The sequence below is a fragment of the Anopheles coustani genome, chromosome X (assembly GCF_943734705.1).
Source record: "Anopheles coustani chromosome X, idAnoCousDA_361_x.2, whole genome shotgun sequence".
Classification (NCBI taxonomy): Eukaryota; Metazoa; Arthropoda; class Insecta; order Diptera; family Culicidae; genus Anopheles; species Anopheles coustani.
In genome coordinates, this window is record NC_071290.1 from 9,329,255 (window position 1) to 9,401,343 (window position 72,089).

The 72,089-nt window shown below is 40.4% G+C and overlaps 1 protein-coding gene across 1 annotated transcript; it reads left to right on the forward strand.

Moving 5' to 3' along the window:
• Positions 1-638: 638 nt before the first annotated feature.
• LOC131269152 (carbonic anhydrase-related protein 10) lies at positions 639-39,871 on the forward strand. Its single transcript, XM_058271480.1, has 8 exons — positions 639-690; positions 18,472-18,519; positions 26,947-27,083; positions 34,311-34,502; positions 37,830-37,992; positions 38,099-38,253; positions 39,390-39,530; positions 39,743-39,871. Exons 1-8 carry the CDS (start codon positions 639-641, stop codon positions 39,869-39,871), a joined length of 1,017 nt encoding a protein of 338 aa, XP_058127463.1.
• The last annotated feature ends 32,218 nt before the right edge of the window (positions 39,872-72,089 follow it).

A 72,089-nucleotide genomic window follows, 5' to 3' on the forward strand; every position in this document is an offset into this window, starting at 1 on the left:
ACTCAACAACATCGATATAAAGAGTGATGACGAGCTGTGGCGATCCAGCCTCTTGGTACTAACATAAAAATTCCAGTAAAAATGCAACCAATGTATCCGCTTCAACGTAGCAAATGTTGTGTCAAAAACTAACGATCTTTTTCTACTTTCAAAGTGAGATATAGATGTGAATATTGTAATACACACCCGCTTCACCTTCGCTACCTGCGGATAGGAATTAAAGCGTGAAACCCAGGGAATTGATTTCGCTTTCGCAAAAAGAAAAACAAGAAAAAAAAACAACCAGTGAAAACCGTGATGTGTTGATGGTGTGTGGAAACTAAACTGAAATAACAAACCCTCCCAGCCGCCCCCCTCCCCCCAGGCCATGTGCATCGAACCGAGCCGATCAGATAGTATACGCTTGGGTGCGCTCGGCAGTGGAAGTGCAGTGGCGGGGCGGTAGAGAAACCCGAAATCCGAGTGCTTCTAATGTGCCCTTCGATGCGTCTGCGATCCTGCTGCGGTGCAGGATTAACGCGAAGTAGTGTGTAGTGTAAGTGTGTGTGAGTGTGTGTGCTGTGTGAGTTTGGTGTGCGTGCTCGTGTGTGTGTGTGTGCGTCGAGGAAAAGTGCAGTGCAGACGAAAGATTTTTAATCATGCATCCTTCAATCTTCCTAAATGTGTTCGTGCTGCTAGTGCTAGGGAAAGGTAAGTTGTTTTTCAACCTTTGAGTACACGCAATCGATAGGATTCGGAAAACAACCCGACGGGTTTGTTTTGGTTCGGTTGCCGCCAATTTGACAAACAGTTAGTCAATAAAGTATCGGTAGAGTCACTAGGTTCAACTTGTTTTCGCAGAGAAACCTCGTCGTAGGGCAAACATTTGAAAGGCATGTACAAAACAAACTTTGATTCTCTTCAATGAGAACTATTCTATAACATACAAATGAAACAACAAAGTATCGGGAAACCCGATGTTTTTAATTGACAAATGCTTAATATTTTTCATAACGTTTGAAAAACGTGCCAAATAAGAAATCTTAAAAGCTTTACTCGATTAATTTAAACCATTTATTTGAAACAACAACTACAAAACTAATGATTTATGTAAAGGATCAAAGAAGTACATTCTCATAAGCAGTGTACTCACCAACATAACTTTGGCTCTCTTTGATTTAAACTGATTTGTGTAAGTGTTTTCTCATAATGATAAGCTTATGTAAACGTAAGGAGGAAATCAGTGGTCAAAAATGCAAAAATTACAATTGCAATTAAATGAAATAGGTTTGTAGGAAATATAACATGTTGGCGGGATTTTTAACAACTTGAAAACAACATTTCTTACTTCTACTACAAAGTCTCTATTTTCATTTCTTTTACTTTATCTCTAAACCAACGAAAGATGGCAATCAGAACTAGTCTAACCAATTCTAAATTACTACACTATCGATGCTAGAACGAGCCGTTAAAAACACTAGCAAGCTAGATTTGCAACATTGTCGCTTCAGCTTTCATTGACTAGTCCCCAACCTCTATTTAGCACGCTTCAAGCCGTGCCGGAAATGAATGTTTTGGTTTATTTTGTGCGGTACCGCTTGTGGCTCACCCTCGCTCAAAAACCAAAAACCGAAGGCTTATTTTCCAATATCCGGCTTGCCAGAATCCGCTCAAGTCGCACACCCATGCACAACTCGTTCGAAGTGAGCTCTGGGGGAACGCATTTCTAATACTTTCGGTGGCGTACAACTCCTTACTGCTTCAGTGTGGTGTAGGGAAGTAAAAGAACTGCTGAGACGCAAAACATGGACCTTCGTGCCATTCCCCGATGTGGTCAATGCCAATGAAATGTCGTCTAAATTAGCTTTTTTGTAGGCAAACTAGAAGGTAATAATAGCAGCTCACTCGAAATAGACCATCGGAAGATGTCGTTCTTGTTATCATCAACACTCCGAGCACCAGATTAATTTCCTGTTAATCGGCTTCCACCAAGACATAGCTTTAGCGCTTGCTAATTTAAACATAATAATATTAAACTGACCACAAAAAAATGCTACATCATAGACGTTTGACAAGCAAAAAGAATTTTCGTGTAAGATTGCAACATTACATTGTTTACTTTGAGAATGGAAAGAAACGCAAAAAAGACAACATCTATTTAACAGAATATAAGACAGAACATTACCAGAATATTAGATAAGCGATAATTAAATTTGGTAACGCATTCGTTTAGTAAAAAACCAAGTTGTTTTGCTACAAACAACTGTTTCAAACTACTGACAGCTGTCTATCAAAAATGATAGCAATGACATTCTACGTGTTAAAAGATCATTCCGGCACATGTGACGTCGAGTGAAAGATAACTAAAATTTTGCCAATAGTTAATCCTAAGAAAGATGTTTCAGGTTTTAAAAACTATCAATCAAGTAGCCTTCTCGGCTTATATTAAATCGTTCAACAAAACACTTAAACAAACAACAGATCATGCCCTCATTTAAATACTGCTTCCAACCAGGTCTTTCCACTGCTCGCCGAACTTAAAAACTTTGTACAAATGATAGAAATAACAAAATATAAACAGGAATGGTCTTTAACATGTTTAAAGCTGATCGTCAAAAACTAAAGTCGGTTTGTTTTTGTCATAAATTTTTACAATATACAGCAAAATTACCCATTATTGTAAGACTAACTCCACTGTATAACCCGTCGAAATTCAGAGATCAACCAAAGAACGTTGATGAATTCTATGACACATTTTAGTAAGAAGAGTGATAGAAACACAGCGTTAGATGATAACAATTGAGCTTCTTTCTAACTTAACCCTTGAAGGTTAAACATACAACTAGAAAAAACCAAATAATCTTTCAACTTAATGTAAAGATGTACGAAAAGTTCGAAAACTTATGAACACACTCTCCGATATTCCGAAGGACAGTAAGGTATTTGAATTAGTAATCGATAGAAAATCATGTGGTATTGTGGTTAAAACGAGTACACTTGTTCAATGCATCGGTTGTGTCAAGGGTTTTACTCTTTTTGCTCACACTCTGTCGTTGGTTATTCCACTTTTTACCAGCTAAATGACGTTCTCCCCGCTCAGTCAACAGCTCGTTAACCCTGCTGTGAAATGTGTCCGAAAAGAACAACCACAGGAATCGAGGCAAGTCTGGTCAGACTTACGAAAAGAACTAAGCGTTTCAATACACCATGTGTGGTGATGTGTTCGTACATGCACATTTCACTTCCATCGATAGCGGAACTGTTCGTCTATGGCATGTCACATCGCATCGCAGGGTTTTGGGGTACGTCTAATTCTCGCCAAACGTGGGGTTTGGGGGATGGGAGGGATGCAAAAAGGAAAGTCGCACTAAATTCATTAAATATGGAGATTTATCGCCCGGAACCTGACAGTTTTTTTTTCGGGGCGGTAAAAAAAAACCCGTGCGTGGTTCGAATTGTTTTTCCATAGTGCGATGCGCTATGGGCTACCGATGGATCCGACGTACTTCACCATCCACCACCGCACCAGTAACAACATTGCACTGCCCCTTCCTTCCTCCACCCGAGGTATGTCGTGAACATAGCGCGAAAACTCCGCTCGTACTACGCCAGAAACTGTGCCGGAAGTGGTAGTCGGTTTCGGGCCGTGATCTCGCTGCAAACGCCCACACCGCCTCGCCACTGCCCACTTCCGCCACCGACCGCCCCCCCCATTCAACATCCGGACCTCCGGCGTACGCATGCACACGCTATATTTTATTTATTTTACCCACCACATCCTCGAAAGCGAGCGGGCTTCACCGTCACCGTTTCCGGCCCGGGGAGGAAAAACGCCGATCGCCATCGCACCCGAATGCTCAATGGCGGGCAAAGTTGATTAGAATTCATCCGCAAACGAGCTGATTGACACATTCTCGCACAACCACAGGCACAAGGCTGGCGTGCAGGACGCAGGATGGACGGTGTGTCACGAACGTTTGCCGAGTGCATCCGGTGTCCGTCCTCCACCCGGGCCGGGCTATCAATCTGGCGTGGACCGTAATCGATCCGATTAAATCGAAAGCAACAACGCGTACGACGATGGCACGCTCTGCTCCGTGCGAGTCGTCAACGGTACGATTTTTGATCTGCTCCGATGGCTCGATCTCCCAGCATCGGGATCGTCGTTGCCGTATCATCTTATGAGCAATTCCCCCCTTTTGCTACGCACATGCTCTACATGCTTAATGATAATCTGATTCAGCAATCCAAACAACAACAGAGAAATTGATTCCACTCTCAGCTCAGCCTAGCGAACGTTGTCAGCAAACGGAGGAACGGAAAGTTGGGCTAAATGTTCGTCGGTTGATTGTCAGAGAAATATCTCGCTTCCAAATTAAGGCTAACTTATTGGGATCATTGTCTAAATATGTATGGTCTAATCCACAATAAGAAGTGTAAAGCTATATTCATCAGGTAGCGTTTTAACTCTTTTGGAAAACAAAAAACAAAACTAAAGCGAGCGAACAAAGAAACATCGTTTGACAGAAATACACGGTGTCTAATATATTCTCATACAAATTCAAACATCAATTATTCCATATCACAAAGTAGAATTTTCATTGGAGTTTCTTTTTTATCTTAGCTTCATCATGAGAGATCAATTATAGTATTGGTTTTGGAAAAAAACCCCTACCAACATTTTTTCATCATCTTCAAACGAATTTCAAAACCATTCCATGCGACACGCTTGACTTTTACTAGTTTTCCATCGCAATTTAAAGAGTTGTGCCATCGAGTTGGGCCGAAGTGAGACATGTTTTAGTTGTTTACATTTGAAAGCACATATGGGCATTTGGTTGAGATCTTGCGATCAGGAAATTTTGCTGTTATAAGTTATTAATCAGCTAAGCTCATCATTCTTTCCCTATATGTTTCCTTTGTTTGACACGTTTTACGATAAAAATAAGGATTTTTTGTCAAATTTTTAATACATCACCACAAATCATGGTGAGAGCTATGATTTTTAATCATAAAACTTTTCTATTAATATTCAGAATACTCTTGAACCTATGACAACACGCCACACAAGGTGTGTCGAAAGTAAGCGAGTTGCTTTTTATGCTTTTTTAAGTTAAAGTTTTTAATACTCCATCAAACCTGCCATTTGTTTTGGGAGGTTGACATCTCAAGTCTTGTAAAAATATATTGCACGAGGCCTTTTTGGAGGCATTGATATCAAGGCTCAGTTTACTTTTCTTTGTCGAGTTCGTTCCTCGACAATAACTAATAATTACGATAAGTTTCCAGGTTCTTAAAATTGTATAAATTAGTTTGTGGTTGTTTTTCTTCGAGGTTTGCTGTTTTCCTCTCAACAAATTTATCATCTTTTATTATTAATAAACAGTATTTTATTTTATGTTTAATTAGATACAGTGAAATGTTAGAAAAATATGTAATATTTTCCTCTCAACAAATTTATCATCTTTTATTATTAATAAACAGTATTTTATTTTATGTTTAATTAGATACAGTGAAATGTTAGAAAAATATGTAATATATAATATAAAATATGTTTTCCCCATGGCTTGATGAAAAAAATGTACTGATATTTATATGACACCGTGTAAATTTGACTTTCTTATCTCTTTCTATACAGTAGTTTTTTTTCACTTCTTTTGCCGTTTCAACCATTATTATATTTTCTAGTTCTAAAAGGAAACACCGTTCATACTTCTCCCGCGGAACCGATAAACCCTAAATGACACACCAATAACCGCAAAACACCTAAAGCCAGTGGTTTATCGCAAATGTCTTCTAAATTAAATTTTATAAACCCCTAAAACAATGGAACACCGGTCGCTAGAGCAGAAAAGGGCGGTGAAAAGGCTGCCCTGACGTTGACGACTCGATTGTGATGGATTAACTCCATTACTTAGTGGGTAATCGTTTCCATGAATGATCGATGGCTTCTAAAGTCCAGGATTTCCTCCCGGGTATTTGCTGTGGCGACCGGAGTGTCGTCGCTCGGGAAAATCTTGAGGCAGCCGGGGTTTGTTTTATTTTTATACGCTCGGTGCTCTATATTTCATGCTCGGCGCTGTATCTAGCTGGATAGTTTACTTCAAACTCTGGTGTGAGTCGTCTTTTCAACCATTTTCCATTGAGTTATCTCGGTGGTTTCAGAAATCAATTACTTTTGTCGTACTATTTTACTGAGTTTTATAAGTTAATTTTTGGGATAATGTTCTCCTCTTTATTTCTTCTCTGGAATTTATCATAACGATCTCACTTTTTTTTTAAATAAAGCTGTTTATATGATATAAAAACAATTTAATTTGAATGTAATCTTTTTTAAAGTGACTATAACAGTTTATCAAGAGGTTGAATCAAATTAAATTGGTAAGGATCCACCACTCATGAATCAAGCCCAAACCAATTTTCACTTGTAAAAATCGATACTGAAACTTACATTACAATATAATGGCAGTGTAAAGATAAAGCAGAAGTAGCTACTCATAGAACACCGCTCGAAACGATGTACAGACAACAAGAAATGGGAGAAATGAGTGGCGAGTCCTGGCAAAAACAATAATTTGATTATTGTGTATGCTTTTGGCTCATTTTCCGTAAGCAAAAGAATATGTATATGCTCGTTCTTGATAAATCATTGCAGCTAGCCGTGGTTCATGTGGTTCCACCCGCGGTCACGGAGCGAAAGATAATGGATATACTTTTTTTTTCCACGCCCCGCACGCCACGCTTCATACATTCTGATGTTCTAATTCCTATTCATTCCTCTTTTCTTAACATCGTTCATTAATCGTGCCGACCGGGGCCAGCAGTCGCTGTACGCAAGCAGCGTGTTCCGGTTCCGTGGTGCCAGGCAACGCATCAAATGCAAAATCACTTCCTGCGCCTGCACCTTACGAAATCGCTATCATCGATCGCGCCGGATTTCTGAGGCAAAGCTAGGGGTTGCCTTCGGGGGGTGGTTGGCTCCCTTCATTGTGCTTCCATTTGTCGTACGCAAGCTTTTGTCACCCGGTTCCATTCCAATCATCCCCCACCCCCAGTTCTCCCGCTATCTCCCGGACCGAACGCCTTTGCTGATCTTTCCACCTAAGGCATGCACCGTTGCGAGAAAAAGCGGAGCTTACGAGCAAAACGAAGCGACGACTACGTCCTTCCCGAAAGACACATGAATAACACCAGCAAAACTCTTCGAAACGATATCAATTTATTACTCTACTTTGTGCCCCGCGAGAATGAATACCTTTTGTGCCGGGAACCGAGGGGAAGGGGGGCTTTCGTCGTCGTGCGAGAAGGAACCGTTGCGGCAGACGGAGCATGAGCTAGATACCAGGCACATTCGCTGCACCCCCCTCATCCAAGAGTGCGCACATACTTCATCTTATATTGCGATCGATTAATAGTGCGAATACCTTCGGAGTCGTCCACTCCACGCAGTAGGTAGCACAAGTTGTCGTAGAACATATTTTAGAGGAGCAAAATTCGGAACTGTGCTCAACGAGTTGGAAATATTAAAGCTCATCACGGGTGCTCTGCGTGATATGTTTATGAGAAATTTCGTTACATGAAAGTCAAATTCGTCAAAGTTAAGAACTTTAAAATGTAATTTAAGGCAATATGCCCCCTTTGAGCGGAAAATATTAAGTTTTTGTAGACCATTCACGGAAAATACAGAAATTGCTCACAGTTCGATTCTCTAACTTCACTTTTTTTTTTATTTTTGTCGTCACAAATACAAGGCAAAGATATGAAGCCGTCGATGTTCAATATATGTTAAGTAACATATTAGAGATGCAATTAAAAAAAACATTGGTATAGCTAAATCTATTCTGCATGATTTCATTAATTATGTTTCTTTCTCGATGGAGACGCCTAGTGTTTTTTAGTGTCTTGATGGAGACGCCGAGTAATGGAGACGCCTACTAATGGAGACGCCTAGTTTTTTGTTTCGATGGAGACGCCTAGTAATTTGTAAATTGTCCTCATGGTTTGAATCATATTAAAATTAGAATAACTTAACTAAGCAGACTGACTGATGCACTGAGCATCATAATAGAACACATACCAGACTAAAATGTAATGCCAACAACGTCTCGCAACTACGTACACTTTTGGTTCGGCAATTTGTCAATACACAATTTGTTTCAACTGCGAGTTGTCAATTGATATGATTTTCTTCATGTTTTAAAAATTACAAGCTTCTTATCTTAAAGTTCAAAAAGTGTTGAAAACAGTATTAAACATATAAATCACGGTAAATATGTATAAGAAAAAAATGCACAAGAGTAGTGAGTGTTAATTTTCATCAACATTGGACTTGGAGCAAATGAATCTTAGAACTGACTGGATTCTGAATTTGAATATTGTGATTGGTTCTTAGTTTGTCTCTGTTGCTTGATGAATGACAGTGATTTAAAAGAGTTATAAAAATTCATCCCCGAGGATGATGAAGCTCGTCATGGAGTTTAATATCACGAAACTTGAGTAAAAATAGATGACAAATTTTATTTTATTTTTTTAACTTAAAAGAATAACAAACAATATCCCAAGTAACCCATGTTGTGGAGAAAAGTGCAAAGCGAAGTTTTTCGACATGATGCAGAAGTATTTCATTATTATCTTCCTCCCGGCGGTATACGGACACTACGAACATCGCTGGCGAAGACTGGCGCTTGCAGTTACGGTGTTTGTTGTCATCTCTGCTACTGTCGCTGTTGTCGATCTATAGAATATGAGTCACGTCTTCGGCTTTCTTCGCTTGTGTTTCGAGCTGGCGTCGTAACGCACACGAGCGTAGGGTTTTCCGATAACTGAGCGTGGATGAATGTGTAAAGAACCCGTTTTGCGTGTCTTATTTGGCTAAAGACTGATTTATCGCCTCGAAACTAACGTTATCCGCCAGCTTAGAACTCATGCATGGGAAAGGAGTTGGGGAATAAAATGGTAATTTTCTTGACTGCTATTTATTGCCAAGATTAACGCGAGTGTTTTCTGGGTGCTTGCTCGACTCAAATGGGGAAGCAAGTCATGCTGAAAGAAACAAACACGAGAGTGTGAAAGATACCAAATTTGTTTTGTAAACTTGAAAAATTTGGGTTGCTAGAAAAGAGATAAATGAAATAAACAGACCTGCTCATTTATCGCTTCTTTAGTTCGGTCTTCCTCTTTAGTTGCTCATTGTTCAATTATGACATAGCATTTCAAAATACTTTACCCTCCATGCTGCATGGTGGGTTTTAAGAAGTTGTTCTTCCTTTGTTGGTTTTTGTTTTGCTCCAGGGAAAAAAAGTGTACACAGTGGCATCATGGAGCAGTAGCATTATAATTTCCCCTAACGAGTAAGCAGGTTAAGCTGCTACTTCAGGCTTTTCTTCGTCGGAAAATAGTGTGCCGCTTTGGCTTTCCCTTTGCAATCGAACCGGAAAGTGCTTACACCGACGGGTAAGTCACGATTCCGTTCGCGACCGCCCGAGCATCCGAAAATAACATCCTCCTTTGGCACAATGGCGATATCTGATTTACTGCTCTTTTACCCCCGGATGCTTCCTCCCCACCAGGTCTCTCTCAACCTTGCATTCCGGTTTTCGGGGGCTCCAGCCGTGAATCTGGCTCCAGTGAGTCTGCAAATCAATCGATGCAACCGTCTCCGGAGGGTATTTTTCTCGGACATGGCAACGGCGGAGCCCGACGGAGGTCGAGCTGAGTTGGCGCCACCGAGTTCTCCACTCTGTCGCATCGATCGGGATCGGGAGGCGAGGAAAAAGTTCTACCATTTCTCGCTCGCTCCGGTGGGGGGTTTGAGTTCTGCGATTGGCCAATTGCCAGAGTCGCGTTGGCGCCAGCACTTGGTTTATCCTCCTGCTCCTGCATGCCATCCCCTTGTGGACGCGTTCTCCCTTTCATTTTGCGCATGCAGTGCAAACCCGGGTTTTCATTCTAATTGTTTCCTTCTCTTCAAAAGCCCAACAGATGTTTTCACTGTGGCTTACGCGCGTTTTGACAAACGTCAAGTGCTGAGATGATTAGAGATATAAACATTTACGCCTTACGGGTTTATTTACTCGATTCGGAACCGCGATGAGTCACTTTGATGCAACGAGGCGTTGTCGGTCATTTGTTTACGGCTTTTTTTGTGAAACTTTATCAGAAAATATGCCGAATATGTTTGCAAATAGATTTACCTAAACACTTCTTTCGTTCCAAGAAGGGGAAAAACTTGTTTATGCCGTAAATAATAAAATAAAATAAAAATCAAGCAAACATGCATCAAGTATTTCAATAAGTTACTTTAAAAATAATGAAAAGGCTTGGATTCATAATTTTAATATTGTGGTAGTGGATTCAAACATAAAAATATCCTCATCAGGGGACGATACCGATACACCGGCTAATGTAGGGAAGAACACACTGCTAAACACGCAAGATACCCAAATTTAAAAGCAAAACACTCAAGATACCGAAATTAATAGAGTATGACACTAGTTCAGCTAAATTATTTCATGGTACAATAGTTATCGATATTTAATATTGAAACATAAGAAGTTAAAATTCATTCTCACAATTGAAAATTACGTGTGGTGAAGAGTTCTATAAAAAAAAATATTTTAAATGCAATCTGACAGTTTTAATGTCATATTATTACTTTTTTACAATAGAAGAAAGGGTAGAAAGTCGATGTATGAAGATTGGGATTATTTTTCTTCAATCGAATGAGAGAAATAAAAGTTTTCCACTTAAAGCGGGGGATGATGCCCCACTTTATCTTTCTCATTCCTGCAGAAAAGTATTATAACTACCGCATTGATAGGTGAAAACAGTTTTGATAACAAAATCCATCTAACGGAGTATAATGCCTGTTTCGTATTTGTTTCTCACTCAACGAACATTCATATCTAAACGTTCCTCAGTACATGAATACCCTTCAATAGTATTTCTCAATGCTTTTAGATTGTTTCCGAACAGGTGTATTACTTATTCGACATTCGAGAATTCCAAACTTTCTTGTACATCAAACTTTATTTTTCCTTTTCAATCTACCTTTGCTTCTCCAATCTACCGAATTGCCAGAATTTCGTATAAACCAAATCACTGCACAAGTCCAACACCGTCGGGAGTCTCTAAAGTCCCATGGGCCATTGTTTAGCGCCTGCTGCTGCTGCTTCTGCAGAATGGCAGAATAAAACTACCCGAAACATACCCTCGGAGATTGATTTCTTCGTTTTATTCGGCTGCAATCGCCGAGAATGTGTTGTGTGTTGCAGAGCCAATTTACGACATCACTATTTTCCAGTGTCGTGTTTTCTTTGCCCCCTCCCTCCCAGTCCATCACGTTCAATTGTCTTTCTTCTTTATTAGTCGCACGGATACTTCAGCTTCGGCCATGTATCGTTCGCATCGTCTTGGTGTGTGTGTTTCTTTTTATTTTTATCATAGAACATTGATTTTATTTTATAATATATATTTTCGCTCACATTCTCCGCGATACTTCTCCTAGGCACAATCGGCATCTTGCAAGCCATAGCATGTCTGCAAAAATATTGAAGCGAAAAAAAAACAAAGGAAACGGATTTGGAATTCCCGGAATAATGGTACCCCGGAGCCAAATCTGCTCCGCAAACGAATCAATCGACAAGAAGTTCGCATTCCGACGGTCGAGCGAACCCGATACCGGAGGAAGAAGTGAACGAGGAAGTGTTTTCGGTTCGCTTTTTTTCTGTTATTGTGTGTTGTGTGACGAAAAAAAAGGGGAAACGGAAAGACAGAAATGAAATATCCTTCGAGGCGTTTGGCTCATTGGAACGATTTCGTTCATGCCTCGTGCCGGCGGAACGAACCGGAAAAGGGCACCGGGTGGGACCTGAGCTAGACGTTTCATAACCAATTCGTTGCGCCGTCGGCCATAAGAGGCGTGGACCCGAATCACACACACACTTTTTTGTTTTGTTTCTTGGCTTTCACTTGACACGCTGCGCCGTTTCCACGAGATCGACTTTTTCGCACGGTTTGTCATGACTGGCATCACACACGTTCTCTAATCTGGTATAGGAACTGTTTTGATACAGCCTGTTACGAGCGCCGAAGAATTGATAAAGACGTAACAAATAAATAAACTGTTGGGTTTACCCCTATTAAGTTTAATTGTCATAGTTTTTAATTACTTACGTACAAGTACAATAGATGTGTTAAAATATAACACACATTATTTCAGTTATTACTAAATTTTCCTAGGAACAAGTATTTTTGTGACTGCACTTAAAAGTGTTTGAATTTGTTAACAGTGTTAACAAAATACACTGTTAACAAATTCAAACACAGAAAAAAACCATAGCATTAATCATCATTTTCTTTGAAAGTAAATTCAAAACTACATCAAATGATTTTGTACAGATAATCAACATTTCTTAAAGTTTTATAACTTCTAAAATTTATACGTGGTTGACTGATTTTTTTTATTTGATAAAAGTGTTCCTGCAATAGCAAATGTAATTAATTGTGAAAGAATAATCGGAGACGCTCCAAGCTAACTGCCAATTCAAACAAGAGACAAAATGACATTATTTTCTTCAATGTTACATAAATCAGAAGAGTGCAAGCATAAAGTGTCTAAAAGTAAACCTAAAGTTAAACTACTTCGTCCAAGCACATAACATAGAAATATTCAAATAAAAACTATAGGAAAATATTTGCCTCACACTATTACTTTTTAAAACAAAATAAATCGACATCGATATCCAGAATTTTGTGGATTACAAAACTTTTTGTAATAATTTATTGTTGCGTAAAGATTTGTATTGTGTAGTTTAGACTTAATACGAATACATGTAGCTTTCTCTGAGCACATTCGTTTTTTCATCCACTCTTTTACGTAGCCTAGTATCAAAGTTGTCTCAAAATGTTAAACATTTCCCAAAAAAAATGTTTTCCACATTTTTTGCTTTTGTAACAACGTTTTCTTAAACAATCATAACTTTCTTTCCGAATGAAATATATTTGAAAGTTGTGTTGATCCGTTCAATTTACAAATTATTTCTGTTCTTTTTCTTCTTTCGTTGATTTCTTAGCGAATTACGAGCTTAATCCAAAAGGTACCTTTTTAATTTTTCTATTACTAAGCGGTTTTAATATCGCAGATCCCCCTAATCTCATCAACCACCAACAGGCTCTCTTATACTGTCATCGGGTGATAATTCCCCTTTACGAATATTATATTGTCAAATTGATGTAAAACGTGGAACCTGAAAATATAATTAGACGAAACCTTACTGTTTCATGCCCGTTCCTCCAGCTCAATCCTTTCCAGGCGGCGTGCTCACATCTCTATCCATCCTTTTTACTGCCTTTACCTTCGCTAGCTCGAGTGTATCCACACGGCTAAAGACGCGTCCTACGGGCGGGAGTGGTTCCTAACGACAACAAAAATTATCTTCCCCATTCCATTCACCCTCGTAGGTATTCCAGTACATAAGACAAAAAAAAATCATGGTAAAAGGAAAAACCCAAAACAGCAGAAACAATGTGAAAGCACGCTACCTATCGCACGGGCTGTGTGCCAGAGGTCAGGGAGCAAAAATCACTTTGCCAAAACCCCCCACTCCCCTTGAAAATTGCTGAACGCTCCAGGCACCTGATTGAGCGCCACGGGTAGGGGGGGGGAGGGGGAAAGCGTGGAAAAACCGGTTGGGCACTTTGGCGAAGCGATAGGGAAAGAAAGAAAGAAAGAAAGATATGACGTGCGATTGGTGCGCGGGAAAGAGCAAGAGAAAACAAGCAAGATGGATAAAGTAAAGCAAAAGGCACCCTTTCCCACACCCCCCCACCCCTCGCGGTGTCCTGAGAACGAGAAAAAAAACCCCGTGAAGACAAGGGCCTGCTTATTTCATCGCCATGATAAAGCTATAGTCAAAGCGCCAAAGTAGGGTGAAGTATGGAAAGAGCCTGGGAGATAAATGAGAAAGAAAGCCTGGGGAAAGGAGGGGCAAGGGAGGGGAAAATCTGTCGAGCGAAGACGACTCGCGAAGGGGCGTAATAAAATAATCATGGCGCCAGACATTTTGACGCCGAAATATTTCTTCCCTCCATAAATTTTTCTCAATCGGTCGCAAAGTCTTCTCCTTGAGGATGTGAGTTTTTGTGTGCCTTCATGTGTATAAGTGTGTGTACGTGCTAGAAGGATGTTTGTATTTCCGTATCCTTAACATCGCTGCATGGTATCGGTCAATTCCATACCAACGTACAGCGACGCTATTCAGAACGTTGCTCCACTCCCGCTGTGTATCTTTTATTTTGATTTGTTTTTTTTTTCTTCTCTCCTTCCACTCCCTGCACCCTTCCACCCGCGTCGCGCGTTCTCGATGTCGGCAGATGATGGCGACGCCAAGGCGGTGCCTTTCATCCGGGAATGTCGTTGTGCTCTGCCGCCATCGATGACATCGTCTTGAATAAGGGACCCGGTGATACGGTGACACTCGACTATCATTTAGCTATTACCGGTGTGGCGGAGGGTGAGGTGGTGATTAGGGATGGGTGGCATCTTCCTTCCGCGCACGTGGGCTCTGGATGGAATTCAACCCCGAGAGAGATATAGGCAACTCCCGGCTGTTCGCTGTTCGACATCTTATTCACCCCAAGCGGAGGATGACACGGAGGTGACAAATTTCCGTACGAACACACTGTTGGGGGTGCGTGACGAGCAGAAGAGATACTGATAGCGAAAAAAACAAAGTGCGGATTGTAGTTCCCGATTGCCGCAAACGGGAAGGAATTGTAGAGGAGCGTAAACTAGTAGAAAGATGTTCCCCTCGGGAGACTACAACTGCACTGGAGTGATGGTTCAACGACTACAGGAGAAAAGAATTTAGAAACGTATCAAATACAAGGGCTCAAGATACGCAGCGCCCAAGAGTCGTTTCCCCCCCCCTAAGTGATACATTATCTGAAGCCCGTCCCCAGGAGAATCTATCGCCAGAACGTTCGATGAGCAGCTGCAATCGACGACACGTGACTTTATGGCGAGTGTACCGATGCTCCACTGGCTGGCCCGTTTTACGCTTTACCAGAACCGCTCGAAACTAAAGAAGAGCAAAGTGTTGATAATCGTCGCCGTTTCGTCTTAAAGGCTGCTTTTCTTTCTATCGTCCCTTTCCTTTATTCCATTCTCATCCTCGACAACTGATTATGCCGTACGATTTCGAGAAACACTGGACAACAAACGCCGCGATTTGTAACCACGTCATTGCGCACAGTGAACAACTGGGGAGAAAGTAGAAGGAGTCTGTTTAAAAAAATACGTTTTACTTCTGCTACATAACAACTTGTCTACTTTTTTATTATTGTTCTAATATAGTGGAAGGCTATGGTAAATGTACTAATTTGCCCTTAGGGAAGCTTAACCTACCTTTTTACTTGTTTAAAAACAAGTCAAAGTATTTGTTTTATAGACAAATTTTGTTAAAATGGTTGTACTAAACAAATGTTTGAAAAACGCTTAGTAGACCAAGTGTTACAAAGGTTGGTTGTCTCGCTGTTTTACTGCATTAATGTTTTACTGTCAAAAGTAGGTGACAGGCAATCCGGCACTTGCCCTGAATCAAATTGAATATTGCACTAATATAAATGTAAGCTTTAGAAGAAATAAAAAAATGATATTTAAGGAAGCTTAGTCTATTTGTCGTTGGTTTAAAAACAAGTGCTAATTTTTGTTTTACATACAAATTCAATCAAAAACGATTGTACTGAATGTTCTTAAATGCCATGTTAATGAAACAATAGTTTTTGACAAAATACTATTATAAAGTTTATCAAACTAACGTTTTTTGGAAACCAAGCAAAGACATTATTTTGCTTATGAATAAATCCTTTATCAATTTATCTGATTCACACACAAGATACAGAAACAAGATAAAACTATTTGTGTCTCATTTTTCGACGTGACTTGTCAAATTCAAATAAGATTTTGCTATTCTTCCAGTTTAAAATTTGCACAGAAGGTGTCTTTCTTTAATGAACGAAATCAAATAAATTGTTTATGCATTTGTTATTCGAGTTTGGAACTTCATATCGGCTCAAAACGAAAAATGACTAAGTCTAACACTTTAAGTGCACATAGATAGCCCACATACAAGGTAACAAAATCGGTTCTTAGAAATTGGTTTATAAACACATTTAATCAAAAGTGATTGCACAAAACAAATGAACTCGACAGTATTTTTAAACTCCACCGTGTGTGTTTTTCGATTCTCTTAATTTCTTTATGTATTGGGTATATCATGTTTTGATCAAGTTTACGCGTCACATTTATTCATTAACTAGATCGTTAGAAGGCTACAAGAGAGAAACCTAAATATAAAAAAACTTAGGAGCAGAAAAGTAGAACCAAGAATAAACTTCTTCAATCTGGTGTTAGGACAGCTCCCACTGTGCACGATACCCTTGTGCCTTTGAGCGGAAATTTGAGCGTTTCCATCGAGCTGATGATGGTCCGTCCAAATGGAAACCGGCGCCAGACCTTCTTCCCCAAGCCGATTGCTCGATTTACCCCCAATGGCCGAGGGGGACAGGGGGGACGGTCACGACTAATGGGTGAAGAGTTTTGCAACAGCAATGAGCGTTACGAGCCGGTGATTGAGTTTTTCAAGTACCGTGCGAGATAACCCGAGCAAAGCTGCTTCGAGGAGGGCCAACTTTTCCCGCACTTTCGCGGCCGTGCGGGTTTTCTCACACTGTTCGTTTAATGGAACGCGCTGATAAAGGAATATTATTACCCAACGTCGTATCGCGAACTGCTGCATCATTGCAACGAGGAGATTCCTATTACGGCAAGGATGGACTGGAGCTGTGGACATTGGTTGGCGACTGTCCATTGCGGTGTCCTTATGGTTGCGATCGGCTTACTGCTGATGAAGTAGCTTTTCTTTATCTAATTCTTTTATTTATTTGTTCAATTTCACAACTTCTCAATTCTGATAAAGTGAAAACAAAGGATTAAAAAATAAAACACATCGTCCGGGTTGTTTTTCATCGCCAGCGGATGTTTAGCAGCCAAGAAAGAATGCCAATCGGCAGAAATGCTCCTGACTTTCTCGTGAGCGATTTCAAGTGGGAATCCGACCGAGCGAATAAAGAAAAGATACAGAAAAGATGAACAACGTTGCCTAGTCAGCTTGGTGCTCGAAACAGCTGACAACGATATGAAACAGCCACCAGGTGCAGCACTGCACAAACTAAACATGACAAAAAAGGGCAGGAAACCAAATTCCGCAGAAGCTAGAACATGGAGGTTTTTCATCTTTAGAACTAGACTTCCTGAACCCTGAACCATCCACCTGAACCAAAGTGCGAGTTGGATATCTCAAGCAATGGTTTAATATTTGAAAAGTATAATTAAATCCTTTTTAAAAAGAGCAACAATTTTCTAAACAGTAAAGTTGCTTAAAACACTGGAAAAAATATTTCAATTTTGAGGTTTCAACTATTTCAAAGATGCTGATTTATTTTCGCTGAATGTTGAAGTTTTTAACACATAATTTATTGCTTGTTTTACTGTTAGTTAAGTTCTCTAGTTATATTTGAAGTTAGTCCTTTAAGCAAATTATTTAATCATATCAATGCTTGGCTGGCGAACGCTCAGTTATTAAAATGACTCAGCTTCGAGACGTTTTTGAATATTGTGTACCTCATTTTAACTCATAAAGGAATCGTAAATTATCGCTACGAAGCAAAAATGAAATTTTGCTGCTAGATTCAGGCCGACATTCACGAGACTAGGGTTTTAGATCAATCAGTGGCGAATGTAAGATAAAAAATTGTCAAAAAAGGGCAGATAGTTGTTGTCTCGTTATTCAGCAATTTGAAAGCAGATATTTGACAAGAAAACATGTTTAATTTTCGGAACAAATACGACAAAGTTAAGTTAAACTCTTGTATATGTTGCATTAAAATTTTATTAATTTTAATGGAAGGCCGCCATTTCAATTGCGTTGCCTTTTTTAAAATGCACAATATCAGTAAAATGCCGCTTTACTAAACTTTTCCTTTGTTTGTTTCCCTTTCAAGTTTCTTATTAACTCCATAACCAACTTTTTGCCATTCGTTAGTGAAAAGTTCTGAAGTTGAAGTTCAATTTGAAGCAAAAGCTAGTATTTGACAGCTAGTTAAGAAAAATATGCAATTTGTTAATCATAAATTGCTAGAAGAAGTTTATTACTGTCATTCGGAAGGACTAACCAAAAGGAAGCACTGTGTTCATGGTTTGAAATATGAAATACTGTCACAACCTTACTTGTCACATGTGACTGATTTATTGGTAACCATTGTAGATTATTCTCCTTAGGCGGTAAATGTAAAAAATAACAAATGTTAAATATTTTTCAATTCTAGATAATTCTACTGTATAGTTGTATATGTTATAATGATTCATTTTCTGACACACTGATAAAATATCCTATTCACTGATAAATACCTTTCCCTTTTCTCATGTTGCAGAAATCGAGGGCAGCTGGGAAGAATGGTGGACGTATGATGGTATATCAGGTAAGTTTGGAGAACGACCGCATGCTGCCGAATCAATATATTTTCAAACTCCTTTGTTTGATTATAGTTATATCCGCTGTTTTTTCCAAAGTCATCGAGCAAAACCGCTTGGTGCATATGTGATGAGCTTCCAGTTTGAACCACTTCGCAGTCAATTTCAATTCCGCGTTTGACTGTTATTTTGCGGTACTTGCGGGAAAAATCGTTTCTAGGGCTTTCCTACCCCGGCATATTCCTCCTTCGTAGGTATGTCGGTGCTCATCCCACTTTTACAATCGCCGGACACGCTTAGCGACCGTTGGGAAAAAGGGTAGCGCAAGCCGGAGGAGACGCTTCACGCCCATCAAAATCCTGCAAATAATAGCCACCACTACACGTCAGTCGCTGTCGCCACCATCGGGTCGGTGTCGCCGTTTGCCTTGTCGTTTCGGTTGTTGTTGTCCTGGTCGTGATGTTGTGTATCACTGAGGAGCAACCGGGCACCGGGGACGTCCGACACCTATGCCATTCTTCGCCTGTCACGCTATCAATATGGTTGATGGTGGAATGGGGGCGAGGTACTCGTGGCGAAGTACACGAGGAATGGGTGGTTTTTTTTGTTGCATACGTGGTAGATGTAAGTGGCCCATCCTTACCGACAAAAGCGAATTCACTCTTTCTAAATGCAAGCGCGCTGGAATTCGCTCGTAAAGAAACCTTCCTTTCACTGTGCCCACTTTCTTACACCCCACTGTTGCATACACAAACACGTACACACACACAATTACAATGAGTATGGTCGAGAGTGGGGCGGGCGATAATATAAACAGACCATACCGGTACATCTGCCACTGACTTCGATGACTACTCAAATCAAACATAAACACCGAAACGGTAAAGATGGTCCGTCTGGGCCTGCTGTTTATATGAGCGTGTCGAGTGAGAGACGTAGGAGAACCGTGTGTAGTAGTCTGGAGTAGTATATTCGTTGATTTATATAATTATTTCCACACACTGTCCACGCTTGCTGGTGTGCTCTGCTTGTCGGAATAATAAAGTAATAAAAAACACGTAACGGAATTGATAATAAACTGGTTAATTTGCAAGGGAGAAAAATCTGGACTAATCGGCGGTAAAGCAGATAAAAACTGGGAAGAATTAAAATACAAACCTGAAAAAATTAGTTCTTGCAAATGAATGATTTTTGCAAGCTAGTTGTAACGATTTTGTAAAGTATAGTCATTCTTCACTTTTCATACTTCATCCCGAAAATCTGTGCCCTGAAGCAGAAACAACAAAAACTTAAGTAAATAATATAGAATCCATTTTAATTACACTGTTTCTAGTTTCGAATGTTATTATAATTAGTTTCACAACTTTTCAGAGGTCCACATTCGTATTCATTTGACATATGAACATTTAAATCGTATAAAAATAGTATGAAATCTTAATAGCACCACTTTCTATCAACCAATTGAAGCTATTTTTACAAAAACCTTAATCAAACACATCTTCATGATTTTATTTTGTCTTTTTTGTTATTTTTTAAACTAATTTGTTCAATTTGTCATGATTTTCAGGGACCAACAGCTAATTCTAACATTTTCTGTCGCAGATCATATGGTGCCTAGTCGTTTTTCGAACTTAACCTAGTTTAATGCACACGTCTTGTTGACACTTTAATGTTGAAATCTGCATTGTGATGCTATTCTACTCTGGTTTACAGCTTATCTTTAAATTGTTCACGTTTAAACGACCGTAAGCTATACTTTTCTCTCATGTAACCGTTATTTTTAAACTGGGTTTTCATGGAACAGAGACCTGTCCATGGTCCGTTTTGATATTAACGACGTATCCTGACGCATAGATACTTAAAACGATGAACTTATATCTATTAACATTTTGCCCTTTACTCACTATTAATATCTTTATAAAGTTCATTGCAAGTTGTATTTGATTGAAACGCTGTACAAAAGCTAAAGTGGTGCTATGCTGCTTTCGTATGAATTATTGGGATTAAATGTTTACAGAACACAACAATACAACTATGAAGTGCGAAAAAGTTGTACAACTGTAAATAAGATAACATTATAAACTGGATAAAGCTCAAATTTAATCGAAATGATAAAAACACTGCTTCAAAACAGGGTGATGCTATTCACAGTTCGCTCAGTACATAAGGAGCAAAGTAGTCGTACGTTAAATAAAGAAATTCTTTGACTTCAAGTCGAAACGTATAGTACAGTCAAGTACTAACTGTAAGAGAGGAAACTGAAGGAAGCAAGTTATTGATTTTTAAAGTAGCTAAAATAAGTTTAAATCTCATTGAATATCAAGCTTCATTGATTAGGAAGTAAAAGTATAAAAGCAACAAAATTGGAAACATGTTGATACATCGATTTTTAAATCCAAAATACTCATTGATACACATGAAAAGCAAGGGAGTGGTTTTGTTCATAGCTTACTTTTAACAAGTGTAATAGATCAGGCTTCCATACTATAATAAAACCCATTTTCACACAGTTTTATTACACGAAGACGAAGAAAATTCGAACGAAAAATAGCAATTAGATAGTACATGATTATCTTCCTAATTGATTGTTTACTCTGCTGTATAGTAAAAGCTTAAGATGAAATCGGACCAGTGCCCGGCCCGCTTTTTTGTCCACCACATGCTCGAAATGATGTACCCAACGCTGTGCCAATGGTCCTTGTCAGCGAATGTTGCCTCTACTAAGCCGATCATTTCAGGTGGATTTTCTTGTAAGCCACCGCAAGCGTTTCGAAATGTCTCCAATGCCGGGTCGCCGTTGTTGGGTTGCTACTTCTACTCCGGAAACATTACCCTGCGGCCCGATTATCGTCCCTACAGATGGATAGCGGAACGTAGAACACAGATGCGGCTGAAATTGAAAAATACTAGTGGATATCGCTTGCGGAATTCCAGTGCTTCCCTTGCGGACACATTCAATCGGGTCAAAAACGAAGGGCTGAGCTGCTGCCCAACCCATCATTTCAATTTACCGTCCTGCTGCACCACTCGTTGTTCGAGGATTGAGCCATCCTTCAGCAGAGGCATCCTTACTCCGCCAACTTCCTGCCCGGGGGGGGGGATGCACCCTCCTCGGTTCCAGGCACAGGCACAGGCGCAATCTTGATTGCTAGCACTCCGTTTACTTACGGCGCCCTCCACTCCCCCGGTTCCTCCACCCTGCCTCCAACATCGAGGGTCGATTTCCTGAAAAGATTCGTTTAACGAGTGAATTGGAAGCGGTTGTGCATGTCTAGCACAAATATGTCTTACCGTGTTTGGCGAGTTTTCCCCCCACTTTTTCCTCCTTTACCATTCCACCTTCCCACCCCCACCAAACACCAGGCGCCTCCATCGAAACTTCATACACCAACGGCTGTAGCTGTATTTGCGACACTTGCTCGCGCCTAAAGAACTGTCTGCCTCTAATTTCCTTCCCTCTCCCCACACGTTGGTCAAGCATGTGTTTGAACTGCTTGTAGTTTTCCTTTCCGCGGAAGGTAAACCTCCACCCCTTCCCTCCGGCAAAGAGGTGCAACGCGCCATTTGCGATGCATTTGCTTTGTTGTTACGTTTCAGAAAACACCCGTCCAACGCGACCCGGTTATCGGTACAATTTATCTTCTTTATTTTTAGCCCCTCCTCACCCCCCGCCCCCGCGATCCCCCCGTGGAACAAGGTGGAACGTGGTGAAAACACCGACACCCGAAGCTCATGTCCGAGTGGTATTTACCTTCGCGATGAAACGTTGCGATGAAATTATCGCACCGGAGGCATCTTTATCAACAAATGCTTCAGTCTGAAGAGATTTCGCGAATGGGGAGTTGTGGGATGAAGGGGAAGGGTGTGGTGGTGCTTGGATACTTAGAGTTTTCCGAACCCAACCCTGGTGTGGTTTTGAAAGCAGTGTAGCCATTGGATTAAAAAAAAAGATGTTTTGCTTCTGATATGTTTACACTTGCCACGAGCATTCGTTCGGTAACATTTTGCACTCCGTTTTCGTTTCAGGTAGACAAAAAAAAAACATGTTGGTATTCACGTGGAGTTCATTCTGCTATCACACTCATCGTTTGATGAAAGTGTTTGTGTTTGGTTACGACTGAGAATGTGGGCGTTGGCAGATTACTAAGATATATCTACTTCACACATTTAAAGGAGTGTATTCCAAGTAGCATTTCCAACAACTAACAGACATAAACATATTTTATTAATGTTTTGACTTGAGTGTACTAAATCAACTTGATTTTATTGAAGCTTTTTTTTTGCACCATAAACAGTTTTCATAATTTCAACATCCCTAAAACCTTTTATAGATAGGTGTAAAACCTCAAAGTGAATGAAGATATGTGAAGGAGTCGTTAATTATGTCTTTAAACATTCCCTTAAAACCAGTCAAACACAACCATGTAGCATCAACAATATCGTTAGTGCACACCGGTTCAATTTCCAAGGAGAGATTCAAGTCCCAAGAGTGAGTAAAAGAGTTACTAGTCGAGTTACAGACTTTTGAATCCATACAAAGAATCAGAGATTTGCAACCCTAGATTCGAAATCTATAAGAGTAATCGAAAGATAAGATAAACTATATAAGAACGAAGTGTGTTAATAATGCTTTTGCAAATTAATAGGTGAATAATGCTCAAACACTTATTCGGCATGTTTTTTTCGTTCACATATATTGTTATAAAATTCCTGGATTTAAACCTCTGTGACCATTAGTGACTTTTCCAGTCATTCATTCACTCTTTTGAAAGCAAATCTCTGTGCTGATAAACAACTCATCTTTCACGTTTTCTAATCACAAAATAACTAACATTAAAAAATCATGGTGATGATTGTTCATTCTGATTCAAATCTTTAACAAAAGTTACTATCCTCATATTGTAAAATAAAAAATAAAATAAATACATTAAAAAAAAAATCAAAATAGTCTATGAAACAAGAAATGAAATCTTTAAAGACTTTTGAAAATCAAAACTACGCTCTTTCGTTTAGTTTAACGCTTTACACTATCTCTTTTCCGCTTTGCTAGAGGAGAAAACCACAGTGAATTTAAATTTTCATCGACAATTGTATTTATAATCACTCGGAATGAAACCAAGTTTCGGTTTCCGGTGGCTTTCCTTCCACGTTTGCTATTTTACGCTGTCCGGAGTTACCGAACGCGCGTTTTCGCAATGTGTTTCAATGTATGTCCTTCAAAGTTTTGTGTTCTAGGAAAATAAAACATCACAACGGGATGCGATGGAAAAAGCAGGTTGGAGGGAAACAAGAGCCAAAATCATAGGACTAGACAACGAAGTACAAACAAACACACATTCCAGCGCTCCGTCCATACGAACACCACCACCACTGAGGCTTTCCCGCGGATGAATCAGGACGACGTTCCCTTTTCGGCTGCACCCGTGCACATAACTCTGGACGCCAATTGAATGAATCTTTTCGGAAAGGAGCTAAAATTCCTACCATCGACAGAAAATATAATATTGCACGTCCGCACCGGCCGGTACCAGACCGTCCGCTTTACTCTTCCCATCCTCCATTCCGGGTCTGACTTGTGGCAAACAAATGGAATTGATAAATTTCCATTCAACTCCACACCAGACCGGCGTCTCGCAGTCGCAGCTCGTTTCATCTCGCGAATGATTCTTGCCCGAAGGAGGATCCCCACTCCGGTTGGGTTGGCATTTTACAGCAAACCAAAGCCTTTCGACTCCGGACCGTTCCTGGGCAGAGCAGAAGATTTAATTCACGGTCACCAACCGGCTCCAAGCTGCCAACCAGGAAACCGAATCCCAATAATGCTTATCCACGGCGGAATGCGTTGGGTTTTGCTCGATCGGTCTTACAAAATGCGCGTCAAATCTTTCCAGGTGCACGCGACAAATCCATTCATTTGTTTTCCCTGGTGACCTGCAAAATCACCATTTTCTATATTGTCTGTCATATTGTTTAATGTTTACTCTCATATTGCCTTGAAACCCCAATGTCAAAATGTTTAGCTTTAACACGATGACTGCCAAGCGTTTTTAGAACACTTCTTTGGTACAATGTTTTTTAATAAAATGTGTTTATAACATTTGTTAAACCAATGGTTTTCGAAGGCCAACCTAAGATTCAGCATCCCGAAGAAATTGTTTTTAATATTCCGATAGTATTTGTGTTGCATTTTCATTTATTCATGGGTGAAAAACTTTTTAGAACTAATTGCTGCTGTCACCTACTGTTGGTTGACATAGAAGTCAACGTGTTAATTATAAAGATAGATGCAGTTTTAACGAGCCTTCTTTACTTACAATTTCTCTTCCAATTTCAGTTTTAATTCAGGAAATTTAAAAAGCTCCTTTTTAGCGCCAACGTACTTTTCCACTTTTATCAGTGAATGCTCATTATTTTGTCTAAAAGTAGATTAATGTTATTGAGAACCCAGAAAGAGCTACGATAAATTATTATTCTACGTAAAACCGAAAGTTTTGGACAATCTTTGTTTTGTGCAACATAAATATAGTTTTATTGCATTTTTCTAATGTGCTGTTTTTGTTTTTTTTTTGTTTGGCACTGTTGAGATCTTTCATGTTAGTTTGATTTGCGTTCGTAAAACTGAGATTGAAATATAAAAGTTAGATGATTTTTAGTTTTAGAAGTTTTTATAAATGTACAGAATTATTAAAAAATACATAATACAAAAACAAGTTACAAAAAAGCTAAAATATATAATAGATACAGAAAAACTAAAGTGAGCACTTTATCCTGTCGATGTTTTCTTCATGATATATTTTTAATATAATTTTTTTTTAAGTAAAACTGTATTTTTTTGCTTATCTCGAATTTTATAAATGATACTACAAACAAGGCACAAAAAATCATCAAGGTGTATTTATTTCAATTTAAAAAAACTACACTGTATAATATAATGACGAATGTCTTCTGGTTACGTGTTTTCATCAAAACACTGATATGGTTTCAATTTTATTTGCTAATGTGATGGACGCATTCATTATTGTTATTGCTATTCTTGAAACAATTGTCTCATAATGCAAAAACATCCATTAATTTCCCTTTTTGATGCGCAAACCGTAAAACAATAACACCACTTAGAAATCGCGTAAATGCTAATGTGCGGAATATCGAAGTCGCGACTGTCGGTGTGCGAAGATATCGGCGCTATTTTCATCTTTTATTTTCATCTCTTTTTTTGTTTTTATTTCTTTTTTTTTTGGTTCTGGTAACCCAGAGTATTTGGTGGTCGCGTAGTAATCCATCCCAGTTTACCTTTCACCACCAACAGAGCGTACCGCGGGAAGGGAAATTGGTTGAAGCTTGCGAGCGACGAACTTTGAACATCAAGGGAAGAGAGCGGGAAATGATCTGCCTGACGGAAGCACGGGAAAATGGGTATGGGATCCAGTGGGAGAAGGCCGCCGCCATCTTTGCCCCGGAGGATGGGGCATCCTTTGAGCAGGTCGCGTCGGTTGCCAGCGCAACGAGAACCGACCCGGAACCTAAATCAAACGCTTTTCGCCACATTCGATACGCGATGAAATAAACAGAGGAAGAGCTGTCTAAATGGAAAGCGCGGCTGTGTGTGTGTGTGGGTAAGACAGAGACAAGCTGAAATGGAAACTCAAGTAGGAAGGCCCACGTGGAGAATGCCAACTAACGAAGGAATTTAATTTGGTATTCCAAAACTTCGTAATTATTCTTTGATTCTCTCCGGCTTCATCCGGACGCTCGAGCGGGCGGAATAAATCGCCCAGGTTGCGTTACGCTTTTCCACCGCCTCCATCCCCCCTCCCCCCACCCCACCCCGTTGCCCCGGTCGCGCTTGTCTACATTCTTTTTTTGTACGATTTTGACTTCTTGATGCAGCCTTTGCACGGCATCCTGACTTTCTTAAATGATGCTCCCGGCAGGTTCCGTGCCCGGCTTCCGCTTCCGTGCCGACATTCCGTGGTTGCACTTCCGCTTCGCCGGCACTGCGATGCTAAGGATTCCACGTCAAACAGGGCGGATGTTTCCGATCCTCTCCGTGTGCGAGCATTCCAATACTCCCCTTATTTGCTTCTTTTCGTTGTTCTTCGGTGTTCGGGGAAGATGGAAGGATATTTCACCTGATCCTTGCTACCACCGATTAGCTTGCTGTTTTGGCTGCTGGATGCGATTTGCTGTCGGCAGCCTTAATGTACCGGAATTTCTTCATCACCGCCGGGAGGAAGTGGCCTCCGCTCGAGCGCAGCTAGCACGAACAGTGTAGACAATTACACTGCATCGAACAGTTTAATTACGCGTGTCACTAAATTCGTCTTGTTTTCGTGCGCGCGAACAAATGAAACGCTCCCGGGCCGACGTGTTTCTGCACAATAAACAATTAAAAATCCACTTTAATCCATATTTCTTCTCTCTTCTTCTACCGAAAGGTCCGGCATTCTGGGGGCTTATCAATCCGCAGTGGAACATGTGCAACAAAGGACGCCGCCAATCGCCGATCAATGTGGAACCGGAAAAGTTACTGTTCGATCCATACCTACGCTCACTGCACATCGATAAACATAAGGTAGGTAGGCTGTAGAAGTACAACGTTCTATCCCACCTTACTTTTCTTAGAGAAAATCCGTTTCGGGAAATGTCTGGAGAGATGCCCCGATTGGGTTAAATGAACAGGCACTATTTTACCGCGTTGACTGCCAAACGTTTTTATCCCATTTTTTTAGAACAATATTTTTTAATAAAATTTGATTATTTAAAGCACAAATGTAGCTTCTCGAAGAATTGATATTAAATATTACTATAATTGTTATGTTAAATTTTCATTTATTTATGGGTCAATAACTTTTTAGAACTTATTTCTGCTGTCAACCACTTTTGGGTGACATAGCAGTCAACGTGTTGAATGATATAAGCCACAAAACTTAACCATTAAAATAATAGAATATGGTCATTGCCGTGTCTGATTCATCCAGTAAATTTCACGTTATTCAATAAGATTTTACAAAAGAGGTAGTATAAAGCTTATCATGCCCGAAAACATAACAAATGTCAAAATAAAGTATGGCAATCAAGCAGACATGTATCAAGTGCCAAAATCAAGTACTTAAGTAATACTGGTCTTAATTAAGTTAATAATTCTGGCCTTGTTAAAACAAAACAAACTTTCATTTGAGATTGGAAGAATATTTAATGGCATTTCATAGCATTGTCTACCAAGTGTTGAAATTAAATAGCCCAAAACATATCATATCTCGGAAAAAGCTGTAATTACATAGTTGTTAATGGGTTGCGTTCTGCCCACAATTTGATTTGCTTTATATAGCTTGTGGTATAAATAGTTCTTTTGAATCTTCGTTCAAATAGCAATTCTAGATCATTTATCATTCGTTTTTCTTTATAACATTTGTTCAAAAGTTGCTATATTCCAGTTTATTATAAGAAATCAATAATGTATGTAAAAACGTCGTTCACGTGGAAATTAATGTATTTACTTTAAGATCTTTTTTAAATACTTGTTTAATTTCACAACGTAAAAATTAATTTCTACTTTTAAACAGAAAATTTATATGTTTTGCAAATTTAGGTTTTTTATGCAAACTGACTTACATAGTAAATGGTGCATACGAAATTTGAGCTTTTCGAAAATATATAAATATTCGATAGTGTTAGATAAAAACAAACATGTTAAAAATCGCATCTTTGAATCAGATCAGGTCAGTTTACTTCATGATCTAGTAAATTTAATTGTTTCAGTAAAAAGAAAGATAATACCTCATTTATGGCGAATGCGTATAACATTTAAATTTAGTTTCAAAGTTAAATACATATAAAAATAATTAAATAAAGCAGTAAAATAAGCGTTTTTAATTGAAAAAGTATGATGTAGATATGATGAACTATTTTGTATCGAGTTCTTAGGTGATTTTGAAAACAATATCTGCAGAATAATATAATAGTAAGAAGAAACTTTTCAATGCTTTAAACACTTTTTGGATCACACAAAATGAACAGGTAATAGAAACCCGAACATGGAGCTTGATTGTACTTGAGTGAATCGCAGAATTTATTGTATGTAGATCTTTAAAAAAAACACCATTTGACACCATGACGTAGTTCGTTTCAGTCTCCAACCTGCCGCAGGGGCAAAAAAAAGGTCACTGTCCACAACAAAGCAGGGCACACCTGTTGGGTGTTAAGTATTCCTATTCCTGGCGACACTTAACAGCACAAGGGAGCAAGAAAACCTGCGATTCACGACAAATGGACACCCTAATGGTGCGGGCACAACAAGAAAAAGGAATGCAAGAGGATGAGTATCGCGAAAAAAAAGGAAAAGAACAAACTCACTGAAGGGGATGCGCTATTAAAAGGGATTTGAAAAGTTGCTAGGAGGAGGAGGGAAAGGTGGAAAAAGAGGGAGGAATCATGCGATACCTGAAAAATCTAGCCCAAACCGTCCCTTCCTTCCCCTAAGCCCATCGGCGACAGATAAAAACCATGTGTTCGCACGGAACATCGATGAACGCCGCAGCTGCGTGGCCTCTCGAAAGAGGGCAAGGGCGCCCGCGTCTCGAGGACCACAGGATGCCACGGTTCGGTATTTAAGGAAGTGATGTCCCGGGGGGGTTGGGGGAGGGGGTAGACGTGCTGTTTCTTATCTTCCACTCACGAGAAGGAAGTGCCTTTGGCAAGGGTGCTTTTCCTTTCATCCTGTCAACGGTCGCTTTTCCACTCGGTAAAGTACCTTCGATCCGGCCTCCGATTGGAAGTATTGAGAGATTCTTTTTGGCCCTCCGGTGTCGCGTTGATCCAGCTCCCATTCCTCCCCCTCGCCCTCACCGAGATATCCGTCTCGTTTACTACCGACATTTTCACCGTCAAAAACCCTCCCCCGAAAAAGGTAGGCGGGCTGTGCTACCCCATTTCCGAAGATTGGAACCAGATTGAGCGCATTATGTGTGTTCCACCCCCCCCCCCCCACCCCTCCCCCTCTCACCACCTCCGTCTATCCACGTCACGGCAGTGAGCCAGTTAACTTTTCCACGTACCCCACTTCCTGCTCACCGGAACCTTCACCGTTTGGGTTGGTGGGAGAAAAAAATGTCATCAAGTCGTTCGGAAGCCCCTCACACACACCCACACACACACACACGGTTTCCGCGGGATGCTACGAGTGCGCCGTTACGGTCCACCGGTTGCCCGTAAATTTGATTATGTCGTTGAGCGGCGCTTTTCCGCAACCCAGCCAACTCCTTCGGCAGGCAACCCCAAGCAGTTTTTCCAAGCAGATCGCATCAACTTTCAACCGACGCCGAATTCAATCTGCCGAACACCGCGTGCCAGTGTGTTACAGCCCGAACATTTCATGCGGAACGGTACGAAAAGGGAAAAAAAAACGACGACGATGACGACGACGGCCTCAAACCGCGAGAAGGCGCAAATGTTACGTACAGTTCGAGTTCGAGGCTCGCGTGTGAAGCCACCGTGCGTTTTACCGTTTTACATTCATTCTCGAGCACGAGATTTCACAGTGTTGTTTTCCTTTTTCCACGCAACGCCTTTGAGTAAATGCTCGTTGTCGCTGTTGGTTTACTTTTGTTGAATTATTCGTACGCCTCCACGCGATTTTCGAGACGATGTCAACGACTGGAGTTTTCTTTTGCAAAAACCCACACGTTTCTCTCCCCGAGCAGCAAATCTAACGTTCAATCATGCTGCTTAAAGCCATTTTATGCACTTCTTCGTAGGTTTTTACTTTTAAAAGTTCATTTAATCATTCGGTGTGTAAGCTAGAAAAGTTGACATGGGTAAATAGAGTACTCGCATTTCAATCGAGAGTAAACACATGTTGTCAGCGGCGACGAAATCGGCTCTAGGAGTTTTTAACCAATGCCACTATGGCACAAAAAGGGCAATTTGTCGGGATTAAATACAAAATCAAATGATCCGCATTTTTTTATTGTAATCTCATTGTAATATTCCCTATATGATAAATAATAACGATGTTTCTGGGCTCTACAACTAGGGTGACGCTGTAAAACCCTTATATTTTGGTTTTAGTTTCATTGAATATTACCAAATCATCGTTAAAAGATTGTCAGGAATATTTTTGATAACTATTTTCTCACAAATAGCTACTTAATGAACATTTTGAACTTGCTTCATCTTCTTCCTAGTCTTTAAATGGTATGGAACAATTAGTCTCGGAGTTATTGCAATCCACCACAAATAATTTGTTTTTCTGTTTTTGTATTGGGACATGGACATTTGTTTTTGTTTTTTTTCTGTTACTTATTCTATGACTTATTACAAAATATTTTATCAAATTTTGATTTTGATGGGCTTTTTCAAATACCTGGAAGCGTGAAAGCTGTCATATTTGGCTGATGTTTTACTTTCATCTTGTAGTTTGAGAGTAAAAATTTCATTTTATACAGATTACAAGCTGACTTTGTTTAGTTCTCTTCTGAAAAAAACGATGAAAGAAAGTAATTTTAAACGAAGCCGTCCGTCACGGTATCTTGAGTTAAAGAGATTCAATTAAAGAGACGAAACACGCAATAAAAGTGTTTAAAGATCTATATTAGAAGTAAGCAAGAGGTATCAAATGGTTTACGATAAATAAATTAAAGGAATAAATAAAATAAAACTAAATCAAAAAGAACAACAACAAGGAAATAAAACAAAGTTTTAAACACTATAAAAAATACATAAATTTACCAATATAGAAGTGCAATATAATATAATTAGTGCTATGAACGATGTTACGGCAGTATTTTGCAGTACATTACTTTTGTAATTGCTCAAATATTCAATTTTGAACAAACCATAAGTACTGCAGTGTTCAATGTTAATTAGAATTCAAACCCTTCAAGAGCAAACGCACCCCCCTCCCCCTCTTACGGAATAAACGATTAGCAAAACTTTCATCAAACATGTTTCGTTGATCCTTATCGTAAGTTGTTGTCTTTCACACGCAACAATTCTCCTTGTAAACAAGTGCAATTTGTCGTTTCACTTTGTTGCAAGTGCGCCTCTTGCGATGTGTGCAGTTTTCCGACTTCAGACACAAAACTGTTTTGCCTTCTCAGAGGGTGGCTGCGCCACCGAACAGTGTGTAATTCACGCCAAAGACCTGTTCATCCCTCATTCGGGCTGACGTCAACTGACGGCAGAGTGAAGCGGTTCTAGCTACCTCAACCCTAAAAAGCTATTCACTTTTCTTACGAGGATTCCCACTTCGTGCCGAAGCATAATATTGTTCCGCAGCCTCGGCCCCGCCGCCATCTCCGGCCGAGTGTTTGACAATTGCATGCGAAGGCGAAGAGTTGGCGAAAAAAGGGCATAAAACCGCACGAAAAACACCAACACAAGCTCGGCTCCTTCACTCGCACACCGTAGGAATACATCACAGGTAGGCAAACCCCTGACAAACATCCGACCCCTTGCCGTGCCTTTTTTGTGGACTTTACCGCCAGAGGAGGGGGGGAGGGGACGAAAAAACACGAATCTCGGCAGCTTCGGTGCGAGCGAGAAGTCAAAAGAAATTGGCAAAATCTTACCCCCCTTTCCACCCCTTGTGCCGTGCCGTAACTGGCAAGGACGACAAACAAAAAGCTTACTTCGAACCCAACCGAACGGTTCCTTCGCACCCCCCCTCGCCCTCCAATGGTGAGGTGTATAAAATCCAGCAGCCATTCAGTCGTCGTCCGTGTCGTCATTGTCGCCACCGCCCTTGGGGGATGAGTGAGAAAAGTATCACCCTTCCCGGGGGTGGGAAACCATCAGGTGGAAGGCGAGGGTAAATGCCGGTGAATGAAAACAGCATTCAATGATAATAAAATTTCAGCAATGAAATGAAATTCATAACAACCTGAAAATGAGCACTCATTCGGATAAAAGCAACCCATAAAAGGGCCTTCGGGCGGGCGCTTCTTCTGCTTCTGGTGTGCAAAGGGGGAGGAAAAATAAGCGCGGGACCGTTGGATGGAGGGGGTGTTTCCTTACGGAAACTTTTAGCCTGATGGAAAACCTCATCGCGTAGTGCGGCCTCCTCCCCCCCGAAGGTGTTTTCTTTATTATTTTATATTTTAAACTTCGCGAATCAGCGCCAGGATTGGAACGGGAGTCATTTTGCCTCACTTTTTATTCCGCCCTTTTTTGCTCCCTCCTTGCCATCCATCCTCCCTAAACCGATTATGGTTGGCCTGGAAGGTAGCATGCAAAAAATCGGGGGGGCCAGGTGAGGTTTGAAAGACGAGTTTTCCCACCCGCATCACCGTTAGGAACGTTTTCTGGGAAGGTTTTTAGGCGACGAAACTGTTTTGTTGCACCGACTAAAGGATGAAGCTGCGTTATTCGTCACGCATGCTTTTAGCGGTACTTGGGGCACTGCACTCTTCTCTGGAGGATTAAGTAACTACATCTCTCGATTCCAGAAAACTTAAGTTTTTTTTTAACACTAGAATCCAAATTGTGGTCAACGCAATTTTAAATTTTAAAATCACGAAAATGGTTGAATATGTTCACAAAAAGGTTGTTGAAGAGGTACATCAAAAAATTAAAAACGCCAAAAGATAGTCAACAAACATACTAAAAAGTAACAGTTTACAGATTTGAAAAATCTTCATAAAAATAGGGGTCAAAATGACCCCTAAAAAGCATTCGGGCATGATCTCAAAGCAATGTATTCTATTGTTAATAAAACTAAATATGTTGTACAGAATGAATTGTTGCTAATTTTTCACTCATATTAAGTTTGTAAAGTTACTGAATGAAAACTGTTGTTCTGATTTAAATCAAGCCCAAACCATGTTCTACTCAAGTTGATTTAACGTTTGCACCAACACAAAATAGACAAATTTCAACGACTTTTCAAGCAAAAACGGAAAACGCTAGCAACTTTCCGTTAGAAGCAAAATAAAAGTAGCAAATAGATGTATGAAGAACTACTTTGACAAGTGTATTATTTTAATTGAAGCTTTTGGAGCTTGTTACAGTATATTAAACATGTTTTGGGGTTCCTTAACTCCCATAAAACGCCATTTCGTGACTGAAAACCAGCTAGAAGGATTTGCACAACACAACAACTGGAAAACATCCTTACGCGATTGATTTTATCGGCCATGGCTAAAGTTTTCAGCCAACGACCGTAAGGCCAACTTACTGACTGTCGGATTATGTTTTTTAAAGTACTTAAAAGATGTGACTTTACTTTAAAATTTACTTCATTTAATTTGCTTGGTTAACTTTTTTCTTACCACCGATGCAAATTTGTCTTTTTTTTACATTTTCTTCCGAACTTTTATTACCTCCTAGACTGTTTAACCCCATAATCCCTTATTTTACGCCACTCGTTGGGTAAATGTTGTACACTTCACCGTTTTCCTAGGGCAAACACTTTTTACACTCACCTTTTGCGTTCATTGTGGCTAATGTTTCCCGTTGCAACTTAATCTACTCGCAAATTACCTAATGATGCTGCGTTTCAATTATTGTTTGCGTCTAGCCTTGGAGTTTTGGTTTTCACAAGAAAGCAAAAACCGAAAATTGTTTTTATATCGCATCATTTATGCTGAGCTGGGTTTTACTTGTTTAGTAAAAAAAATCACTTCGCACCATAATGAAGGAGACAGTTTTCATAACTTCTTTTTTTGTTTTGTTTTCATAACTGTTCTCTACCACCAATTTGCATTTAAAGTTGTCAATCATGAGTTGACATGTGTTTTAATACATGTGTTTTTCTTATCTTTTCCTTCATTCTCGCCATTTCCTCTCTTTCTCGTTGTCAAAGATCTCCGGCACGCTGCACAACACCGGCCAATCGCTCGTCTTCCGGGTGGATAAGGACACCAAACAGCACGTAAACATCTCCAGCGGCCCGCTCGCCTACCGGTACCAGTTCGAAGAGATCTACTTCCACTATGGGACGGACAATAACCAGGGTTCGGAGCACCACATCCACGGGTACAGTTTTCCCGGTGAGGTAAGCCACTACAAATTCTTCACCACAATGCATAAAACACAGTTTTGACAGTATGACAGTTGTTGCGTATGACGGTGGTCCTTATTTTACTAGTTGGAATCAAACTCTATCATCCATCGGTATATTTGTTAAATCCTTCACTCTGTTCAGTTGCTATTAGACCTTCTTGGTTTTCGTAATTTTAACTAAAAATAAACTTATATTAACTCACGATTGATAAGTTTTTGGTGAAAACCTGGAAAATTTTTTTTAAGCCAAAGGCTTGCAATAAATTCTACGATGAAACGTTAAAAGTCCAATCAACAATTGTCCAGTTAGTGAAATAAGGATTCATGGTGATATGATTTTTAATTTTTGAGTTGAAAAATGATTGAGAGAAATATGAGTTTAATTTAAAGTTGCCTATTATTTCAAACAACTGCTTAAATTCGAGTTGGCCGTCATATTGACTGAGATGAATAGCAGAGATTGTATTGATGTGCTAACATGTGGTTGGTACCATTAATTCAGAAATTTTGCAAGAGAAATTTATGTTCAAATAATACCATACCAGCAAATATTAAAAAGTTTAAAACAAAATGCTGGATTCTCTCGACTAAACAGCTGTTCCGAACATTTACTTGTTTGTAAAGGATATTTAAATGTATCTAACTTTTATGCCTTTACATATAATCTCTTAAAACCCGAATATACTTGATAGGGACTCTAAGTAACATTTTACAGCATTTTTTTTTCATAATTTGTATCAGACTTTAAAAATGTCGCTGTTTTTATCCAAACCTATAGAGAATGAGGTAATCATGGTGGCTTTATAGGAACTGGACAGAGGAACTGTATTGTTACGTAAAACAGAAAATTGAGAAAATCAAAACTCTCTATTTCACTCTCAAATACTTATCGTACTTTTAGATTAAACGTGAAATTTAAGCTGGCTGTAAATGTTCGATCTAAATCAAAGCTGGTTGTTTGAAATGCCAGAGTATTACCAATCATTTAAAGTGATTAAGCACATCGGTTTCCTTTTGCTGTACATTAAAAAACATTCATCAACAAGAAAATATTATAAACTCCTTGTTTTGTAAAAGAGTTCCTTACCATTCCTCGCTGTGTTACATGCATTAGTAGTGTTTCAAAATGATCCTTGATACACTCTTACATGTCAGAGCTACTTGTTGAGATCAACATTGAATTTCCAAGTAGAAGATGTACCCTTCCCAACGTGTTGATTGTACATGTTGTCAGATTTAATCTCACGTATATGCTGGAAATCCTCGTCCTTGCATACGGTGTTAATAAAACCAGATCAGTAACGGCTTTGGCTTATTATTTACAAGAAGAAAAAAAACAGATAGTGGGTGGGAAAAAAATGTGCACATTGCAAAAATATGAACTTCAGGTTCAACACCTGCGATTAAGACACGACTGAGCGAGGCGTGAACATCGTCTGTTTTACGCTGGGAAGTGCAATATTTTTCCTCCCGCTCGCCATTAAAGCCCACAGGGATGTGGAGAGACCAGATAAGAGCTGGTTTTCCACGCCGGGGACGGGAACGGAACTCACGATGGCGAAATAGTTGGACTCAGCCGCGTGTGCTGTCACCCTTAATGTGTCTCTCCGACGCGAACGCCAAATCTCTACGTTCACCGGGCAAGTTCGTGTCGGTTGTGCGAGCATTTTCACCTTTTTTCCTCGCTTTTGCACGTACACGGGAAAACCCAGGCGCGTCGCAACCCGTCATCGCCCGCGCGCCTTGTTATGTAAATAAGTTTCTCGTTCGCACGTTTCCGGCGTTCTGGCAGGTCCTCCGGCCTGGCACTGGCCCCTCTATTATGACATTTCCCGCCCGATTGCACGTACGACCTTGGCAAACCCCACCCCGCCCTCCCTCAGCTAACACTTTTCTTATCGTTCCTTGAACCCCCCCCCCTCCCTCCCTCCTCCCTCTCCGATTTGGCCATAAATTCAACATGATGTCCTATTACGCCAAAACGGTTGTGTGTCCCAGCGTCGGGAAAACTGGGCGCCCAAACGTGCCATACACTCGAAATGACACGCGGCCCCCTCTAAACTGGCTCGAATGGCTTTCCTCCACCCCGCCCCCACTTTCCATTGGAGGGGGGGAGGGAAAAACAAACCCAATTGACGGAGCATTTTCCTAAGCTGCTCCAGACCGGAACCCGTCGTCTCCCGGGAATGGTTGGGGCAGGGTATTGGAGGGGGTGGGGAGGTGGAAAAATTCTTTCCACAAACGCCTGGGTGGAATTTTTCGGCACCGTAACCCACCACCCACCACCCCCGTTCCCATCCATCGAGAGGTTTTTTTTCTTGGTTTAAAGGCACCCTTTTCCTTATGGCTTTCCAAAAGGCAGCAGTTTTTCGTTGTGTGTGTGTGTGGACAACTATGCACGCCGTACATTAGCGTACATCTTTGATTCGGGGGGGAAAAAAAAGGAAGTAAAACATCCCCGAGACGCCTTATTATGGCACCGGGCCATAATCAGAAGTAATGATCAAAATTGTACAGTTTAAAGCGAAACCGGACCGAACGGTGCACAGTGGATGATGTGAATAGCAAATGGAGGGGGAAAAAAAGCTGAACCACCACGAGGGGCAGGGCTTTTTTCTTTTATGACACTACTTACGTCGATAGAGGAATATATCGCACCGCGGACAAAAACGGCCTCCGGCTGCCTCCGGTGGGGCAATGTTAATAATGTGTAATTTAGTGTCGGCTAGGCATCTTCTACGGGGCGGAAAGAGCTGCGGGGCTAGTGTTAATGTTTGGTCGCGATGGTCGCGTTTTAAACGCGATTGTCGTCTCCCGTGCCCCGCTTTTGCCAACGGGCATATTCTGTAGTTAGCTTCTCTCTCTTGCTCACTCTATTTATTTTCTCCGGTCATTTTCGTTTCCTCTTCTCCTTCTTTTTTTTGCCACAATTCTCCCCCCGCATGTCGGGATGAGAAAAGTGAAACTGTTTTAACGATTATGACTTCCCGCTTATCGGTGGCTTTTTATCGTTTTGCAACGTTGATTTCGTTCGGCGCCGCTGCATCGTCCGGTCGAAACGGTGGCTTCCGGGGCGGTTTTTCCATTTTCCTTGCGGTGATTTTGGTGTGTGTGTGTGTGCGTTCCACCGTCGCCGATCACTATCCACCCTCGCTCTTTTTTTTCTTGTGCGGGGTAGAAAACCATTTCAAAGTTTCAACACCCAGGAATAGTGGCGGCAATTTCATCGGCAGCTATTTACGGTTTACAATTTTCTTTTCCTGGCTCCTGCTTCATGATTTTTTTTCCCCCGTTCGGCTTCTGGTCTCTTCTCCTGCAGATTCAGCTGTACGGCTTCAACAAGGAGCTGTACCATAACATGTCCGAGGCGCAGCACAAAGCCCAGGGCATCGTGGGCATTTCGCTAATGCTGCAGATCGGCGATACGCCAAATCCGGAGCTGCGAATAATAACCAGCGCCTTCAATAAAGTACTGTACAAAGGTATGCTGCTTTTCCTTTTTTTCCCCTCCCTCCCAGCCCCTGTACGTTTTCCTGCGCACAAGCATACACACACACACGTTTTTCTTCCACTTTCCGCCCGTCGCAGGTTCTTCCACACCCATACGGCACATCTCGCTGCGGTCGTTGCTGCCCAACACCGAGCAATACATGACGTACGAGGGCTCGACCACGCATCCCGGGTGCTGGGAGAGCACGGTCTGGATAATCCTCAACAAACCCATCTACATCACCAAGCAGGAGGTAAGCAAGCAGCAAGGCGAGCACCATGGGATACAGGGGTGGACAATTCGAAAAGGAATCGAAAGAGTTTGGTAACAAAATTAAATGATCGTCAGGAAAAGAAAGCAGACAAAAACAAGAGAAATTCAGCTGTTAGATTTAACATTTATCATTTATCAGACAGATATTTTTTATTACTATTTCAATACAAGTCCAAGTCGGACACTTAAAAGTTGCAACCTATTTCCACCTTGAGTAAAGTTGTCTCCTTCACCGAAATAGCTGTCAACACGAGTTTTTACAGACTTCTACTTTTATGCATGAAACAATGATATTTGAAACGAGCAGTCAAACTTTATTGCACTCTGAATTAAATTTAAACAAAAGTTTAGATGGAAACGAAAAATACGTTGCCATTCTTGCTTCTATTTCCGCAGATAAAAAATTGGCATTATACATATTTCCATAATACATATTTAGAGAAAGATTTGAACACACATAAAGGTCATAATCGTTTTATACAAAGAAATTGAATAAAAAACCAAATGAAGGAGAATTTCAAATACTTTGCTTCTAAGTGAAAGAAGTACATCAAAACTTATACAGAAAGTCTGTATTATAACTAATATATAAGAGCTTAAATATGTAGATAGTAAAGACTGAAAATATCAACTGCCCAAATTTTCCCATTTTTGAGATTTATTCTTTTTATTAAGAAGTATGGATGACTATTGTATAGATCATACAATATCCAAAGCGATAGCTCTTACAAATCGGAAAGAATTTTTCGTAGCAATGTAAAGCTCGAGCGGACATAGTCACCTGACTGCATTTATTTTTTTATCGAAGTTGTTTCATAACACAGTGGCGCCATCTGGATTACAAATGTAAAGATTTTTTTTCATGTTTTGGACTATTTTGAAATGAAAACAATCAGAATAATAAAGTAATTCATCATAATTTGGTAATGTCCGTTCGGTTGTCCTATCTTATCCCACTGTGCAACGCCAGGATTAAGCCATGCTCTGCTGCGTCCATTTTACGCACCGCGAGCCTTTTTATGCGCGGGCATCCAAGCCGTCCTGGCGTGGTGTGCCACGACAAATTTGCATGGATCTTTACTCACACACACACACAAACTCGGTTCCTTTTTGCAGTTGTACGCGCTGAGGAAGCTCATGCAAGGCTCGGAGCAAACGCCCAAGGCACCGCTGGGCAATAATGCCCGGCCCCTGCAGGCGTTGCACCATCGGACCGTGCGGACCAACATCGACTTCGCCAACACGGGCGCCAGCAAGGTAGGTGCGGGAAGGGAAACTAATTTGAGGAAGTAACTAATCCATGATCAACCGCCAACCGATCGGACCTCGACCCGGTGGAGGTTGTCGACCGTCGGCGCCATTTTTTTTTTCGAACCCCCCGTCCCCTAACGACCATCAATATATGTTCCGTTTCTGCTTTTCTTTCTCGCCGATCCATCCGTGTTTTGTTTTCCCGGGCGTGCAAGCAGGCGCAGAGCTGTCCGACGATGTACAAAGACATGTACTACAAGGCGAACCGGTGGACGTCGGAGATTTCGGCCCGCGGGCGCGAACGAGGCCTGCCGGATGTCGACAGCGTGTTCCACTCGCTGCCATAGTGGCAGAAGGACCCGTTCCGTGCCGCTCCGAGGGAACATTGACGCCGTGCGGTGGTGCCCCCGGCTCCTCCGAGGCGAATACTTTGCAGCGTCGAAGTGCGGGGATCGGGGCAGCAACAGTAGGCACCAGCTGGTGGCAGACCGACGGGAGGGCAACCCCTTCGCCGTCCGGTCGGAACCACAGCAACAGCCGAAACAACAAAAAACCAATATAACTGAACAATTGCCTATACACACAAGTACATTAAACAAAACAAAACAAAAACAAAAACAAAAGCATGAATTAATCTATTGAATTGTAACGAAAGCCTACCAACTAGCGAATATAAAACTAATATTAGCCAAACAGATACGCTGATGCTCATACACGCCGCATTGAACTGGGGAAGTATATAATCGCAAACTACCAACAACTAACACACTCAGACAATTAATTACATACATGGGAAAGGGAAAACAATAGCAGCTTTGAATGTTGTTAAGGTGACGGTCGCTAGAACAACTGCAACTCTACCGCTTTTGCCTGGCAGCCATATGTATACCAAAGTACTTATTCTTATCATTTTTCTACAGAAAGAAGGAATGCCAAACCGTCAAATTTATGTTAGAAGAACACCACACCAGAAGAAGTTTTTAAACACTGCGCGAAATTGTGTAACAGAATTTCGATCATTATAATGGAATGTTTCAATTGATAGCGGGAATATTTCAAAAGCATAGGAGAACATTGCAGCACGTTATTAAAATCACAAAAGTACTCTTTTGTTGTCCTTTTCATCTTTTAATTCTGTTGAAGTTTATACTTTCGATTTTTACTTCCACGATAAACACACTTTACACGAAAACAACGATTTTCAAATATGTTATTACCAATAAGAACACAACATCATTTACTAACAAAAAGGAAATAGTTTTGTAAAGTTCCAGCCAACTCCTCCTAATCGTTTGAAAAGTTCCCCGATTGGTTTGTACGATTTCTCTTGCTATTTGTCATATTCCTCAGTACGGTTACACAGTTTTCCGATGCGTCTGAAAATATCCGCAGTGTCGATGAAACATTCCCTCCATCTCTTTAAACATTCTATTGTACAAATTGAAACTCCGTAAACACGCACACATCGCCACACCATTTAATAAGCTTCCGGTCCTTCAATTGTGTACAATACTACGCTTTCCTAGTGTTTGATATTGTTTAAGTGTGAATAAATTTTCCTTTGACAGTTGCTGACAACTTTTGCCAGTGTCCTACTGTGCAAGGAACTGGAACTCCCAAAAGTCGATCAAATAGGGTGACCGGAACTTATTAATTGGCACATTATAAAGAGAAAAGTTAAAGTTCGCGTAGGATTACAAAAACGTACCGTTTGTTTATTTGAGTAAAAAACAAAATTTGAGCCAACAGTTGACAGGGGAACGGTAGGCGAGAGCTATCGAGTGGACAATAATTGTAAAACAAATAGTAAAATGTAAGTGAACAGCAACTCCACGAACAAACTTGGCGCAAAGTGTCTGACGCGTTTGTCAGCTGGAAACAGTTCAGAGATGCACACAAACGAACACTTTGAAACGGGCAAATGCTTAAGGCTCACGATTCCATCAATTTCCGATCGGACCAAAACCATTCCAGATGATGAAAACCAACAATCCGGCTTTTGTTTGACACAAGATAATAGAAACCAAATGAAACTAGCTCAAAGTTATACTGACACACACGCGGAACAAGAGTGGAACATACAGAACAAACTGGGTAGGACTCTCTGGCAACTTTTCTCCGAGCGAACCGGTTATGGCATGCAGCGAACTGTCAATTTCACGTAACGAATACTCTCAAAATGCTTCCTTTTCGACAAGATCAATTGGTATATGTCGTGACTTTTGTGTAAATAGCAAAAAAACGCAGGACGCCACTGCACTGGCGCCGGGTCGGCCGCAAAAACGGAACCGAATCCAAACACGACAGCTGACTGATAGGCAGAATTATATAGAGGATTAACGTGAAAGCTATTAATATGGAACTGTATAGACACAACCCCAAAACCTACAGGGCGGATAAATAGCGCAGCTGCACACTATAAACAATAAGTAAACGTAGATGAACAATAAGTAAATGGCTTTTGGGGGGAATTTAAAGTGCTTCTATTAAACACCCACACGCAGGTGGAAACAATCGGAAGAGCTAAACGAATACGGAAAATAGTGAAACTATACATTCCTAGTCGCGCATTATCCCTGTTGGGGAGCAATTCAAACGTGGCCACTAACGCACTATACACTCGGCTGCAAACTAGCATTGGTGTTCGCGTTCATCCAACGCTCTGTTTGGTTGTTTCCGATTGGTAGCAAGACATTGTGCAACTTTACTTCGAAGTTACTGATGGAAGTAACGCTACGCACCAGAGAGCAAACAAAGTTGCCCAAAAAGGAATTGAGAAATAGTGGATAACAATTAAAAGCAGGTCCTAGGAGCATACACGTATACCCACCCTCCTTTAATTCCTTTCCTAACCCAAACTTCCAAACACGTATTGTTCTATCTAACAATCACAATGATAATCAAGAAGAAAAAAAAGAAGAACGTAGCATGGGTAGGGTTGTCTAAAAAAAAACATGGAACCATCGAAACGAGTTCAAAGTACAGCATGTAATATTGAAGGGGATTGCGAAACCGCTAACAAAACTATAGAGTATAATAACAACAATGTTTAAAAAAAGGAATGCATGCAAAGGATACTTAAGCAAAACAGAAGCCAACAACGCGCACACCTGAGACTCGATTGCGATTCTTTCACGTTACCATTGCACTATCGATGGCCAGTGTTTAGTTTCGCTTTTCCGTAACTGTTTTGACGATAATGTAACATCGGTGCTTCCAGATCGGTAAAGAGAGTTAAAGATAATTAGCAATACCATTATGACGGACAAAAGTGTGCGACAAAAATTGTAAGGAACTGTGTGTCCAGATAGATCAACAACAACCACTCTTAAAATGCAACCTTTGGAACGATTGGGCTCAGTTAATTGTTTCGATGCCAACCCTTTGGTTGCATCCCCCCCCCGCATTGCGTTAGTCCTGAAACGGGGAGCGCTATTATTGTTAATCAAAAAATGGTTGAAAAAATATATTCAAACGTATAAACTAACTGGTGTATCTACAAATATGTACCGCGAACCGCATCCTAACCAGCTATTTTTAAATAGTCCATGCAAGAAAGACGACAAAAGACAGCGAAATCTGACCGAAAAGTTGATGTGTGAAATTTCTTGAACCTTCGTCCCAAACTACCAAAAAAGAAAAACCAAAGCTTGAGGCAAGTGACGAACGACACACTTTGCTTAGTCAGGATGAAATAAAACCAAAACAGTATAATAGTCGAAAGAAGAAGTCGTGCAAACTGTGCGGCAGAAAAGTATGATTATTAACGAATAGAAGGATTATTCAAAAACGATTGTAGAGTGCAAAGTATGGAACGCATTACCATCGCAACTCGACCAGAAATACGAATTGCAAATAAACTACAATGAGAAAACTAACTCAAAACACGGAAGCAATCTAAACATGCCTCCCATTGGAACAAAATAATGTTGTGCTTAAAAGAAATGTGATTTATTTATTTCCTTACAGCAAAGAATCAACGTACAGTGAATCGAGCCATATTTCTGTGAAGTTCTATTAAAAACTCCTGTTTTTTTTTTTGGTTTTTGGTTCAAATTTGGTGACACTGTGACACAAAAAGCATGATAAAGTATGCCCACCTCAAAGTTTGTTTTCAGTTTTGTTCATTATTTTTGTTTAAATTCAAGTAAATACACTGTGATCATTTTTTTATCTTGTTTTGCATATCCTTTATAAGATTCACTTATGGGTAAGCGACAAAAAGCGCAGTGTTTGAGCATTGAGAAAAAAAAATAGAATAAAGTTTCTCATTCCACACCACAAGATACATGTACAGACCATCATTTTTTCCACAGTTTTCCTGTTTTTTGGATTCAACGATCATAAAGCTCTTCACCAAAGCTTGTGTTTTCAAGACATTAAGGGTTACTTTTGTTTTTTTTATATTTTGCGTATGATCTTGATGATTAATCTATGCAACTGTTTTGTGCTTCTTACCTTTTTTTCAAAGGCAATTCTTCACTGATGTTGTACGATTTAAATTTCTAAAGAATGTATCTCCATGCTTTTGTCAAATTTTTCGTAAGCTACTTGCCTATAGTTAGAGTTAGATTTGTTTTAATATTATAAGTTTATAAAACAAACAAAAATAAATTCTAATATCAAAAACTAAAGTCAAAGAAGATATCTATTGTAGAGAATTTTTAGATGGTCTTGGTATAGTGAGATTGATCCTTATGCTTCGAGCTTCAGTTTGCTACGGTTTAATTAATCTGTCAAAATAAATTCATTTGTCCTAATTTACAATTCATTTGGCTTAGTTCCAATTATTTCATAATTCCTTATTCCTTGATCCTGTTTTGTTTCATTTAAAACAACGTCCGAATGTAGGTAAACTGTTCAATTTAACAAGTTGACTGCCACTGTTATCATGTTTTGTAGCCAGCTGTTATTAGTTCTAAAACTTTTTCGTCCCACAAATATTTTAGTAATTATAAAAACTATCTCTTTGAATTTAGAAAAACTGTTAGTTTAATACATGGAATAAACGAATGTTATCAAAAATTGTTGTACTACACAATGTTCTAAAACCACTTGGCAGTCAACGTGTTAAATTTGAAACACCTATCTCGAGTATGGACCACATTGGGCAAGAAGATTATTTAAAACTATATACCTTATCAAAGCGCACAGAATTGGCTGACTTTTTCTTTTTAGTATCTTTGTTTAAATGGTCATTTACACATTTTTATAGTGAAGAAAGCTATATTTTCATAAGATGCTATAAATTATTACAGAATGTGACTTTGAACAAAATGGTGAAATAAAAAGGAAAAAAGTATAAGGTGGGCACTTTATCATGCCTATTTTGACTAACTGATGTTTACGTTCTTTTGAATCATCATTACGCACTGCTCCAACAGGCAAACTCAACTATTTAAAACCTTATAATTGCTCGAAGAACAATCTTCTTAGTGGAAAGATTTCTATGCCGAAGAAAGCGAGGAACGTTCCACACCGAACGATCCAAATGGAACGGTAATGAAATGCTTTTTTTTCATCGTGACTTCATCGTAGCCACCCGGAAGTGAAACGTCCCGCAACAGAGCATTGCACGGAAAGAAAATTGTTCCCTACCAACCTCTTGTTTTTTTTTTCTTCTGCGAAGCAGCTTCCAGCATCAAGAGTCGGACGATGCGCCCTGGGAAAGTTTTGCACGAAAACTACGAACGGGAAAAAGGGAAAAGGAACCGTATAGAAGATTTTATCGTTCCAGGTGCCGCTATTGCCGCCTCCTGAGCAATCTAGAAGGGCAACCAAGACCAACTAGGAGTGCAACAGCAGGCTCATTACAAAAAAGCAATTGAAATTGACGGTAAATAAGACAACTTCCTAGCAAACTATTATTGAGCTTCAGCGCAACCGGAGCGATGATGCTTCGTTTTAAGGTGCAACATCCGCTGCCGACAACAAAGCACCATACTTTAGAAGCTCGACGTCGACTCGAAAACTGGTGGCTGAAACAAGTGCTAAAGCAGTAAGACACACATGCACTCTCCCAACCACACACACACACATCGTTTGCGACGTGTAAGCACAAAGTCGGCACAAGTCGAGCCGAGGGATAAAACCCCGGAAGCTTTGTTACTCGATTTCAAACTCGACTCGAGCACAACAAACACACATCGTTTCGCAACGGGCCAACCAGCATCGACCGAACAAGCTGTTTAACCTGCTCATTTCGGCTCACCTGTTACTAAGCTCGACTATCGTTGCGTCCAGCAGCCGAAAAAGTTGTGGAAATAAAAAAAGAAAAGGGCAAACCCGGTGCGCTTAAAGCAAATTTGTTGACTGAAAGTCGAGAAACAGGCCACATCGGACCTCTTTATATCGTGTACCGTCCTTCGTGGCTTCCTACAACCATCCCGGTGTAACGCTGAGACCATTAGCGCGAAGATTACAACAATGAGTGCAAAAAAAGAAGGGCACGGCACGGAAAAAGGGTCCCCGGTCGAGCGAAGCATATGACGCTGTGCCACGCGAGAAAGAAAGTGCACGACTTATATAAGACGAAGCTAAGCAGCACGGAAATGAGAGAAACCTGCACACACACCCACACCGACATTCCTACACGATGGAACATATGCCGTCAAAGGAAGGGCAAAATGGCGGAAGCAAAAGATGGAACTCATGAAAACTCCTTAGCGATGTGTCTTGTGTGTGTGATTTTTTTTTGTTTTTTCGCCAACGCTTTCTGATTTCCCGCTATCAACTCACACACTTAGACACATCTCGAAGTCAATATGATAGAATTACCGGACCATTTACGAAAACCCGTCCACGCTTTGGTATGAAAAGTTGGCTTCTGTCTAAGGGGAAAGAGGAGGGGGAGCGGGGGAGGAGGAGCAGGAACTCTCCTCGGGGAAGCTAAAGTGGTTCGCGATAGCCCGGCAGCCTGGCTGGCTGGTGAGAGCAATCAAGGCAAACGATTTTGACTTGCGTGCGTTGGGTTCGGAACCATCGGAGAAAAACGAAGAATCAAAGAAAGAAATCGAGTGAACAAAAAAAAAACAGACTAAAAATGGTGGAGAAAGTCAGAAGTGCATTGGAAGGATGTATAAATTCGGACTATTTCCGCTGTTACACCGTTCGGCTCCAGGGGTTGGCAGACCGTTGGCGTGACCATCGTTGATCGAAAAAGAAGAAATCAATATTGCAATGGACTCTACATGTTTTTTTAACATTTCAGAAATCAATAAATATTAACCTTTAATATTTTGATGAGTGGAAAATAAACGATAGAAACTTTCCTTGATTGTAAACTTTCGATCATCTTAGTTGTACTTGACTTACAGGTTCTTAACTAACACTTGGCACGCAACTTTCTTAAACACGTAAACCGTCATGTCTCTCATTTTGTGCATGACAGAAGCAATCCACATCAGCCCCTTACATGTTTGTAGAAGTGTAGAAATATAGAAGTAAGTTATGGGGTTAAGTTATGGGAATCCTAGTTTTTGCTTTGTTTTCGCAAATTTTTCGATTTTAAAATAGATAATTAAGTTTTAATTGTTTGAACTAAAACATTAAAATCAAATTTTCACAAACAAGATCATACTAAAACACTCTACTAAAACAATGTGCCAGTCAAAGAGTTAAAACGCTCAACGTGTAAAACAAATACTAAGAAATGATTTTAAACAATTAACAAACAGACTAAACTTCCCTACGGATATATGTTTCATTATAGCCAACCGCCATATTAGCGCAATGATATATTAGTTTCAGAAGATCAGATCAGAATTGCCTGCAGAAAGATTAGAGCACACTTCCCTAATTTTGCTTAGATTCAGATTCTATTCAAACATCCAACAAAAACAATCAAATTCAATCAAATAAGTCTGAAATCTGTCAATAACCATGATGCTACAGCAAAACAACAGATTTTGGTAAGAATAACTAATAAATTACTTTGGAGCTGAAGCATTTAAAAGAGGAAAGTTTAGAAAATGTGTGACAATAATCGAAAACTGAAAGTTGGAATGGTTTACATTGACCGTAAGAGTTGATTTTTTCCACTTGAAGCACTCTATATAATTTGCAACTTTATTCATTTACATTTTAATCATCAACTAGTTTTCTATAACCAACTGTTGATGAATAAAACTATGCATCTAACAAAGACACACATTTTCACTGCAAAGCCACCTTCTCAAGTGACTAAGGATAATGGTTCAGTAATGCATGAACCTTTGACAATAATTTTATCTCACACCAAAGATTACCGACCCCTGTTACGCCGGATGAAGAACTGGAACGGACGAGAGAGGAACCGTCTTCCGGTAGTATATATGGCCTCGCTCTAAATGACACGGTCAGCACGAGGAGACAAAGAAAAACAGATCGAGCAAGAGAAAGAGAGGGAGATGGTAAGAGACATAGAACGGTGTAGAAAGTAGGAGAATGTTGGAAGGATAATTTTATTGGTTTTTGCTGTAGTTGGTTTCGTGTTTGTATCGATTTCGAGCGGAATAGAGTGCTGGAGTAGGGAAGGTAGGGCTAGCAGTTCAAAAAGATGAGCTCCTCACCGAAGCTGAGCGTTTGCGGGGACGACGCTCTAACCTCAACAGACCAAGGGGCCGGTGGGGCTAGTTACACCGGGACTACTGCCCGGTCGATGCAAGTGTCAGTGGTTCCCGGGCTACGGTTCCCTTCCTTTAAGCCGGGCAAACTCTGCCATATCTTCATTAGACCACAACGCCGCTCCACCCCTTCGCCCGTTCACCGCAATGACCGAACGGAAGACACTTCATTTCGGACTTTTTCCCAACGATGAAATGAAAACCTCAAACGGCCCAAGTAGAACGTAGAGCATGGGGCGACGAAGGGGATAGCGAAATGTGCATTATCAAAACCAAAAACTATTTCACATGACCCGCTACCTCTCTCTCTTGCTCTTCTTGCATTTATAGTATGATTATCGCATAAAGCAGCTTAAGATACTTCTTCGATAATACTCACCAACAAAAGCTGTTTCGCTCTGTTTGTCTTTGTACTTTCTTGTCGGGTTTTTAACATTCCCTCCCCGTATCCGGAAAAGTGGGGGAAAAAAACAACCCGCAACAGAAAACAAAACTTTCAACTCTAAGCAAACCAACTTTTACCTTTCCCAGTGGGGATAGGGACGTACTTTCTGAGCCGAACAACCGCATAAAAATAGAACACAGTGAACATCCTGCAAGCAGAAGTCGTTCTGCCCGGGTTTGGCTCTACCTGAGCTGATTGTTTGAGTTGGAGGTGTCGTAGCGGAGACCGGACATTATTACCTTTGATACCAGCGGCCAGGAGTGTGTACGGTGGGTACGTCAGGTGTCGGAAGTCCACCATTTTCGGGAACCCTTCGGATGCTCGATGGAGGAGAGAAACTTTCGACTTAACCTCACAAGTATAATCACTCATACATCTCTCTCATTGTTTTTTATTCACTTTTCTCTTTCTCCCTTTTTTCAATCTATCCATCTCTCTATTTTCAATTGTGTTTCATATATATCTTTCCTTTTGTCTAGTTTCGCTGATAAAGTGGTAATTGTGATTTTCTAACAAAAAAAAAAAAACTTCAACTCCTGCCGGGTTGGAGTCGCAATTTTCTCGTAGAAGAAGTTTTTGAACGGCGAATTCAGCTAAGGCGTTGGACAATTTGGACAAAGAATGAAAGAAGAAATTTCACACCGGTGGACGGTGGTGGCGCAAAATTCCAGGTGCCTGCACTTTGTAATGAAGTGCATGAAAAGATGAAAGCTGCTGAAGTCGGGTGGGTAATTTTATTGTTTCACTTCTTTTTTTCTCTCTTCAGTTTTAAAATCATCCATGGAGCATGCAAGAGGATCATCGTTGGTGCGGTAAGCACTCTATTAAGCACTGCCTTTCAATTACGCTCAATTGGAGGCGGTTTTATTACCATTCATTTATTAGTTTTAATTGCAACACACCTTCACTTACCATTCAGAATAGCCGTCTTACCTTGATTCTACAAGACTTTCGTTGTAAAGAAATGATTGGAAACTAAAGCCTTGAAAGAACAGTTTGTAAAATGAAGTGAAGGAAATTATTAAAAACGATTGAAGAAAATGGCAGTTCTAATTAACTGTAGCTTAAGTTATGAAATACCCGTGAATGAACACCGAACTGTTGGACTCAATGTGCTGCGTTGGTTTGATCACTCCGTTTAAACCTCTCAAAGGTTTGATGTACCGGGCGCCTCCATCATCCATTTTTACATTTTAAGGACCAAAGCGTCAGTTGGGCTTGCAAAATACCCGGTGGTTTAATATTATATCAACAAAGTCAAAATGGTGAATAAATGGAAGTTTTTACGTCATCCTGTTTCTTTAAACAATATGCACGATGGAGCCGCCCAGTCAGTTTCTGTTACAAAATTCATTGAACGAGTTTTTCGCTGCATCTTTTTCAAGGTTTTGGAAAATTCGACTTGTTTAAATGAGTACTGCATTACAGTCAGTCCGTTTACTTCACCTTGTTCGATTGAGTTGTAAACTTCGCAGTGCTACGATGCACCGGGCGCCTCCATCATCATTTCCTAAATTTTTAAAACCAAAGAATCAGTTGAGATTGAAAACATACTCGATGACTTAACATTGCTTGAATCAAATAATAATGTCAAATAAATTAAGATGTTACGTAAGCCTGTTAAGTTAAACAGTATGCACGATGGAGCCGCCCAGTAGTTTTCTGTTCATAGAAGTTCTCGAGTTCTATCTTTTATTACAGATGAACAGTGAATGATAATAATTGAAAACAAATATCGATGACTTCTCTAACAAGGCTTGATCGTTAGATAAATATTGCGAATGTATATCAATTTTCATGTCTCCACTAGGGATCTATGACAAAAGAATACGAGAGCATATTGGACATAAAATATTTATTTTAATCTTCAACATAGTAGATTGCAACGTGAGCAGTGTATGTTACACTTTTAAAGAAGGCCAAATGTTGCCAAATTTTCTTTGAATGTTTGTCTCAAATTGAATTCAATCGTTCAATCGAAATTTTCACGAGTAAAACATTCGTCTACAAATTGCTTCATAATGAGCGACACCAAATTCGGTGGAATGAAAACGGTGTTGAAAGTACGCAAAATTGATAGTTGAAAGTGAATGTGAGAATTTTTCCAACCAGAGGCATGCCCTTTGCAAGCGAGGGTTTCGTTATATTATCCCCGACTTCGTACGCGGTGTTCGTAGTAATTCATGTAATCCTGCACATCCCGCACAGACGAATGGATGTCAATATGGAAGGTGGAAGTGTAAAAACACATTCCACAGACACATTAAAAGCGTACTGGATGGGAGGGGGGAGAGGGCCGTACGTATGCTAGTTGGATTAATGCGTGGCAGGAGTTGATAGCCTCATACGGCTCGAAAGGGGATGGGGGGTCGAAGTTGATCGAAAAAGTTTAGCACATATACGTTTCGCTTCACCCCGGCACGGTGGTCTTATCACGGTGGTCCAACCACAAGACACCCCGAGCCCGGCTTATTGGCGTTAGGCAACCACCGGAACCTTCCGCCCCGCACCCCATGCTCGTATCATGGCAATTTTCGTGCCACCAGCACTGCACGCCGAACGCCTGGGAGCGCATTATGCAAGTCACATAAGGCGAGAAAAGGTGTCGTGCGACAGCGTGCGAGGGAAAAATGGTTATTTCGGCAAGCACGGAGCTGGATGGACCAGGCGGAGGGGTGTGGGGGTGCCGAGATAGAGCACTGGCACTAGCAGGAAGCGCCAGACCGGGAGATAACATGGGGTGGAACTAAGTTGGGCAAGAAATGTGTACGTGTGAATTCTTCTGCTCGCAACTCCTTTATCATTTTTTGTCTACTTTCTTCGGGCTTGGACTCGTGGCAGGTGGCGGGTAGGAGGTGGGGGGGAGGGGAGCCGGCAACAGGCCAGGCGGTAAGTTTTTATCCCTCCTTTCTTTCACATTTTATGACCCGCCCGACCTCAACAGAAGGAAACGAACGGTGCGAAGCGCCAAATCCAACCACACCTCGTTCATATTTCCATACACCTCCCCCTCTCTCCCCCCCTCCATCCCAGGGGCAGATTGGCTGGCGGATAGTCCGGACACCAGGCCAGAAAAACCGTGCCCATTTCGTTCGGGGCATTTATTTCGGCTGCCCCGAAGAAGAAAAAGTTTTCCCATTCACTTTGCTTGGTTCTTTAATTTCTTTTCATTTCTTTTCCTGGTGCTCCCGGACACGGTGTGAATGGGGGAGGGCGGAGGGGGACTGTATATCTAGCCTAATAGGTGGCAGTGAGAGCACTGTGAATGAAGAGGAGAGGAAGCAGCAGAGAAGCGCTGAGGGGCGATGAAGAGATTTGGATGTTTTTACGTTCCCCAAACCCCAACGTTAGCAAACCGTCGGCTCCTGCCATATAAGAGACGCTGCGGATTGCCTCAAGGATGTGCTTTATGCGATTGGAGAAAGTCCTGCTATCATCATCATGCGGTTGTTTGTCTTTATCTAATCCAGCGCTGCGTGACGCGGGCTGAAACCGGGGGCGAGAACTCCTTGGCGTTCGTGATGACGAACGCGTGCTGCCGGGTGCCCTTTTTCAACATCGTCGCTACGGAATGCCCCCTCCCCCCCCCCCCTCCCTCCCACCTTTCAGCACGTGCCTGCCGCAAGCGCCTAGCAAGCGAGGGTGTGTTTATAAAGCGAGATTTCCAACCCAGGGCTTCGCATGCGAGCGCAAATCGAAGAAGCCAACCCAGTCCCTCACGGAACACGAAAATAAACACGCAATTTGCATTAATAGACTTCCTGCCAGCTAATTTTGCCCCATGCAACGTATGTTTTCAAATTAGCAGTGTACGTGTGCAGCACCCCGGATCTGGGCGGTTCGACGATGCTTCACATTTTCGGCATTAGATGTCGGCGAGATCATTTCTTCATGTAAATATGTCATAAATTGGACTTGATCCGTTTCGGCGATATATCTCTTCCAATACATGAAAGGTTGCGACGTATTTGCGAAACCCTTAAAAATGATTCACCGGAACATTAAAGGTCAACCGATGCATACCACTCTGCTTAGTCGTTTATGATTTATTCAAACCAAAGGTATAAAACTTCATTTCATACTATTTAAACTCACTCTTGGCTTTTTACACAAGTGTATGAACTGGTTAAAATAATTATGTTTATCCGTTTTGTAGCCAAACACACACCTTAAACTCACAAAGACAGATATCGACAACCAGGAACATAAAATGGTACCACTACCGAAAATGGAAGTCATTTTTCTTTTGTTCAATCAAATGGGAAAACACAAACATTGAACTTTAAGAAGCTATTCCGTTGTAAAAACACTTAAGATATTTAATTATAAGGCATGGTCTTGTTTCAATTATTTCGATGTATACAGTTTCAAATTATCTCCCATGGAAAACATTTAACATTATTAATTAAATATTTAAACATAAATGAAAGATCAAAACAAAGTCAGATAAACCGAAATCAACACACAACAAATGCAAAATAAGAATAAACTCTACAAAAGGCTCTGATGCCATCCATGAGTCAAAACTGAACTGATCAAAAATTGGGTTTCAAATAACTTTTCAATTAACACTTTGACGTAGCTTCTCGATGTTTATATCGTTCTACGTACCCTGTTTTGGCTATGTTCAATTCACATGTTGTTGTTTTTTTGGGCTTTCTATCTTTTACCATTTGCGATACGAGTGAATAAAATAAGTAGGTTATATGGATGTTGTTGGTCATAAAACGGGGTTTGTAGTTATAGAAAATTTAGGCAAGGTATTGTGATAAATTTACCTTAACATGAGTAAATTTCTTTCAGGTTCTTGGTATGTTAAATACTGAACACTAACAGGTTCTATTTTCTAGCTAACCGTTGAGCTGTTGCTGCCCGACTGATGATGAGTTTCGTTCTGGTCAGTTTATTTATACTCGTTGAGTGTCCTAACTTATTCATTTTATTTCAACTGTTGTTAGGTTTGGTCATACTAATGAACTATCATTGTTTGTTGTAAGTAGTTGGTTCGATGTTTTTCTTTGCGTTGGCAAACACTTGATCCGAGCTACTATGTTCCAGTTTGAATTTGACTATTTTCATTATTGGCTTCTGTGTTGTACTTTTCTTTCCACATGTGGACACTTGTTCGCATCTTATGTTGATCGTGTGAACACTCTACAGATTGTTTACAAAATCTTTCGATCCGCAAGCCTTATCAATTTTGTTGATTCGTACTCTTGCTATGTTAGATTGTTCTTCCTATGAGTACAATGTTGTTTCGTATTTGGTTGTGCGTGAATGCATCAATCTATCTTTGGCTTTGATTGGATCTGCGGTATATGTTCTGACATGTTTTGTTGTGATATCTCCAGTTTTCCCTCTTCCCTGACCGTTTTGATCTGAGAAGCGATTAATCCATTCTTTGTAGTAAGGTTCTGTTAGCAGGTTATTACATGCTTCTAAGGTATTGTTACATTCAGGGCGTTAATAATTAAATAAATTTGCTTTGTAGTAATGTTGCAATGTAGGAAGTCAGCAAAAACCAAAATTACTGAGTGCATTTGGTGGAAAAAAAAGACTATTGCATTTCCCTGTGCATTCAACGTAAGCGCAGTTCAGAAAACGCTGAAGGAAAGCGCAAACATTGCCCGAGCACGTAGCCCCCGTTGACTTAATCAAGGAGACCAGAACGGACAACGGATGGTCGAAGAGGTTTTCATTAGGCTGCCCGCTTCCCCCCGTTGGCACCGAAGGGCCCCGATGGTCGTCTATCATAAACCATCTCCGTCCGCTGCCAACAATTCCGTCGATGGCGAGCGAACCCCCTTGGATGCAGGCCACAACTCACATACGTGAATTTTGGATGTTTGTGTCCGGGGTTGGTCGCCCCAATAACCCCCTCCTCCAGGACAACCATGGGTGCCCGCTGAAGAGATTGAAGTGGCACGCGACGCTGTCTGTCCCTGGGTGTGTGTGTGAGTGTGAGCATTTGGCAGCAAGCAAGCTCAGCGTGTTATTGTTCTTCCGTATTCTGCTCCCATTTTTACTGCCATTATTATTGGTCACTTACGCCCGCGGTGGTAAAGGAAAAAGTAGGACGCCAGACACACGGCACAAAAGCGGCAACTGTCCGAAAGCGGCCCTTTTGCCGCCAGCAGACGGCAATAATCATAAATTTATTTTTCCAAAGCCATCAGGCGCGCTCGGTTTTGGCTCGTGAGTTCCAAACTGGTTGAAGTAGCGGGGTTGGTACTCGCTGTGTGTGTGTACGTGTGGGATTGTGGGGGAAGGGGCAGGTTGGAGGTCTTGGCCACAGTTTTGGTGGCGCCGAGCTGGTGAAAGTCAGCCGGATGGGAAAATGCAACACTCCCCAATGCCAGCAGTACTCCATCATGGACTGCTGCTCTGCAATGCTATGCAGTACCCGTGCGCGCACATTGGTGAGAGTGTGTGTGTGTGTGTGTGTGTGTGTGTGTGTGTGTGTGTGTGTGTGTGTGTGTGTGAATGTTTCTATTTTTGCAGTGGCAACTGTTTGGACAGAATAAAACAAACTTATAGAATTAAATTTATTATTTAAACAGTCCAGAACCATTGGCGAGCTCCGCCATTTTATTCCCCCCGCTCCGACGTGCCTGGATTTCCCAACGTTAGCCACATCGGGACCAGACTAAAGTGGAATTGAGGGAGGGGAGGGGAGTTCTCCCGAGTCCTTGGCGCAAAACTGTCCGAAACGGATGTGAAGTTTTTAAAAACTTCAATAACCCGCACCGCTCACGACTCATCTAGTTTTTTGGTGGGGGAGGGGGAATGAGGTGGGACTTCCGCCATTTCGGCACTGATTCGCCACAGTGTCCTGCACAAAACCATGGTCATCATCATCATCATCATCGTCCCCGCTTCGTTCCGCAACGGTAAAAGGGCGCAAAGGGTTACGCAGGGAGTAAACCGGTTCGGAAAAGTTGTTAAATAAAATAGAAGAGAAGCCGTGACCCTCGCACTATCGGAAAGTTCCACCCGGCTAAGAAACTGCAGGCCGCGCAATAGATGGCAACCGTTGGGTGTGTGTGTGTGTGTGTGTGTGCAGTCCCAAATACAACCAGCTGGAAGTGGTCGACTATAAAAGTGTTTCGCTTTTTCGCCACGCCATTTGACGCAGCGTCGAAATGAGATGAAAATTCGTCAACTTGTGGCGGGGGGGAAAACATCCGTCCCGCGACCCACCGCGAGTATCGGCCAGTCGCGCACTTACCGCGTTTATGGCCAGCCCTAACAAAAGTTTTATGTGGCTAAATCAACGAGAGAAGGAGTGAGAGAGAAAGAAAAAGGAGCAAACCGTTTCGCAAACGGATAGCGTTGCATCGGACAATTACTGGCGCGCCTTAACTTTTCGCTGTTTGGGACTCGGGAAACTCGAGCACCGGCACATTTCTCTGCCCATGTTTTTTTTTTGTTATTTGGAAGAATTACCGTACTACATTGACATTGCGCGAGGAAGAGGATTTTTCCAAAACCCCTTTTCCGCTCGATCAGCATGCTGAAAACGTTTTCCGCGTCCAACCAAACCATCTGTTGTCATTTGGCATATTGTACAAGAAAGTCGTAAGCACTCGAAATTTAAGTAGACTTGCTCTGATTACCGGGCTTACGATGTTTTATTCCAGTTTCAAATTTGCTCTTCAACATCGTGAAATAGAATAATATTTATATTTTATGTATATTTATCTTTCATTTTTATTTACATTCTTCATCTATGTTTTCGCATTTAATTAACATATAAATTAAATTTACTATTTTTACTAGAAATACATTTAAGAATTCTACACTTTATTTTAGATATGATACGACCACCAACTACTTCTCCAATGCTTATCTGTTCTCGATTGTTCTTGATGAATTCCTATTTCTATGAAGGTAAATAATAAATTCTCGTAGTTGCAAACAAACAAAATTAATTGTAATTTTATTTTTGGCTTAAAGCTTATATCCTTCATTTTTATCCGTCTCCTTCGCATGAATTCTTTTCCGTGCATTTATCATTTTTACACCTGATTTGATTTGTGTTTTACATATAATTTGTCAATCTGTAAAGCAGAACAATTTGCTACCATTCAAATCTGTTTCGTGTCAAATTAGCAAATTGAATTAATATTTTTCTGTTTGTTACCTTCCAAACGAGAATTTTAGATTACTTCTGCGACTGTAAATTATGAAAGTCGTTGATAGTCGTTTTAGTTTTGGTTTAGAAAATTTTATCCCTTGATATTCTACATCTGTATCTTTGCTATAAAATAGTACTTCGGCGTTTTAAAGGTTTTATTTTTCAAAAAAATACACCTTGTTTTACAGATTGTTTGCCAATCGATAAATTTGATGGATTCGGTTACGTTTCCAGTGGTAAACTAATTTTTTCCTACAAATGCATGTTATAAATGCTCTCTTAGTTTGATAAATTTAACAATGCTAACTATTGTTTTAGTTTTGTTTAAGAAAACTTATTTCCAACAGTTTCATCATCTGTTTCTATCGTATCAAATCGTACTTTGACGTTTTCAACATTTTTACACTTTGTTTCGCACATTACTTGTCAATCCGTTATTTTACATCAAGTTACAAAACAACTTGTTTCCTTTCGATTCTGCAACGTTCACATGTGCGAATTTCTTTAATTCTTACCTGTTCACGTTTGTTCGGCGGCTACGGCTGTAAATTATAAAAGCTACAACCGCAGCAGAAAGCAGATCACCCGGTGTGCAATTAGAATCAGCAGCTATTACAATTCAGCGGCTCTATAATTATCGGATTAAGAAAGGTTGCTTGCTACGGTGCGCCACCGCTGTCGCACTAACGCTCCAGCTTCAGTTAGGGTTGAGCCGATGAAGCCACCGGATCCGGTAGAGCTTAAATGCGGGACAGCTGCGAGCGGCTGGGATAGATGGATGGACTCAGCGAGGCTTAGATGGGAGCTCCAGTCACTCCTTCATCGATGTTGTTTCCTCTCGCCGCGGACAGGCACCTCGTGCAGTACAAAGCATAACATTGTACATTCCGAACATTCTCGACCCTCCACGCGAACACTTCCACCCACACAAGCGCTCGCTGCCGGTGCATTCCCTCCCAACACGCACCTCTCGGCACAGATTCCCGTAATCCGATTAGCCCAAACCTAACTGCCTGCCGCCCGGCAAACGCATCGACGCGGTTGCTTCCCATATGCCACCATGCGTTGCAGTCCCCCTCCCCCGGTTGCCGTTTGCTGCCACTGACATTGCAATGAGTTGTTTTTGATTTCCGTCGCTACTGTTGGCCTCCCACACCTCCCTGCTACACCCCAATTACCGAACCGCCAACCCGCGCACTGATTGCCCCGCATATCGAGATTTCGCAGCTTATCAAAAACCTACAACCCACGTGAACTGGAATGGCATCCCGTGCATTTTTGACGATTGATAGATGGAAAGCTGGATCGCTGGTGAGGCAAAAACAAACATCACACGTTGATAATGAAATTGCTTCACGAGCCAACGCCAACCACTGCGCACACAGGTTGCCTACGTGGAGTATATTAGGATTTCAACCTCCTGGATGATGGTTTAGTGATGGGACCTAGTAATGGAATCTTATGAAAAATATTCTCTAGCCAACACAGTTCGATGGAACGCGGTTCTATCCTATTTATAATTTTTGGAACAGAATTTAAAAACAAAACTTAATTTTGTTCACATAATTATCACAATTTTACTTATAGTAACAAATATTCATGATTTCCTATCCCAAATACTGATGATTGTACTAATATATTTTCTACAAGTGGGGTAATCCTTAAGTCATATTTAAGACATTAAATAAAAATTCAACCTGTTAGTTAATACGAAAATTACATAAATAGAACGATAGCAAAGCAAACTAAAAGCTTGAACTATGTGTTTTACTAATCTAATTGCATGTATTTACGTAACAGAGCTACACAATCAGTAAACAAATTAACGCATCTTACAAACCGATCTTTATCCGAGTAAATGATACTTTTGCTCTGGATGTTTGTTTTCTTCTTTCCTGTATTTTGTGTTGATGTGACAGGTACAGGTAATTAAAATATTTTATGTTGCATTGGAATTCACTTACGGTAACTTGACAATCGTTACAAAATGTTTTGGTTTATTTTAAAAATTCGATCCCATCAGTTGATATTATGCATAAAGGTTAGTAGCAAATAGGAAAAAAGGAACTGTATCCTGTTATTTTTTTTTTCATTTGTTTTTTGTTACTTGTCCGACTATAAACATGTTATTCGATATTACAACCTTTTGTTTTACATTGTTTATTTTAAGTGTTATAGTATCTATAATGTCCGAGTAGGTACCGTATAAAAATGACAGCATTTTTTTTGAGTTTTAAATTAGATATTGCTCCTTCTATGTGATTTGGTTCCAAATAGAAAATTAAAAAGAATTTTATATAAATAAGTCAACTTTATCCGGGCCCTTTCCAGAACGCCACTTTCTGAGGCTCAGGTCCTTTTTTCTTTTTGCAACGCACACCAGCTTGCAAATTTGAGTAGCCAATTTTTTCCGTATCAGACAACGAGTACCATCAACTACAAAAAATACCATATAATAATCAAACATGCACTCGCATACACCGACATATACAAACAAATAACATTGGAGCGAGTGGGACATGAATGCGAACACAGAAAATGACAACTGAACACAATACAATACACTACCGCACGTCCATCATATGGATCCGTCATTATCGTCATCGACGTTTGAGCCTCGTCCTTTTCCTTCGTCCCGCCAGGCCTCCCCTTGCCCACTCCCCCTCTACAAGGCCGGGTTGGCTACCAATCACTCGACTCTCGCATTCTCGTTCGAAATACCAGATGAAGTGAGTGTTTTTATTTCCCATCGACGTGCATTGTTCCATCCTCTTTCCCTCCCTCTGCGCCGCCGCCCCGCGTAACCATTTGTGCAATTTTTCATTCAGCTTCAATCATTTGATTTCATCTTGATTGCCCAACGCTACGCTGTTCGCCTTCCGCCCGGCGAGCTGCCAGCTTTGCGCTGCGATTTATTCCGTGCCTTTGCCGAAGTACGTGTTTCGGGCGGTTGTTAATTCACATAATCAAAACCGGCCTACTCGCCCGGTCACTCCAAGCCGGGCTAGTACACCGGGGGTTTTTTGGGAACCCCCTCCCCGACTGCTGCTGCTTGTGATTGTGATAGCTCCTCGACGTGCTGTCAAATCTAGACAAGAAGGGGCTCCAAAATAATCAAAATTTAAATCAACGCCTGTGCGACGAATCAGAAATTTGTGTACCAGTCAACTTTTTGTAATACTTCTTTACAAAATATTGCTCATCAAAACAGTTTAGAGCTTTAAGAATATATACAATTCTGATTGAAAAATGTCTGATTTGAAATGAATAAGGGCACTTTTATAAATGCGCAAATATGTTATCATGTTACTTGTGTATTCTATGTTGTTTTCCATCATAGTAAAAAGTATAATTAAAAAAGCAAACACTCCGGGAACTAAAAACAGCACCAATATTTTTCTAACTTCCACAAAATTAATTATTTTTCTTGTTTGGAACGTTATTACAATCAGTTGCACAACTTTTCAGTGGATTACTGGCATTTAACCCGAATTAATCGTAGAAATAGCAGAGAAATAAAAATAGTAAGTTGTGCATTAGTAAGATTTCAAAAGAAAACTTTAAAATTTAACGTTATTAGAGATGAGTTCATTTATTTTTAAAGTAATTCAGCAGCAATCGGTCAGGTACATCATCGTTTCATTAAAAATAATTTAAATATCTAAACTGACTATGATGCAGGCTCCTGTTTCATTAAAACCGGTCTACAAATCCCGTGTCAGCATCGTTTTCCAGCAGGATAATCCCATAATTTACAAGTTTATGCTGACCAATGTTTGGTTTCGTAACAAAAACTTAAGGTGTCAAAGAAGCCAGCATGCTCTCTGTTTCTAAATACCATATCAAATATCTTAATCTCAATCTTAATATTATCTCAAACGATTGGCATAAACACTGATTATCGTGGTTGTTGTGAAACGTAAAAAAATTCGGCAATGATAAACAGAACGAACAGAATTTAAAAAAAATATATGCCTTAAAAAAATATTACACCAACAAATTATGGCGTATTGAAAGGGTTAAACATAAATACTCATATACTCACTAGTAACATTAAAAGGAGCTGTTGTTTTTGTCTCGCCAACGTTTTGTCTCTCAATTTTTATTAAGTTTTTGGCTTAATAGTTAAAAATTAAAATTAATCACATCGTAGTCTACTGAAAAGTTGTGAAACCGATTGTAATAAAATTCCAAACTGAAAAAAATCTCAAATTTCATGGGAAAATATTGGTAAAAACATAGTAAGGCTAGTTTTGCTTCCCGAAGCTTATGATAAAAACTAAAATCTACCAATTGCTAGACTTCCCTTGGAAATTTTTCGATCGCAATATCTTTTAATTAGAATGCTTTGTTGTATTCAATATTGTTTTCAATCATTATATGTTCAGTTTAGAAACTCATGTGCTAAAACCTTTAAGTTTCCAATTGCAACACCCTTTATGTGATTTAACTATAAAATATATTATTCCTGGCGAGCGTTTTCAATTCCAGCCGTCCCAGAAAAACATTGAACAGCTCGTAAGAAAGAGGCCTTCGTTATTTTGTAATTAACGATGGGCATGGAATTCAATAAAAAGGTAAACATTCTTCACCGGCCAACTAGTTGCAATTTCCTACCGTGACAAGTACCCGGGTTTTTCCATCCATTGGCCGAAGTGTTCCTCGATCGAGAAAGTGAAGTCGAGCTCGTCAAAACTCCACCACGTTGTGGTCAATTTTTTTAACCTAAAGTGGCCTTTTACCAAAACCGGTAAAAGTCGGTACGGGCTTTGCCCCGGCCGCGGTTTACATCGGGTCCCATTTCCTGCGTTTCTTAGTTTCTTTCCAGTGGTTTTGAGTTCGATTGGCCCGAAAAAGAGGTTCAAACTTCCACCGAGTGCAATCGGTACGAAAACGCTGTCTGGGAATCGGACGGACTCCTGTGCAATGCACCACTGCTCACCTCCGACTCTTCGTGTCCTTCTCTGCTGCACGATTTTGTAGGTCAGAACCTGGGCGGTACCGAAGCTGCATGTCATTAGGCTCCTGCACCTTCAGATTTCCCGACAACGCGTCCGGTGGGGGGAAAAATCGGGTGAATAGTTCACGAATGGCCGGAGCTCGGGAACGGTAAGTGGGGACGAGGAGACGATGCGCGGTTCGGTGGAAACCAATTCACCAGGGAGGCAATACAAGTCGAGAGGCTACGTTCGAGAAAATGGAAATTTGTGGTTAAACGAAACAGATCAATCTCAATTTAAAGTTCTCTCCTGTGCCGTTTGGAATGTCGCCCGGTCCTAAGTAGAACCGCCCTGGGGTGAATGAATGCCGAAGGGCCGAGGGAGGGGGGGGGGAGAGGGAACCTACCGAGCCCTAGGTTATCTTAACGCAAGCAAGGCCCTCTTGGAACGGGGAAAAACCGGGAGAGAAAACTCCTGGCTCGTGGGACGCTAGCATCGGGAAATGGAATGCGACAGTTTGGGAGGTTTTCGGGGGGGGGGGGGGAACCGATACGCTTCGCTTACGGTGATGGTTTTACGGTTTACTCCCTTCCTCTTCCCCCACCTCCGCCCGTTTTTCCAATTGCCAGGCGGCTTTCTTTCGCCCCGTTCAGGACTTTTCGTCCGCAAGTTGTGCAAAATTAAACAATTAAAATGCAAAACGTAGGAACCAAAACCCCAAAATAAAAACCCAACCCCCTTTCCATTCCATTGCTTACTCCCTAGACACTCTTTTTCTCTCTTTCGCCCCCACTCTCGTCCTATCTTTGTTTTACACCGAACGAAATTTGGTTGAAAGACGTCCGGAGAACCACCGCTTCGTGGGTTACGCTTGGGGAAATGAAGACTTGGGGGGGATTTACTTATAGCGACCTCGTTCCAAGGCAGGTGTGTAAGGGTACGCGTTACGTCAGGGCTGTTGGCTGCTTGTCAGACCACCGGTTCTGCAACTGGAAAGGATGTGCACGAAAAGTTCAACCAGTTCGAGGATGGGATGCAAATCACTGCAGGTGACGGAAATAGATTTCGCCAGCAACACAATCTCGCGGTGTACATCACCTCCTAGTCGGTCTTTACCGGTGGTCAAGAAAGTTACTCGGTACCATCGTTTGGTTCCTATGTTTTACTTTTATTCTTACGATAAATCACTAATTTGTGCGAGTACTAACGCAAGTACTAACGAAGCTGTTAATGTTATATCGTTAGGTCTCATTTCAAAAGTTAAAATTCCTAAATGCTGTTATCATAGCACCTTAAGTGAAAGAGGACCCACTTTTTAGAACGTTGTCAAAACCATCTCTTAAAATTATTTCTGGATTGAAGAAAGTCTTAGCGTGAGAATTTACCATAGTCTTTAGAACCTCTTTAAGTACACAATCAAAGCACACGTTTATAATAACGTTTAGTATAAGGTCACACGAATACAGATAGAGTTTGTTGTTATTGAAAGATTTTGAGGGTCGGTAATGGCAAGCTCATAATAAACTCTACAACCGTAAAAGTTACTTCTCAAGATGATTTTAGATTGAAAGAAATAACAGGATTATGGAAGAACAAAAACCTAGTGATGAGAATAACAATTATTTTTAGAGATGTCAATCAGACTGAACAATCATCATGACGATTCGAATCTTTAAATCACTCTTTGGCGATTTAAAACGTGAAGAATGAGTTTTTATTCGTCTCAGAGACGGATTTGAATCTCAAACGAGTAAAAATAGTGAGTGAAAGAGTTGCTAGTCGCAATAGCGAATCGAATCCAAGCTGAGATTCGTATCACTCGCTAATGCACTCTTTTGGGAATCGAATCCCTGTTTAAGATTCAAATAAAAAATGAGTTACAAAAACTTTTAGTGAGAATTTTAATCAATCATTCAAAAGATAGATTTTACTAACTCAATTATTACTACTCAGTACGCACATCACTACAAAAAAACTATGTCAAGAAAATATAACTGAAGCAAAATAATATGACTCTAAACAAATTCCAAATGTTTCCAAATAAACTATGCTTGTTTCACGCAGAAAACGTACCGGTTTTATGTAATTTGTTTCAATGTTTTGGCAACTCATGAAGCGAATCCTCACTTTATTGAAATTTACATTTTTACGGAAATATTCTATTTTGTTGACCATTTGAATCGATTCTTCTTCAGGTGGTGGAAAATTTACTTTTCTTACAAATGATTCCCTCATAAAAATCAAACATACTTCAAAGATTTTGCTCGCAATAAAGAAACTCCTCGTTCCGGAAGTAAAGATGATGGCGGAGTGAAAAATAACCTAACGCGAGAGCTTGCGATGCGGGCCACAGGTCACACAGAAGCAGAAGTTTTGTTTACTTTTTATCACGCCCCGACCCAACCCACCCACACACACACACGGCCGATTCCTTGGAGGCACTTTGCGCTCCCTGCGGGACACACCCTGTTGCACATCCTCCGCCACCGCCAGCGCCGCAAAATGGGCGGGGGAAACGATATAGTTCGGGAGACTTTCAAACTTCCACCACAATTTCCATGAGTGCCACCACGTGCGCTTGGGTTCCGGGCCGCCCGAAGGCTTTTCTTTCGAGGCTCCCCTTTCGCCCGGTGCTTCGCAACGTTACGACAACCGAACGGTGAGGCCACCGCACCGGGGTTGGGAAAGTTGGCCGGTGCGTTCGGATGGTGTTTGTTAAAAGACAAATTTAACTTTCAACTCGCAAACTCCACAGAAAGGCCACGTTCTCCCACTTTCCCACGCTATTGACGACGCGGTGGCGGAGAACGAGTGCAAGAAGTCGATAGAGGAAGTTTTCGTTGCCTATTAGCAGTAGCAGTAACCCTCCGTAAAAGATCCCCCGAACGTCGGTGCAGCTAACGATGAATCACTCTTCTTCGCAGATGACCCTTCGTCCGAGCCACGCCGAGATGGGTCGGTCTTAATTAATTAAATCAAACGAGAAACCGTATGTAAGTAAATTTCATTCGTAAGAAACTCGACTCAGCCCCGTCGGTAAGATTGTGGAAAAGAAACAGCACGAGAGCTTTGAAAAACTTCAAGTCAAACAACTTGACCTTAGGAATATTCTTATGTGCATCCCAGGGAGTATGAATTAAAACTCTTCTTAATGCAATCTTAATGATCGAAAAAGGTTTACGATACGACCACTTGATGAATGAATTCGTTTATTCAACGAACACGAAACGCAAGCGACGATTTATAAAGCAATTGTAACGGCGTTTTGCTATTTGCACTACTGCTTTGATGGTTCTTTAAACGATATTGGAAGAAAACTTCGGTCGGACCCTTTTTTAGGGATAATTGAAACTTCATCAAGTTGAAAATATTTACACTAGTTATCAATTTCACTATTTTACTAGATTACGAATTAATGCATGTACCGATTTAAGACATTTAGCTCTTGTTGAAAGGAATATTTTTATTATCTTCTTTGTTCTGGTTTGCAACTGCTTTTAGCGTTTAGTATTCTCACACTGCGAGCATACAGCATCGTTGGGACTATTATTATCAGTATTTTGTTCCAATTCAAGTCACATTTTGATTGTATGTTGATAATCAAATAATAGTAATCTAATGCGCTAATACAATTCAATTTGATAATTCCATTCATTTTTTTTTGTGTTTGAGTGGAGGTGCTATATTCTTTTATTGCGAATTTTAAACCAAGATCTAAAACAGTTGAACTCCAATTTATGGTTCTCCCAACCATGATTTGGTAAGGTATTTTATTAATATAAGTATTTCATTTATATGGAAAGATTATGGTTTTGGGTTTTAAAGCGTTAATTTTAATTTTCCAGCTCTTCAAGTAGTTGTAAAACTTATCTAAATAGACTTGAACTTTATTACTTCGCTGGTTGAGATTGAGGCGCTATCATCGCCATAAACTACAATGACACACGAAGTCCTGCAGGGAAATGAAATGTGTTCGATTACGATTACGTTGTTCACAAAAAATTGGATAATAAGATCTAGATCAGTCTATTTAGATCTACTGTGGTTTAAATTGCTTTCCAATCGGATCATCTGCCTCCATTTAAGAGCTTGTATTACTTGCAAACTACAAGGCAAACGAACTGGAAACAATATAAATTGCATACTAATGAGGTAATGGGAAACAAATGAAAAAGCACTAAGAAACCAGGTATAACGTTCAACTCGATTGTAAAACGCATTAAGAACATTCAACTTGTTTGGAAAATCGAACGATTCATTTACAAACGGCAAACTGATCCGATAATGGCTTGTATTGTTACTTCATACCTACGAACCAATATCAAACAAGGAACCAAGCATTTCCTTAATCGTGCTGTTTCTTTCTCTTGTTCTGGAAGCATCGGGCTATCAATCTCTTTCCACCTCTCTTCTTTTCTCACTGACAGACATACACAAACACACAAAAGCTAGCCCTTGCTTACCCCGTGATGGGACGCTTGGGTAAAAACCTCGCCCAGAAAACTCACTTCGCTATATTGATAATCAATTAATTATACAATTTGCACACAATTTTCAATTCAAACAACCCCTTTCACGCCATCGAACCTGGGGTCGTTATGGCGGGGTGAATAAAGGGGTTAATAAAGAGGGCGGTTCTAACCGGCCGCAGCCCAAGGAGGGGAGTGGGGTGGAGGTGTGACGGGCGCACACAATAGCTCAAGCCGATCGTCAGACGCCCGACTTGGCGTGGCGTTATTATGGAACGATTCCAATGCGGCGGAGAAAGGAAACGGTGTGGAGAAATTGGCGTGGCAAGGGGTATGTACACTGACTAACAGAACAGCCGGAAGAACGGCCGGGATGATTGGAAAGTGGAAAGAATGATAGTATCGATGGTGGAAAGCTAACAAAAAGGTGTTGTTATTAAATGGCATTAAATTATCGAACCACCGCAAAACCCTTTCGCACTTTTACTGGCTCGTCATTTCTCTTCCATCATTCCATCCGTGCCTTTCCCTCTACCCGCCATTATTACACACAAAGGTGTTACTTTAATCAACACGAGTTATGTGTTTACCTCCTTCGAACCTTGAGTAGGCCTTATGCCACACGATTTTAATTTAACGAACGTTTTTAACGCAATCACATTTTCGAAATCGATTAAATGAAATGTGCAACCAAACAATTTTGACTTAACCGTGGAAATGTTAACGTTAGCAAATGCCAAACTTCTTCCATCGCCCAAGGTTATCGCATTTTTATATCTTTTAGTGTTTATCTATAATCAATTATTTATGTTTTAAAGACAAAAGTGTAAAAAGAAATTCTAAATTCATAAACTATTGAAACAAAGCGGTTTAGTTAGCAGTGGAGTATTCAAAACGATTTTACTTGTTTAGAGTAAAAACCATAAGAATAGTTAGTGAGCAACTTTACTGATTGTGATAATGAGTACTAAAAACAGATAAAGAAGCAAACCTTGATGATGGATAAAAAGATTAATCCTTGTCAACTTTTAATGCATGAAAACTAACTAACGTACAATGAAGTGAAAAGAAAAGAAAACGTTCTATTTGCAATAGCTTTTCGGGAGGTAAAGAAGAACGGATCGATAACTTCCTGGATGCGATAAAGTGTAACTGCACTATCGCGTCCATCCTCAATGTTAATGGTGGTTTTGGTGTGTTTTTTTCCTTCCGTAGCGATATTTGAAGTTTCGAAGCAATTCCTATTTTCAAAGTAAAGGGGTCGGAGTTCACCCAGTTAAAACTACCCGAGCCCTGTCTATCCTGAATGTACATAATTTATTTTAGCCTGCTACGCCTAATCGGACACGGTGTAGTTGCAATACGTTTCGGGGTGAATTTGGTTGTCATCCATCCGGGTGCGACCTTACTACCGGGCTGCGATTCAGGGACACTTCCTCCTTCGAGCACCTGTTCCGGCAAAACAAATTCATACCAAAAACACACACACACACACACACACACTCTCACCTCAGGCTGGCTTCACCACGGAAGGTGTGACTGTAATCCGGTGTAAATGTTTATCGGATTATGTTTCCACATCCCATACAAAACGGAACAGTTAAGCTCCGCCGCTACGTACGCTGGCAAATGTGCCCGAAAACGATTGGAATCTAAATTGCTTATGAATGTGTGCCGGCGAGTGTGTTTGTTTGTGTTTCGGTGTTGATGGCACCGGTTGGTCGCAGACGCAACACGATCGGGGGTAGCAAAATGGACCAGGACCGGACCGAGAGGTACGACGGGTTCGCCGGAAACTTTAAAGCACCAAAAATAACAATGCTTAATTATTTACGAAATGTTTGGCGAGCACATTACAACTACTAGCCGCAGCTCATTGCCGGCAGGATTTATCATTAAATTGTTTGTTTATTTCTGCTGAAACGATAGAGTAAACGGACAATGGGACTATCTTAAACCATTTATTTAAAAAAAGGGCTTGAGACAGAAAACAGTAAAGATATAAATATAATTCTTATCTAAGCAGAAAAGAAGAATAAAAATTTTACTTTTTGGAATAGTTTTATCGCAAATTATGAACGGAGACAGATCTCTGAAACTCAGACCTCAGAAACTATAATAAACATTCACACGTTATAAAATCAAATTGTGCTGTTGGAATATCATGTGGTACAGTTAAAAATAATACTGCTACTGTTATAATATAAACTAAAAACCCAGTCCATACAAATCTCACCCCTAGATTGAGAAAATATTACGTCTAAAGAGAAAATAATATAAACGAAGCAAATATTTTTATTCAAAAAGTACTTAAAAGTAAAAAATTATGAAGAGTTCTACTTCCGCTTTTTCCTTTGGTTTTTTAGTTATTTTCTTTGGACATCGAATATAGCGAACATTGCTCGGAGAGCAATCTCTATGTTATGTGATTAACTGTAAAACCTAAAAAAAGCTGAAATGCATAATTCACTGACCATATATAATTTTCGCTGTTTATTGCATTTTGAAGAAAGCGAGCATTTGTAAATCTTTTTTTAATGCCTTCACTCTCCTGCCAAGTCGAAAAATGGTCACACTGCGTTTTTACATTTTGTATAGTTTTGGTTCTAAGATAAAAGAAAAATTTGTATTTTGCCAAAATTTTGAGGATTTAATTGATTAAATGGTGAGTTTACACATCTATCATTTGTGATTGTGATCAGCAACCAGTTTTTAGTAATAAGCAAACATTTGGTTCAATTACATATTAGTGTCAAATAAATGAATAAAAATGTACAAACATATTAGTGCAACGAAAGGCTTTGGCGCAAATCAGTACAATCTCCATCAAACTCGGGCAAAACTGTGAAAGGGTTAAGTTAAATTTTTAGACATACATACTTCATACCTAACAAATGCATCTTTTAACAATTTATTTATTAATCTTTTAAAACTAATAAACTAATGATAATAATATGTCTATTTTTAAAGAGAAAGCATTCCGGAACAAATTTTGGGCACTTCGCAAAAGAATCAAATACGAAAACCTCCTTTTATTCCTCATCGCCAATCTCACTCACGATGAAATTAATAAGCAGGCTTCAATCATCCATTGTGCTTCACGTTCACCAGCAAGCCGTCTCTTGGGTGACAACTATGTCACAACCACACAAAGCACCCTTGAAAACGTCATCCCAGCTAAAAGCAAACATTGAACCTTCCGAGCACAACTGGATCAGATTAAATTGGTTGACCAAACACTTCATGAAACGATCCTGCGATAGCCGGATCCCGAAGTACCACTATCTCGCTCCGATAGCAAAATAGGTGATTTGAATAATTCGACCCTTTTTTTCCAACCCCCTTTTTCGTCCTGTTTTGTCTGTTTTCCCAGGTTTTTTTTTGACAACAGAGCACTGCTGATTGGCTTCTTGACCTCATAACGTTGCTAATATTACCTCGAAGCTAAAGGGTAAATGTACTGCCCAAATAATGGTAAAAAACGGACCAACCCGATTCCCCACTCAAGATGACCGTGTGCATCCCTCAATTATCATGCGAATGGATTATGGAACGTTCATATCGAAATAATAATGTACGACAGTACGTTTTTCGAACGGGTTGGCCCCGTTGCACGATATAACAATCCAGATGTAGTTATGAGGGCCAAAAAAGGTGCCTGCTATCGCATCGACATTACTTTGAATAGATTGTCTTGGGACGATCGGCGGTGACGGAGATGATTATGAGTGTGATTATAATCCTCGGGGTAGGGGTGAACCGGCGGGGGGTCTTGGTGGTAGCTTCGGTTCGAACCTGAAAACAGCGACCCGGGGGCAATATGTATACCTTCCGTCCATCGATGCGCTTACAAATGGTGCATTTGCTTTGACCCACTAAGCGCGAGTGAGGGAGGTCGAAAACCGACTCGACTACGGTCTGTAAACGCGACGAGAACGATGCGAACTCCACAAGAACGACGCGAACGGACGAGAAATCCGGTCGGACGACAAGTCCGCACCAGTGACGAAACTTAAGGGTACAGTTTTCGAGATTCGAGAAAAGAAAATAACGAGAGCTCCACCGCACCGAACTGCATCCCCCTCCCCTCCCCCTCGTTTCGAAAACTTCCTCCAAAGGAAACGCAAATGAACCCTGTCGGGAGATACTTTGTTGTAAACAGTTCGCATGGCGCCAGTAGGTCGTCGCCGGGTCGTAGCAACCTCGACACGAAAGAGGCAGACTGGAAAATATAACAACGGGAGAGAAAAAAAAAGAAAACTTATGCCCGAGACCAGGGCGCTGCGCTACTGTTACCGGATTGTCCTCCGCTTCACGGGAACGGGGAAAACCCTGAAGGATCTAAAGCATTTTCTCGCGGCCTGGGGGGAAGAACTTTAACAAACGGAACCGGGAAGCGAACCAAGGCTAAATTTGTCGAACAAACATCTCCGGCGGCTTTTCGCCGGTGAAAGGTGAAGAAAATGGGAAAGCAAATGCAACCTCCTCCATCCTCCCACACACAAATTCAACCACAACACGTACGAATCGGCAAACCGAAAATTGGCATCGGTAGTATTATTTCTGCGCGTCCCAATACGTCCGTAGACACCGAGCGGAAGCAATGCCACGCTTCGGACTCGGGCGGAAACGGTTGGAATACATCATTAAAATTGTATTTGCATCCTCTACCAATTGTTTGTTTGCAAACGAACTGCTCTCTCGTTCCCCTCCCTTTCTTCTCCCTATTGTTGCGATGGCTTCGCCTAGCTTGTGCACAGCCCAACCCCTAAGTGATTTGAGATCAATAGAGAGTGAAATGGTAGCGTGTTTTCAACTGTGTGTTAATGCGTGATTATGTGAATGTTTGAAGGTATTTTTGAACACGCGAAATAATCACACACACACGCCGGTTCAGAACTCCAACGCATTCTTATGTGCACGATAAAAAAAAGACAAACCACGGCTAATGATTGCGAAGGCAAGCAGTTCTGACGAAATCTTCTACGAAATGTCAAAAATAGCCAAATTTGCAAATGGAGACGCCTAGTGTCTTGTAGTTACCAGATTATTTTAAGAATCATAAATGTAAGAAAACACTGCAATATAAAGTAAGTAAAGTGACAAGTAATTTGTAAGTGTATAAAACATGTGATTTTTATATTAGATTCAATATTTGAAAAACTACAAGTTTCACTGGAAGCAGAATAAAATCTTTCTCATTTTTTTTTTTATTGGCTTTAAGTGCCTACTTAATTTAAGTACATTTTGTCAATACAACCTTTCTTCAATAAAATTTGTTTATAAAACAAATATTAAGACTTAATTGTGAACAATTACTAAATAGACTAAGCTACGAAAACGACAACTTTTTTCTATGTATATTACCATTATTATTATTATCATTATCATCATTATTATTATTATTACTACTATCTTTATTATTATTATTATTAATATTATTATTATTATTATTATTATTATTCTCACTATTATTATTTTTTGTGTTATTGGTCTACAACCGATTTCATTACATATTTATTCACTTTACTTGTCATTTACAGGATTCCCAAATTGCTTTACTTTTTTGTTATGATGGGTTTGTTTACCGGATTTTTTGTTTCGTATGCTTTTGCAGGCATTGGCTGACATAATTGAACAATTAGTTGTAGTTTTTAAATGTTGTAGTCTACTAAACTACTACTTTTTTCTTGTCGTAGCCTAAGAAGACTGGCTCGATTTTTTTCACGGAATGAGCACATTGTTAGAAATAATATTTCCGATTGGAAATTCTCGTGAGCTGTAATTGCATGTGAAGAAACTGTTTAGCATATATTAGTTCAATACTATATCAGTTTCGTGGTAAGTTTAGAATTTCCAGTCACCTACTTTTAGAGTTTTTTGTAATCAAAATGTTAATGTACTTTTTTCAGAAAAGTTTTATAACCATATAGATTACTAATGCCATACTGGCACAAAATGTTCAATCTTT

What these genes read in the sequence shown, in the direction of transcription:
- LOC131269152 (XM_058271480.1), top strand. Translation starts at nt 639, where the DNA reads ATGCATCCTTCAATCTTCCTAAATGTGTTCGTGCTGCTAGTGCTAGGG. An exon ending in TGCACATCGATAAACATAAG is followed by an intron (nt 27,084 to 34,310) that starts GTAGGTAGGCTG and finishes TCGTTGTCAAAG; the next exon opens with ATCTCCGGCACGCTGCACAA. An exon ending in TCTACATCACCAAGCAGGAG is followed by an intron (nt 38,254 to 39,389) that starts GTAAGCAAGCAG and finishes TCCTTTTTGCAG; the next exon opens with TTGTACGCGCTGAGGAAGCT.